Raw genomic sequence first — 72089 nt, 5'->3', positions numbered from 1 at the left:
CACCACAACAACCATCTCAAGGATCCAAAAATTAGGATTCTGATCTTAAAAGACAAAGCAGTCCACTGAAAATCCTCAGCTTGGAGGAGGAAGGCTAAAAATCTTCAGCACCTTCTCATTTGCCTTCTGGTTTCTCAAATCTGAATTTTTCAAATTCCCTTCTGCAACTAAGGGTTAGAGACTTCTGTAATTAAAGAAACTTAAAATCCTGTAATAGCAATGCTGCATGTATATAAAGATCTTTTACTACCAAATGGGTCAGTATTGACTCTTGTGGAATAAAGAGCTTTTACTACATACTCCCGTGGCTCTGGGCCCACCATGTCAGACTTTAACTGGCTGTCTTCACTCAGAGAAAATATGTCAGAATCAACGTAGATATTCTCAGAAAGCATTGGCTCTGTAGCAGCCAAAATTCAAACAAGATGTTATGAACTGTTAGAAAGGGTATAAAGAACAAAACACAAATCTATAATGCAACTACAACCATTCAGAAAAAAAGATACTGGTAAATAGAAGATTTGCAGAGAAAGGCAACAATATTTAACAGAAATGAGAGATATGGTGTAGTTTAAAAATCCTCTGGTTGCAAAAGAAACACATCTAATGCATCATAACTGACTTGCAGAAAATGAATAGAGAACGGTTATTTCTTGACTTTTAGAAATAAACGTATCAGTGGAAGTCGAAAGAAATTATCAGGCCACAAATTTGAGAGACAAGACAAAATACTTTTTGGCACATGATATTATTTACTTGTGGATCTCACAGCCAGGTGATGTATATACCAAAGGTACAAAAAAAATCACCTTTGCTAGGTCTCAGCGTGACTATTAAACATGGTACCTTAAACCTGATCTCCTCAGTAAGTTCCCAGGACACCACATTAAAAAAATTTGGATGGCACACCAGGGCAAAGACTGTATTACACTTCTCCGGTTCTTTATGTTTCTGCCATAGAAAGCTGCAGCTGATCATAGTCACATAGAGGGCTCAGCTTTATCCATCTTTGTACTGGAAAAGACCTGGTGCCCAGATCTTCAACCAGAAGCTCATCTTTACAGAATCATCACAGAGTCATCCTGTACTTACCTGGAACTACCCGAGCCTCTTTTATTGGATGAAAAAAATAGCAGGGCCATCACTCTTCATATGAAATTCTCCGTGGATGTTGAAAAACATTTTCATTGCAGCAGGAATTCAGGAGAGTAATTTACTTCACTGAGCTTCCTTTCTCTTAAAAGTTGAAGATCTTTATCTCTAAATCTAGTTTCACAGATTCTGTGCTAACCAGGAAATGCTCTGTATAGACCTTAGAGTCAGAGCTTTTGGATCTCCGTGCTTCTCAAGACTTAACATCGTAGGACTGAAGGAGGGATTTCCACTGGACTGATTGCTCAGTGAAGTCAATAGTAAAGACAGACAAGCTTTAAAAAATATATGTATATAGTGGCACCTTTCCGTGGGATTTGAAGCTAGTGCTGGTAATGATCTATAATCATAAAATACGTTCTAGATCTATCTAACAGTATATGATTCCACCATAGAAAAAAGATACAGACACATGCAGCAGAAAAGACTATTTCAGTTTTCTATGGTGGGAGACGATTCCTGGGTTAGCTAATTGCATTAGCAGAGAGTCTTGCAAAAAACAAAGACTGTGGGATGGCAGAACATTCTGACAGGAAAGAGCTCAGTACAAAGGTGACAACGTGCACTGATTAGCATATCAATATGGATTTGTCAGTCTCATAAACCTGGAATGCCAGGTTGCACTTCACTTTAAAAAAGAACAGTTTGCTCTTCTCAAATAAGAAGTGACAGCAGTGAAAAGCACAGTTGATTGCTGCAGATTGATGGCAGTTGGGGTAAGGGAGATGCAACTGGACAAAGAAAATCTGTAAGTGAAACATAAGATTTTCTGTCCACAGTACCAAACTTCTCTTTTCTGACCTTAAGGCTTTAGACTGCCTGTAAAGAGATGGCAGGAGCTGGGTAGTATGCAAAAAAAGACAGCTTCCAGTGTACAGCCATGAGAAATTTCAATATGTATTTTAGTCCTGAATCAAGACAAAAAAATCAATATAGAGCTTGAGATTAATTTTTTCCCAAGTGGAAATTCTCAAAAGTTTAGATTTAAAAAAAAAAACCAAACAACAAAATGCTTTGCTCTATGTCACAAAAGAAATAATTTCAACAGTCCACAAGTCAAACGCTTTCATTTGAGGTTTGGAGACATGAGTAGCATCTAGACTCTGTGGTAATGAAGGCTGGATAAAATCCTGCCGATGAAAGACAGGGGTCTAAACAAAGCTGCTCTGTGTTCACAGATAAAACTGCAATATTTTTAGGTCTCACAGTGGACGCCTGACAAAACATATCATTATAGAAGCTTTAATATAACCATAGACACAGTATGATTTTCAGTCCCTCCTCTCTCCACCCCAAACTTAGTTCAGCTTCCAGTTATCTTCAGTGCTTTCTTTCCAATCTCCTGTTTCCCTGTTACTTATTGATTTGTCTTTTTCCCTTTTGTCCTTCCTTTGGTGTTGGGGTCCGCGCAAGGAAGGAACTACAGCACACCAATATGGTGCTCTAGTAGCCTCTTTATTTTGGTTAACACACACTTTTATAACCTACATACTCTCTTATGTAACGGTTACACACTAAGCTATTGGCTACAAGTATTGTCCATAATCTGGCTGCGTGCCACTTCTACTGTTCTAATTGGATACTAAAATAAACTTAAGCAAGCCACATCCCTATGCTTTCTTGCTATCTCATGCTGTTACATAACAGTGTACTGGTATGTTCTCTCTATAACTTTCCCATGGTCCAGGCCCCTACACTTTGGGTTTCTTCTCTAGAGTTTTCTCTCTTTTTATTCTGAATGGAAGTTAGTTTTAGCGGCTGTTGTCCACTGCCCCAACTCCAGACTCCAGTTACCCTTTGTTTTGCCTTCTTGGGCATCCACACACTACCTGAGTAAGAAACAGGAACATGAGGCAAAAACACTGCTCAGCAGCAGGGCACACTAGTTCATCTTTGTGGGATGAAATGATGTTTCATTAGGGCAATGCTAGAATTCACCCAAAGTACACATGACAGTCCAGGATTTCCCTATCTCCATCATCCATAAAAGAAAATGTGTGCTGAAGGGCCCTTTCCAGATTAATCTGGAAATAAATCCATTAGATAACACTCTGAACACATGAAGTCAGGCACAAGAAATTAGTTTCTTCAGCCTACAAATGCTACCTCTACACATATTCCTACCACTACAAATCCTACTTGACAAAATTAAATTATCTGAACAATTTAGTCAGACAACAAACATTTTATCAACACCCACCATCTGTATTCATTTTAAAAGAACAAAAGATTTATAAAACAGATTCAATCCCAAGTGATTGCTACGTGTATGAGAAGAAATTATTTTCAGACAATAGCCTGAAGGGAATGTGGGAGATTTAATCAAAAGATTCTTTTTTTCCTGCCTGCCTCAGGAAAGCTAAGGAAGACTCATATTTTAATTTTAAAAATCCCAGATCTCTGAACTCTTTTTATAGTCCTTTTTGTAGCTACTCTCTTATAAAAGCCATTGCATTGAGGAAGGGTGGTTGCCTTTTTTTTTATAGTAAGGCTTAGTTTGCAAGTTCATCCTACCATAGATCTCATTTTCATTTGTCACTTGTTGGAGTAATGATTCAACTACAAGGTAAAAAAATTTACTTTAGGACATCCATGTTTGTATCTGTTTGTCTTTGAACCAGGGGGGCGGTGGTGTGTGTGAAAAAATTCAGACTGTGAGCCATTTCCTTTGGCTGTATACATAGACAGGAAAGGGTTTTCACCTTTACTTAAAAAACGTCCAGCAAAGCTAGAAGGCATTTTTAGCACGAGATCGCTACCCAGTGCCAACCCTAAATGAATGGTATCCTTTAAAGAGAACAATGTTGACAGATTAATATGGTTAGAGAAATTGCCAGATGATCAACTATCATCGTTGTGGATGCAATAACACATTATGGATGTAGATATAGTGTCCATCCACCTGCCTTGACTGTGTGATCAGGAAAGGAGTAGCAGTGCTATCTACTAAATTCTTTATCATTTCCAGATAAAAGTTGTTTTCTTGTTCCAAAAACATCAACAAGTTTCAGAAGTGGTTTATTAGCTGCAAATTATGGAGCTGTCATGGCCCCTTTATCATTAAACTTGCCACAGTGTTTCAGTTTTGCTTCTGACTACCCTCTCTCCTAGGAAAAACAAGGTATCCAACAAATAGATTGTTCATAAGGCCAACTTAGGTCTACAAAAGTTGAAGTCAATTAGTGAAGGGAACTTAAATTATTGCAATCTGCAAATGTTGGAAAACATCCCTAGGCCTGTGGCAGGGAAAAAAAAAAAGATCTTGCATCAATTTACTGATTACTAAACTTGCTAAACTCCCAATTAACTGTAAATTCCTGAAGATGACTGGTATTTTAGGACACACCTCTGATCTCAATGTGAGTCTCAGAGCAGAGATAGCCCTCATATGAAAAAAATCTCTTATTTGAAATCTCCTTTTCTTGGCAATAGAATATTAAGCCATATTAAAATATTGGGTTTGTGTTTTTTCCGTTTTCCAAAAATACAGCCTTTCTTTACTACTTATTTGTACTGTACTGAATGGGAATATTTTAAACATTTATTTGAAAACCTGCTTGCTGCATAAGAGTTTCCTTTCAAAAGACAAATGACATATACTTGTTCTTTATAAAGCAAAAAAAACCCCTTTCATAGGAATATTTGAAACATTAAAAAAAAAAAAGATAGTGACATTACTTTTCACAACCTCTTTTCTGGGGGAGTGGTGTCACTCATGCTAGCAGGACACAAGAAGCCAGGTACACGCACAGGTATGTATTGGAAGGGAGGGACTGACAAATACTCTACTTTTTTGCAACTCACGATTTCTTTCTTCTCACAACACAGCGATTAATGGGAACAGTTCACAGAAAGCAGTAAAAGTAATATCCTTGGGTGCCTCTACTGAAACCTGAGCACTTACTGAAAACTGGATCTCTTTATTGAAAACTAAATTTCTCTGACTAAATACATTCAAAGTGCATAAAAGTCAGATCACTGTTGAATTATTTGTAATTTTTTTCAGATAAGCAGGAATGAGGGGTTTGCCAAAGCAGCAAGAAAGAAAAACCTCATATCAAAAAGTGTAATGAGGAAATTCTCCAGATCTGGATTTCCCACTTCATTGGCTGTCTAGAGCTTGCCTAATCTCCTGCTTGCTTAAAGAATCGGTGACAAAACTAATGATCAATAGTTGAATTACATTTTGGGAAAATATTTTGGGAATGCACAGAAATGCAACAATGAAAATTTTCAGGGTCTTGATCATCTGTCTTGGTATTCAAATTCTACGCAGTTGCCCAGATCACTTGCTACCCAGCTGTTTCTAAGCCATCTTGAAGAGAAATAAGAGAAATAAAGTGAACACTTGAGACAAGCTTGCACCTTTATATCATAGCATTAAATGGATGGTATCATCTCCAAAATTTTATTTTCATCTTGAAAAACAGAAGATATTATAGGGATATTTCCAAACCTATCCAAGAGAATTACTCCTATTGGGTTTTGATTGCCTGACTCCCACAGTCAGTATTTTGAAACTCCTGCTCTCTGTTATAAGAATTATCTCTTGAAGACCTGTGTATCCTTTCTTTACCTAAGGACATGGAGATGGAACATGTCAGTGAAAAAATTCCTCATCTGCAATTGAGTTAAGAGACTTCCAAAAGGACTGTGAAAGGGTATGTCTATGAGTGTAAGTCCTATCTTGGAAAATGTATGCAAACAAAAACTCCCATGGGAAGATATTAAAAAATACAATTTTAGGATCCTGTGAATAGAGGTCTGTACCGGTTTTGGCTGGGGTAGAGTTAAATTTCTTCATAGCAGCTGGTATGGGGCTGTGTTTTGGTTTAGTGATGAAAAGAGTCTTGATAACACAGGGATGTTTTAGTTATTGCTGAGCAGTGCTTGCACAGAGTCAAGGACTTTTCTGCTTCTTGACTGCTCTGCCAGTAAGTAGGCTGAAGGTGTACAAGAAGTTGGAAGGGGACACATCTGGGAGAGCTGACCCCAACACAACTAAAGGGATATTCCATACCATGTGATATCACGCTCAGCAATAAAACTGGGGGAAGAAGGAGGAAGTGGCGGCAGGGGGACACGCAGAGTTACGGCATTTGCCTTCCCAAGTACCCGTTACGTGTGATGGAGCCCTGCTTTCCTGGAGATGGCTGAACACCTGCCTGCCCATGGGAAACAGTGAATGAATTCCTTGTTTTGCTTTTCTTACACACCCAGCTTTTGCTTTACCTATTAAACTGTCTTTAAGGATCAGGTAGCCTAGAGGAAAGAATAAATGCCAAGTATCCTCATGAAAAATTGCAATTAATCTTTTGCAGGAATTCATGTCAAAAAAAATGAAAAGGCAAGCATGAAAATCTCTCTCAGCTGATGGACAACAAATAAGATACAAATGAGAGAACTGAGACACTGCTACTCAAGTAGTATGCAAGAAGCGGCAAGGCATAGGCAGCTCTATAGACTAGAATGTGATAACCTGCAGGAGCTGCATTAGTAGCCAATTGCCACAGTCCTTCCTCAGATGTACCCTTCCACTTAAACACATTAGACAACTTCACTACCAATAGTACATTCAAATAATGTTTTACGTGTGTGTATTTTGTATGTGTATAACATTTCTTGCACACATACATGAACACACAAGATTTATGGCAGTATGCTTTTCTGTTATGCCCTAAAGCCAGGCATTACAGAAGTGAGAAACTAGAAGCAAGGTAGATTTGACTACATATTTTTAATCCTTGTGGGTAGTTGTAACTGAAACAGAAGAGAAATAAATAATTTAAGGCAACTTACCACCATATGCTGTCCCAGGAGCAACAGAAAAGTTGATGTTATGAGGGGATCCAGCTTAGTATCTGAGAGTCCTTCCTTGAATTCTTGCTAATAGTCTAAAGCAAGTGAAACCTTTAGAGTAAGAATCTCTAGATCCTGGCCTGGTACATTAATAAATTGATAGCAGCTTCTTAGTTGAGTTAATCCATCAGCTATGAGCATAACTATTCAAGTTCCTTAAAGATTTGAGAAGCCTGCTTTAACAGGAGAGTAGATCAGAGTCCGCCTAAGAAATGTGTGAGCCCACTCATTGAAAAATACATATAAACAATTATGCATTTAAAAATCATAGCTGAGTTAATAAGCAATAGAAACTATTGTTATAAGAGATCAGTCAAAATATTAGTTTGAGACAGTTTTTGACAGAAATAGACATTCTAAGTGAGCTACTTTCATGGTTTTGTGGGAAATGTACACTGAATATTTCAACTATTTGCTAAGAAATATTTAAATTTTCAAGGGGTTTTTTTTTAGAAAAGAGAAAAAAAAATAAAGAAAATTTGTATAAAGGCAAGTTTTCCACAGGAAAAAAAAAATCTTTGTATTACTACAGAAAATAACAAAATTTGTCTGATTAAATCACACTCATGAAAATAATACAAGAAAGCATGTGCCATGCACAGTTTCTACTTTGTATTGTAATTTATGACTACAAGCCCAGTCACTGAACATCAGTCAGTAAGCTGGACAGGGTAAACGGAGAAATCAACAAGTGATTAAGCAATATAGTAATTACACCTCTCATAAATGAAAGATGATCATCCATCCCTTTAGAAAGAGTATACAAGGGTAGTAATTTTGTCATCAACTCTTGTCAATATTAGCTATAGTATAGTACTATACAGTACAGCATAGTTTAGTATAGTACAGCAGAGCATAGCACAGCTAAAGAGCATGCCACATCTGTCTTCACATAAACTGAGAGACTGGGTCTAAATCAAAAAAAATATATGCCACATTGTTACTTGAGAATTAATTTTTTTTAAAAAAGGACACATTTATAAAAATCTAAGTACTTTCCACAAAATTCCAAAATAATTAGTCATCAAATGTGAATGCTAATATTTGGAGCTTGTCTAAATAAATAAGATGCATTCTTTACAAATTATATTTAGTTACTACCTTTTGTTTTCATGCCTCTTCCTCCCTCCTTGCTACTGCCTGTTCAAAACTCATCTGGTGATGTATGTTGTATCCACAAAAAATAAATTAGTCTAAATCATTTCACCTCAGAAAATTAATTGCCTTCCTCTCTATTGTCTTCACAATGCCTCTGGAACATGCTGAATTATTGAGAAAGGTCAGCTCATTTGCAACAAGATTCTTTTTCTGCCAAATGAGCCTGTCTGATACTAGAAACAGGAGAAAGGTTTTGTGATTTAGTACATAAAAAAGCAATCTGACTTTTTGCAAGGACTGGCATACACAGAAATGCTTGGGACAAAATTACTGACATTTGGTTTCCAACCTTAAAAGCAATGCTTTGCTGATGTAACTGGTAATCTCAAAGCACTTTAAAAAGCAGTTTAGGAGGATGGTAATTTTGAAGTTGAGAGAGGAACTGATTTCTCCAAGCTGGGTTGTGCCACAGCCAAACTAGAATGCAGGTCTCCACAAACCCAGTTCAATGCTCTTAACACTCAGCAACTGATCGTCTTTTGCTTGCCACGGCTCTAGGAAAAAGAGTAAGATTAGCTAAGAATATACTTCTCCTTACTTATTTTTTCAATATAGCTCATTCCACGTGTTCAAAACCAAAACCTGCTGTTTTTAAACAGCATCAAGAATTCTGAACAGGGCTGATCTAGCACAATAGCATGTAGCAGCCAGGTGATTTAACGTCAGCTCAATTAAAAGAACAGGCAATAGGAACACTATCCCATGCTAAGACAAAGTGAGTACAACTTGGTTTCCTTTTCTACTATTTACAGAATATATCACCTGAAGAATCTGTGGCACTGCTCATCAGCCACAGACTAAGCAGTACCAGCTTACTTAAAATACTGTGTGTCAAAAGAACCAAAAATGGCCTTACTCTTCACTCTCCTCCTCTCTAAGCCCAACTAAGGCTTATACAAAGCAGAAAAAATAAATATTTTCACCAAAAGCCCAAAACAAAAAACTCAGGGAATAGTTTTGAGAGTAATTTCTAATTATAAGTTACTTTTAGTCAATCTTCTACTCATTAGTTGCCATATTAGAAGCACAGAAGTTAGTAAGAAAACACTTTCTTGAACTCTGCTAATTCTCTAGTAATACGTCATAAATAAGAGAATAAAGTAGCCCAGAAAATACTTTTCTCTAGCGTACAGGAAGAAAAATCACTGAGAATAACAGTTTGACTGATCAGACCCCCGTAAGGGAGCTAGCACATCCTATTACATAAGATGGCCAAAGCAAGGAAAATATATTCAGCACTACAAAATATTCCTAGAATTATGATGAACACAGAAATCCTGGCCTGATTCGTATCTAAATTATACCTGCTCTTCCTGGATTATCTCCACTATAACTCTTTTTTGGTGGGGAATTTTTAAGTATTTTAAATGATGGCTAAGATAAAAAGATAAACTAAAACCTTACTTTTGGATGCAGAGTTAAAAGCTGACTTTGCTCTTTAATTAGAAAGGCAGAAATTTAGAGCAACTCCCCAGAAATCAGGGTAATTCTGGATCAACACCAGTGTGAGATCAGAAACTGTTATGAATACCTAGCCCAGCATCAGCATGTCCTGTCATTCTTCCTTACAGTGACTTCTGTGAAGAGTTTAGACTGTACCCCTTTTTTAAGTAAATATACTTTTTGTAATAATCCACTGTGCTATGGTACTTTTTAGTTTTATTATTACTCCTACTTCTAATCTTCAATTCTTCCTGATTCCTTAATCTTCTCTGGATAATCTGTTTGTTTCACAGAGGCTATGGATATTAGGAAAATATCCATAGGAAAAACTTCTTTACGGTGAGGGTGACCGAACACTGGAACAGGCTGCCCAGAGAGGTTGTGGAGTCTCCTTCTCTGGAGGCATCCAAAACCCGCCTGGACGCGTTCCTGTGTGATATGGTCTAGGCAATCCTGCTCCGGCAGGGGGATTGGACTAGATGATCTTTCGAGGTCCCTTCCAATCCCTAACATTCTGTGATTCTGTGATTAAATGTGATGATTTACTGTTTCTAAAAGCCTCAAAATGCAATTATTCTGCTTTTCCTTAAACTCTAAGCAATATGGAAAAGTGAGTGTAGTAGGAAGCTGCTTTGGCCTTGTGAATAAAGCTAGAATGTTTTTAAAAAACAGTTTGCTGAGCAGGCAGAAACAGTGTAGTAATTTACAGAACTATTTGCAGAAAACTTGTGGGAAAAAATATTTTTTGTCTGGAAGGCCTGGAGGAAGGAAATTACAGTTAGCATATTTCTAGAAAATCTTCCATTAGAAAAACTGACAAAATTACTCTCTTCATTGCTCATCCTCTTTTTTTTGCTTTTACTATCACAGCTTTTTGGGGGTCACCACAACCTAAAAATCTTCAAGTCAATCTGTAATCACTCATATTTTCTCACATTTTTTGGACTGTAATGCAGCTTGCTGAACATCAACCAAGTATGTGATCTTCAGCAGTCAATAAACAACTGGCCAGTCAACTTCAGAGTGTCATTCCTTGGGCTAGCTGCAGGGATGAGTCCGCTCAGGCTGAAAAATTCTGATTCTGAATGATGAAAGGCAACAAATTAATAAGAACTCTTTTGTAAATATATATCATAGCAAAAATAAGATGATCAATGGTTGCAGAAAAGAGATTGACTGACTTCTTGAAGCCACAAATTGAATTTTGCTGATATGGTCATAGTTGTTTCTCCTTTCATTCCAATTCCAAAGGAAGGAGAAGGATCACACAGCAGAGAAACAGAAACTGAGCATTAGGGAGAAGAGACAGGAAAAGAAAATATTACATTTGGCAACAGTGATTAACTTTCATTCAAAAATAATAGTTCTTAAGACATGATTATTTAAATAATGGATTCTATAAAACTCTACATAGGCAGATCATATTTTGGCGTTTTGGAAAAAGAAATTAAATTATTATTTCTGCTGAAAAATGACTAACTAGCAGACCTTTTGCCTTAAGAAACTCTATAGTTCAGAAACAGACTGTGATAAAATGTCATAAGAATACAATGATCCTCATGCATCAGTTTTGATGGTTGTTTCTCTTCCACTGACAGACACATAAGCAAATGCACAAAACGTGACAAGGTATTGTCAGCATGTAGGCCACAACAGTGGTTTAGGATGCAGAAAAGCCAGGTTCAGATCCCCTCTACACCTGCACCTGAAGCACCTCAGATGAAAAGCTGGATTCTGAAGCAGGCAGGGCATGACTCTCAGATTCCAAAATGCAGAACAAGAGAAAGCAAATGTTTTTCCACATGTGAGAGGTTAGCTGGGAATGTTTTATTTTTATCCTTTACTTCCAATGCAAAATGATACATTTCAAGGCACAAAATTTGCTATGTTGCCAAAAGGCTCCCTCCTATATTTCCTACAAAATTTGCAGATACAGCTTTTCTACTAAGTTATTATATGCTTCCCACATAAGCAATTACAAAATTCACTTGACTCTGATCCTGCTCTAGCACTTAGAATTTAAAATAATTTTTATACAAAAGTCATAAGAATGTAGTAATATCATGTGTAAATTTATATCTTTTTTTTTTTTACTTTTTTCCTTGTACAATGACGACAAGAGTAACGAATTATTTCTATGCTGCCAGAATGTGGTCTCATATAAGCATTCCAATTAGACAGTCTTCTAAAATGGATGAGATTATATCATTTTTTCAGAAATACTCTGTAGATAGTATTCTAAATCTCTGAATTGCCTGCAATGCTTTAGGAAGAACAATCCACAAGAATTCTTTTTTAATGAAGGAAGCAAGTAACATTGAATATTCTCTTGATACAACAGTGATAGTAAGATAATAAGGAAACTGCTCATCAGATCAAGTCTGAAATTTTCATTTATTCTTTAAAATGAACACTAGCAATACCTATTAAAGGCAAATTGATTCAGTCAGAGGAAATTCTAACACCAGCATTATATAACTAAGTAGCTGTATCTAAGTCTTACGAAATTTCTGTTTGTCATCTCCTGCTTTTTTCCAAATATTATTTCATATTGTAATTTATTTATGCTTTACCAAAATTCAAGAATGAAAAGGCAACTTTAGAGACACTTATATACATATATCCCTGGTACAATTGTACTCAGAGTGCCACAGTTAGACAACTGAAATAAAAATAACACTTGATGGTGAATACTCTATGATTCAACAGATTAATGTGATTTCATTCTTTACATATAGAAATGATCCTTACACTTTCTGATGCCATAGTGAATTTGTAGATTTTTCTGTTGGTGTGAGTACCTCTATGGACCTATGACAATAGCTCAGGAACATCTCCTGTTATCAAAGAGCAAAGTCAAGAAGCCTCCTTGGTTTACTTTTCAGGTAACAGTGAAACACAGATGCGTCATCAATGCTCTATGAATAACGTGGATTAAGCTAGCCGAAAATCTTATTTCCTTATTTCACTCAGCACTGAGTTACTACGATTCCATTCTCGCCTCCTCATCTTGCTCAAGACCTTAAAATATGCATTTTATTATGTATGAATGTGTATGTACATTTTGTTATATCTAACATATATTCAGTAACTGCAGAAGAAAGAAAAGTCACCAATAAAATCCCCCTTAGTTTGGGTGTTTGGAAGGAAACAAATCACTGGAAAGAGACCTGTAGAAGACAGAGGAAATTGTGTTGCCAGTAGGTGTCTTTTCTATTGACTTTAGTGGACTTACAAACAGGCCCGCAGGAATTTCAGGTGGCAACAGCAGCTATCCATTAGTTTCAAGACCGTAGGTCCAGAACCTGCAAGATCTAATGAAACGCATTCTTTTCACCTCTGATTTATGTGACCTTATAATTCTGTTGTTAATCATAACTTTCTTTAAAAAAGTACTATTAAAGCAATTTAAAAGAAAAGAAAAATATGGGGAAACATTTGTGAGTGCACACATATATGTAAGTCGCTAGTTCATCTCACCTATGACATTAGACAGGCACTTGAGCAGTTAGAGAAAGATGAAAAGGCAGAGGTGCCTGGAATTACAATTGCAAATAGTTTGTCTCCCACTGGAGAAGTAAAGAATGTACAGCGGTTAGAAGAAAAACAGAATCACAGAATCACAGAATCACAGAATGTTAGGGATTGGAAGGGACCTCGAAAGATCATCTAGTCCAATCCCCCTGCCGGGGCAGGATTGCCTAGACCATATCACACAGGAACGCGTCCAGGCGGGTTTTGAATGTCTCCAGAGAAGGAGACTCCACAACCTCTCTGGGCAGCCTGTGCCAGTGTTCAGTCACCCTTACAGTAAAGAAGTTTTTCCTCAAATTTAAGTGGAACCTCCTGTGCTCCAGCTTGCACCCATTGCCCCTTGTCCTGTCAAGGGATGTCACTGAGAAGAGCCTGGCTCCATCCTCTTGACACTTGCCCTTTACATATTTATAAACATTAATGAGGTCACCCCTCAGTCCCCTCTTCTCTAAGCTAAAGAGACCCAGCTCCCTCAGCCTCTCCTCATAAGGGAGATGTTCCACCCCCTTAATCATCTTCGTGGCTCTGCGCTGGACTCTCTCTAGCAGTTCCCTGTCCTTCTTGAACTGAGGGGCCCAGAACTGGACACAATACTCCAGATGCGGCCTCACCAGGGCAGAGTAGAGGGGGAGGAGAACCTCTCTCGACCTGCTGACCACACCCCTTCTAATACACCCCAGGATGCCATTGGCCTTCTTGGCCACAAGGGCACACTGCTGGCTCATGGTCATCCTGTTGTCCACTAGGACCCCCAGGTCCCTTTCCCCTACACTGCTCTCCAACAGCTCTGTCCCCAACTTGTACTGGTACATGGGGTTGTTCTTGCCCAGATGCAGGACTCTACACTTGCCCTTGTTATATTTCATTAAATTTCTCCCCGCCCAACTCTCCAGCCTGTCCAGGTCTCTCTGAATAGCTGCGCAGCCTTCCGGCATCTCAGCCACTCCTCCCAGTTTTGTGTCATCAGCGAACTTGCTGACAGCGCACTCTAATCCCTCATCCAAGTCATTAATGAATATATTGAATAGAACTGGTCCCAGAACCGACCCTTGCGGAACTCCGCTAGACACAGACCTCCAACTGGACTCTGTCCCGCTGACCACTACTCTCTGGCTTCTTTCCTTCAGCCAGTTCACAATCCACCTCACTACCCGATCATCCAGACCACACTTCCTCAGTTTAGCTGCGAGGATGCTGTGGGAGACCGTGTCAAACGCTTTACTGAAATCGAGATAGACCACATCCACAGCTTTACCATCATCTATCCACCGGGTAACATCCTCATAAAAGGCTATCAAGTTGGTTGAGCAAGACTTCCCGTTGGTGAAGCCATGTTGACTGCCCCTAATGATCCCCCTATCCTTGATGTGCCTAGAGACAGCACCAAGAACAAGTTGCTCCATCACCTTTCCGGGGATGGAGGTGAGGCTGACCGGTCTATAGTTACCCGGGTCCTCCTTCCTGCCCTTTTTGAAGACTGGAGTGACATTCGCTTTCCTCCAGTCCTCAGGCACCTCTCCTGTTGCCCATGACTTAGCAAAGATGATGGAGAGTGGCCTAGCAATGACTTCCGCCAGCTCCCTCAGCACCCGTGGGTGCATCCCATCAGGGCCCATGGATTTATGGACATCTAGGTTGCATAATTGGTCCCTGACCCAGCCCTCATCAACCAAGACAGATTCCTCCTCTATCCTGACTTCTTCTGAGGCCGCAGGGGTCCAGGGATCCTCAGGACAGCCTCCAACAGTATAGACAGAGGCAAAGAAGGCATTCAGTAACTCCGCCTTCTTTTTATCCTCTGTCTCCAGGACCCCCACCTCATTCATCAGTGGGCCTACATTGCCTCTAGTGTTGGCTTTACCTGCAATGTATTTGAAGAAGCCCTTTCTGTTGTCCTTGACCTCTCTTGCAAGGTTTAATTCCAAGGAGGCCTTAGCTTTCCTAGTTGCCTCCCTACATCCTCTGACAACAGACTTATATTCCTCCCAAGTGGCCAGCCCCTCCTTCCACGATCTGTACACCTTCTTCTTCCACTTGAGTTTGCCCAGCAGTTCCCTGTTCAACCATGCAGGTCTCCTGGTACTCTTCCTTGACTTCCTACCTGTTGGGATGCTCTGATCTTGAGCTCGGAAGAAGCAGTCCTTGAACGCTAACCAACTATCTTGGGCCCCCTTACCTTCTAGTACCCTGTCCCATGGGATTTCCCCTAGCAATTGCCTGAAAAGGCCAAAGTTGGCCCTCCTGAAGTTCAGGGTTGCGATTCTGCTAGCTATTCTGTTCCTGCCACATGAGATCCTGAACTCTACCATCTCATGGTCACTACAACCAAGGCTGCCCTCAACCTTCACCTCTTCCACCAGACCCTCCTTGTTAGTGAGGATCAGATCCAGCAGCGCTCCTCTCCTAGTTGGCTCATCCACCATTTGCATCAGAAAGTTATCATCAATGCACTGGAGGAACCTCCTGGACTGAGGATGGCTGGCTGAGTAGGCCTCCCAGCAAATATCAGGGTAGTTGAAATCCCCCACAACAACCAGGCCCTGTAATTGAGAGACTGCTCTCAGCTGCCTGTAGAAGGCCTCATCACCGTCCTCATCCTGATCCGGTGGCCTGTAATAGACACCCACAACAGTATCACCCCTGCCAGCCTGCCCCTTAATTCGCACCCACAAACTCTCAACTCGCTCCTGATCTGCCTCTGGACAGAACTCAATACATTCTAGCTGCTCACTCACATAAAGAGCAACTCCACCACCTCTCCTTAGTGGCCTGTCTTTCCTGAACAGGACATAGCCATCCATGACCACATTCCAGTCATGCGAGGCGTCCCACCAAGTCTCTGTAATTGCCACTAGATCATAGCCCCCCGACCGAACACGGATTTCTAACTCCTCCTGCTTATTCCCCATGCTGCGTGCATTGGTGTACAGGCATTTCAGGGAGCGAGCTGGGCACACCGATTTCATCCCAGATTCACCCCCTGATTTCACCCCAGGGGGATGGGGGGCCTCCTGGTCTACCTCAACACTAGAGCATTACCCCAGTGGTGCAAGCCCAGCTACCACCCCATCCCCCTTCGAATCTAGTTTAAAGCTCTCCGAATGAGCCCTGCTAATTCCTGTCCCAGAACCCTTTTGCCATTTTAATTCAGTGAAGATTTCACACTAATTTGTGTCAGGGACTGCAACAAAGAATGTAAAGAAGAAAAGAATAATAACAGGAAAGAAGACTAACCACAATAGCCCAAGAAAATGTTTATTATATCATGCCCCATTTCACTCTGCCTTTCCCTTCTCTTCAGATATACTACTGTCAGGTAGAAGAACCACTTGAATCAATCCACTTAATTTTTTCCAAAGAATTGCTAGTATCGCATTTTGTATAATTTATTTTCCTCTCAAAGCCCTAGCTCACCAGGAAAGCAAATGAATAAGAATTATTTTTCACAGAAAAATTGTGCCCTACAAATTACTTTTTGACACAGGCACCTCACTGTACCAGCTATTCAGCCCCTTCAGTCATGCCCTGTGTGCAGCAGCTAAAAAACAGAGGGCTAAGCTATGCTGCTGACAATGAAAACTGAGTGTATTTAGCCTTTCAGGAGGATCAGAAGATCAAACTCTCAATGGCTGAAGAAATCCTGCTGGTTCTTTCTTCATCAAAGAAGAATAAAAGTTTTCTCATATGAAATAATTTGTGAATATTATCTATAATTCAGAATAGTCTTCATTTCTATTTAGTGTTAGTTAATTTCCCATAACTCATCCCCTCACCCCTCATGACCTGCTGAGATTTACTTTATTCTAAAAATAGTTTCAGTGAAAAAACCTCAGTGAAAACCTCAGCACCTTATTCCAGAAGAAAAATTATCTCTAATCAGTTCTTTGGCTCTGACTGTCCTCACCCTTCTGGCCCCCTCTAGCTATGTCGAAGAGCCACACGCAATACTTGTGGGTTTGGCCTACTCCTTTGCTGCAACATCCTTACTCACGTGCTTGTGAAGTTGCCTGATATCCTACTGAGTCATTTTCAGTTGGTGCCAGGAAGAAGACATTTGCATTCATAAACAATAATCAGAAACCAAGTTCTAACTGAGTTTTCCGGCTGTGTTTTAAGCTACGCAAATAAAAGCAAACTGTTCAAAATCCATGACATTGTCATGACAGCAGCACAATGCTAACAAGCAGCCATAATAAATAGGACAGTGTTGAGCATCCTTAAATTGCAAAAATTCTCCTGCCATAGCTGAAGCTTTCCATGACTGACTGATGAACAGGAGACATCAAAGCTGAAGAAAAAATTTGGACCACCAAACCTGCTGCTGAAGGATCATCTCTTCCAGCTGGAGACTAGAGGAAGGAGGCAGGGAATGAGGTCATTCTGCTAAACCTAATCAAGCAAACAAATCCAAAAACAAAAGCAAACTTAGCTGTGCTATATACAAAAGAAAAGAACCACAGAGGACAGGTCTTGTGAAACAGAACTCCTGTAATTAACAACAATGCAGTTAGCACTCATGTTAAATAGATATGCTGTGCAGGCTGCTCTTTTGCTACAAATCCCTACTTGTGCACTACTGATATTCTCTGGCTCTCTTTCCTATAGCGCACAGATTAATTTAGCGGAAGAGTGACTCCAGATGAAAACTTCAAGTGCACCAGAAGACTTGTAGAAGATTAAATCATAGTCTCATAAATAGCGAAGAATAGAATAATTTCTAATTCTACTTTATAGTCAAGATGCTAAGTCAAGATCTTATCTTCCACTTTGGGCTCAGTAGGAAAAGTTTTGCTGAACCTGTGAAAAAAAAAGCTTCAAGCTATCTAACACAAAGGAAGAACTACAAACAATCACAGCTATTTTCCTGATCACATTTTGGATATTTCTTTCACATTTCTAAGTATTTCTGTGAAGCTGGGAATGGAGAACTCCTAATAGCCACAAGTTTAACCACAGCTGACTGTATAAGCATGAAGTAGCTATCAGTGGAAGGGCAAAAGAGAACAGCAAACAGCAGATGACCAGAAAGCAGCCACTCTAAAATTAAGTATGGTCTTACCTAGAGGAAAGTGAAACATTCCCACTGTGAAAATGCATAAGCTGGAATGGGCAAAAGTTAACATAAGAAATTATGTACCTATAACAGTTTTAAAAGAAAACTGGAGAATGGTTACCCTCTACAATGACCTTGTCTTTCGTACTGCTCCTCTGCATAAGTTTCACCACAGTCAGGAAGGTTTTGCTACACAGAAGTTATTAATACAAATGTTTTCACCAAAGTTGCTGTGGAACTTATTTGAGAAACTGAATGCTGATGACATTCAGCTGACCAAATTTCAATCAGTACATGTATAATCAACACAAATTTTGATGAAAAAGCACAGCTGACTTCACTGTCCAACTGAATTTCCTCTCTAGGCAAGAGCCAATTACTGGCTGCCTAACCTGCTTCCTTAATTAGTTAAATAAAATGCTAATAAGACAGGTGCTAAAGGGCAGGTCAACCTATTTTTTTTCTGTAGTCTTGTGGATGTAGGAGGACTTGCGTTTGCTCCAATTGATTGTACCAGACTGCTCCTCTGGGGTTTCAGTAAGAACAAAAGCTAGAGCACGGAGGAATTTATTCTAGCAAACTTTTACATTCATCTCCAAAAGAAACTGTAAATGCTCCCCATGGGAGGCTGATCCAGTTGCCCAACATTTGCCCTGTGCTGTTCAGTGTTCAATTTCTCAAAAGAAAAAAGCTCCAGATACTCAGCCACCTCTTCTGCCAGATTTGGATACCTGCTGCAACATAACAGATAACATCCAGCCTACTGAGCAAGCAACTAATGAAAAATCTATGTTGTCCATTATGGAACTGTGCTAATGGTACATTATAGTTTCTCTTCTGCTCATGCGTGGAGAAGAGGGGATGGGGAAGAGCTCAGTGTATAGAAAGCTCCCTACAGGAGTGGAATATTTCCTCAGTTTCCTCAGGGTACCCGTGGAGAGAAAAACAGGAAGACAATGGTACTTTCATTTCTACACTGCAAAGCTGACACTTTTGTTCACGTACTGTGTTGGTGGTCTGGCTGACATTTCACAAACACAGAACACAAAAAGCTTCCTGATTTTTGTTTAAAGTAAGTCTCAAGGACTCAATTTACTGATAGCTTTGCTTGCATAATGAGGTGTTGACTTGTACTAATTTCTCACACAGTGACTAGGAATGTAGTGAGGAGAACAATTTCCCTTGGGGCCACTACAGAGGATTAGGGAAATGCATATGGGAATGGTCTCTCCAGAACATGGGTATGCAATGGCAAGCAATTTACCAAGCCAGAGAGCTAGAACAGGCTTCATTCCTGTGAGAAAAGAGGAAGAAATTAGACTCCTACTCTCAAAGTCAAAATATGGCCCCTAGTTTGCAGCATTGGTGCAGAACTACTGCATATTGCACATTTTTTAGGGGAATTCACTACTGAGACAGAATTTGCACACAAGACCAGAATGTGACTCCATGAACTATGCAGAGCAAATAGTTCAAACACACATCCTTTATGATTCTATACAGGTGAAGTTACTGAAGGTGCTATACTGTATGTGGTTCCTATAGGTTTGCACTCTGTTGCACACCTAGGAGTACTGTGTGCAGGAAGTCCCTGCATCTCTGCTGAAACTGAGGAAAAGGAGTAATAGAGCTGAGGTTGGGAGAGCTGGGTGGAAGCAAGAGAAGCACGCTGGACACAAGGACATGGGCAGCTCGTGTGGGAATGTGGAAAACACATCAACTTAGTAAAAGGATACAGTCTGGAGTTCCTACTTTGGGCATAAAGCTGGAAAGATAGAGGGCACAGGGCTGGGTTTGTGCTTTCTGGCTCATAGCCATATGAAAATCCTGAGTGAAGCTTCTAGAGTCAAGAGTTGAGTGTCCAAGTCTCTGCTATAGCTAGTTAGTCCAGTATTCCTCACTTATTGGAACCGCCATTTGAATTCTTCCAACACTCAGACTGACAGAGATTTTCTTTGCTATAGTTAATTCAATTTCTTACTTCTATTTTGCCTATGACTTAGATCATTTATTACAAGTCAGATTTCTTTGCCCAGGTATGGGATTCTGACAATCTATCCCACTGGCCTATTTTGGACAATACAATACAACAAGGAGCCCTAGCTACTAACCCTCTGGCCAGCACCCCACGGATTTTGCCAGGAGAATGCACCTGAGTTATTCAACTGCTTATTCTTCACTGCCTTCCCAAAGTCCCCTCTATACATGCCCAAAAGACAGAGAAATATATCCTACAGTTCACTGTAGTTTAAGCTAACTTAAACTAAAGCAGTTCAACCTGCTCAGCACTACTACAGTCTCTGCTGACTCTGTGGATATATATAGCCACTCTGTGGCTTCTTATTATGGGATCTCTTGAGAACATGGCACAAAGCCTATGGGGGAAATGGTGCGTGAACTACTATTCCCTTCTTCAGACTCACTTCCAGGGAGAGGATAAAAGATGGTGTGGATAGAAGACGTGGGACTCCAAATGGAACTGTGGGATTAACTCCAGTGATTTTCCCGTGATGAGGACCTGCAGCGTATGGGTACGTTCTAGAGATGCTGTAGCAAAGGGTGGTTGTCAGCAGAGCTTCTAATCCTGGGGTGGGCTGCTGCTTGGGATAGTGTCAGCTGGTAAGACCTGAGAAGCATACAGAAATGGCCACAGTTGCAGAAATTCAAATTAATACAGCATGGAGGAAGTGGCACACAGGAATATTTGATTTTTGTATGAAGCTTTTGTTTAAAAAAACGTAGAATGTGTCATTGCTGATAGGGGTATTGAATAGCTCCCACTGCTGTGATACAGTTGAAATCTCTGCTGATGACAAGTCGTGGCTCTAATTTGTTGAAGCGTGGAGCAGCAGAGCACTAAACCATATTTTGTCCCTAAAGACTGCAGCCTATTGAATAACAAAGGTTTGCTAGTTGAAGTTACTTGCAATCAACCCTTGCACAAAGCATGCGTTCCCAATGCCAGCCATTGTTAACATATTAACAAGAAAACTGATTTCTTGGATGTGAAAACATCAAGTGTTACATTTCCTCATTCACCTTTTTCTACCAGTATAGAAATTCCTGCATATAAAAATATTGTTTGCTCAAAATAATAATAGTACTAAGTGTGGGATAAATGCAAATAAATAAAAAGAACAAAGAAAAAAATTTTTGCAAAGATACAAAGAAAACAAACCCCTACCATTTTACCCATATATAAGGACATCTATGTTTAGGGCTGCATAGTGTTTCAACAAAAATCAGTGTCTGCTGAACATGCAAATGGCTTTACAGGCACCAAAGTTAGTGTTGTAAGAAAAAGATAGTCACATTTTAATTTTATAAATGTTTCTTGATGTTAATTACATATTACAGATTGAAAAGTGAAATTAGGGAGCAGCAGAATGTATTTCTTTGTCTGAAAGAGGTCACTATTCCAAATCTGTGGTTAACAGAATGGTTAAAAGGAAAGCATGTAGTAAATGAAAAGACAGCAGCAATAAAAGCAGATCTGAATTCATCTGGAATAAATTCATAAATTCATCTGGAAACAGCTTTAATAAAAAGCAGTCTCAGTCCTGGGATGTTGAACCAAGCCAGCTAATTAGCCCTGCAAAGACAGGGCAAAAAGACTGTTGAAAAAGGAAGCACAATAATGAAACTTAAAGAAAGGCAATATAAAACAAATCTCTCAAATAAAAACGAGAAGAGAATTCATTTTCCCCGTGGTGCTCTCCACAGCTCCTGAAAGTGCCTGCTGCTGGTGATGAATGAAATAAAAGGGGAGGAGGGAGAACAGAGAGAAAAGAGGTGTTATCTTACCAGCCAACAGAGCTTATTGCTCCACTCCCTTCATGACGCTGGGAACTCACAAGCCTATAAAATGTGCCTTGGCTCCCAGTCCCCTTCTCCTTCAGCAAAACCAAAAGCAAGAGGTGGCTGTACAGAGGAGGAATGGGATGCTGCTCTACCCAGAGGTAGCTCTCCTGACTCAGCTGGTACCGTCTTTCTAACAGTTTGAACACTGTAGCTGAAGCCTTTTCTGACAGATCTCTCCTTCCCAGTACCTGCTGCACTGCCTTACTGCTTTTTTTCTTTCTTTCTTCTTCTTCTTACCTGTTAGTGGGGATTTTGGAGGGTTGGGAGAGAGAGGTGGGAGAGGTACGTTCCTGGAAGAGAGGACAGGAACATCCGAGATGAATTCTGTCCTCACAGCCAACTGGAACGTGAGCATGAGCAGCAGGTGGAACATGAGCCTCGCTGCAGTGGGTGATCCCTGGGGACAGGCACTGGGACAGCCAGCTGGAAATGCTTCTCCCCCTGTAGCATCCTCAGCAGCCAACTTCTCCAACCAGTTTGTGCAGCCCTCTTGGCGCATCGCCCTGTGGTCTCTGGCTTATGGTGGTGTGGTGGCAGTGGCCGTTTTTGGAAATCTCATTGTCATCTGGATTATCCTGGCTCACAAGCGCATGAGGACAGTGACCAATTACTTCCTGGTGAACCTAGCCTTCTCCGATGCCTCCATGGCTGCTTTCAATACTCTCATCAACTTCATCTACGCGCTGCACAGCGAGTGGTACTTTGGAGAAGCTTACTGCCGCTTCCACAACTTCTTCCCAATCACAGCTGTCTTCGCCAGCATCTACTCCATGACAGCAATAGCTGTGGACAGGTGAGAAAAGAGAGGAAAAGTTTAGGGAGATTCTCTGCCTACATAGAAATACAGAGATAACAATCACTGAGTGATGAGAGGCAGAGCCCTCAATAGTTCATCAGTTGTGCTTCTCTGTACGTCTTTAAGATCTCTCCCTAACACACTGTTTTTCTGCCTGTCTTTAGTCTTTCTCCTTCAGCCTTTCATTGGTTTTACTCTCTTGCTTTCTTTTACAACAAACACTTCCTCCCTCTGACTTCAGCTGCTCTCTGTGATCCATCTTTTAATACTAATTCTGTAACAGCAGCCATTGCTCAGGGTTTTGCTTTCCCACCTGTGAAAACAATATCTGTCCCTCAGGCAATGGTGTCATCTAGCTCATATTGATAAGGAGTTGTAGAGGTTGTGTGTGAAGGGAGAGGATTTCAAATTTCCCTCCTCGTGGTAGTTCTGCAGCTGGCAGAGGCATTTGCCTCCTCAGAAATCACTTCACACTCTGTTTTTAATAGCTCTTCTCACAGACTGCTCTGAACTGCTTCGTTCCTCCTGATTTTAACTAATGAGACTATTTACATTGCCATCTGTGCATATCCAAAGGTCTGGTAAGAACATGGTTTCAAAGCGCTTGATTTTTTTTCTGATTTCTTGCAGCAAAACAAACCTTTGTAACTGTGAAATAAAACAGGACAGGAAAAAACTTTACCTTTGTGCTCTTGACAATAATGGAATAGGACAGCTGTAGTCTCCATAGAGTAAAGGGGAGATGTAGTTGTCAGATTTCCAGCAGAGATGCTTTGATGGACCATCTTTCTCAGAAGGTGCTGTGAGTCTCCCCTAGGAAATGTTCCTTTCTTTATGATCGTTTTCATATTTGCTGTACTGGAGAGATAACTTACCCTGTGCTTTAGAAATCCAATAAATTCCTGAATTTTCATTCAGAAAAACAGATCACTTTGTATTTCAGATCTTTTATTCCTTTTAGCAATGCACTGAAATTACTCACAAAACTCCTTTCTACATATTCAAACCATGTTGTGCATCTTGCCTGAATTGATTTGGCAGAACTGCAGCACCTTCTGGTGATGGTAGTTAAGATTTTATAAGTTTCAATCCATCTTCTGAAATGTTATTTCTCATTTCCAGTGCAAAGATTGGGAAACACATTGTACCTTTTGTCTGTGCTGTGGACAAGTTCCTAGTAATGCTTTTCTGTTGACCCTACTAATTGCAAATTTTAGGTGGCATTCTCATCCAGATGCATTTCTGTTCCATAAAGCTAAAAATGAAAGAGAAAATGAGATTCTTAGCAACTCTTCTACCTCTCTGCTCCTGGGATGGGTGAAGACAGGAGGAAATCAGTACACTTTCCTGCTGCCAGTGATGTATCTTGTTCCCAGCTGTTACTTCCCATTAATAATGGAGGAGGTAGTGTAAAGCCAGTGATAATGTCTCTAACCAGGCAAAGATTTCTCCCATTGTCAATTTGCATTTACCTTAAGATTCTCATCTAGCTTGAGGTTTTTAGAAAGATAAAAGGTTTCTAGTTGATTACGATGATTTAACTATTATTGCTGCAGCTGATCATGTCATTAGCCGAGCAGTTGCTAGGATGCTCCAAGTAAGGTTTTTTTGTTTTTCTGACAAAAACATCCACAGAGATGTAGTACTTACTACCTTGAAAGTTCCTAAATTTAATGCTAGGAAACTGGAAATGAAGGTGAATACAGTTCCTTGGGAATCCGAAGGGTGCATTCCCAGAGTGAGTAAAGAGTCGCTCTGCTCCACACTGACTGAAGTGCAACGGTCAGATACAAATACATGGGAAACATTTTCTTTGGTTTAGCAATGTGAGACACTGGTGTTCAGAAGTGAGCCAATTACTACTGTTACTCACTCTGATCTGCTTCTTGACTGAAAATCACCTGAAGAAATCACTATTTCCACCTCACCACATCTTCCAAGCTCACCTGCCCCAAAGACAAGTCAAAATCTTTCCTTGGGGGGAGCACAGTGAACAATGCCACAGCTGTGTTTAGGCGAGCTCTCTGTAGTACCAAGAAGCATCATGTAAAACAAACAGAAAAGCAGTCTATCCCTCCTTCCCTATTCATACTGCTATTCCTTTTCCTTTTATGCCAAATCACACCTGATGCTTTTAGTACTTTTAACCATTTCCTGGCTATGTCTGCAGAGTCAAGAGGAAAACTGAGAGTCACGAGTGAATCTCAAGGAATGTCCTTGGATGTACAGACTGCCCTATTTCAGGGCACAGATCTGCTGGGTGGACATTTTTTAGAACTTTGATTCCCATTTGCCTTCTGTAAAAGTTCAGCCAGTGCTTCAGACAGGACACTCTGCTTTATTTTTGACCCAGTGAACTCATCCTTATACATTCATGTTTATTTAAATTTTTTTTACAAAGCTACAGATTAGGATAAAGCTACTAAGGGAACTGAAATTACAGTATCATATCAGATGATTTTCCAGTAGTAATTGTTAATATCCCAAAATACTGAAAGATCACTGGTTGCAGCTCACTAAAATGTATGTCATTATATGCTCCATTGATCGTTTTAGAACATCCAAATATTCACAGAGTATGAATGAGTCACTGTGATTCTAGACATCCCGGAGCAGAGGACATGGGCAGTACATGTTTCCTTTCACATCTGATTCCGTAGGCCATGTTGTCTAGGTTGTGTGCACTGTGAAATTACTGGACTGACAGAGACTTCTGTGGAGTAGGCAGTTCCTGCAGTGGGGTGTGCTGCATCTGGAGCTGAGTATCCAAAATTGCTGTATGACCACCTGGTCATTGAACGTAGACTCAAATTTACGTGGGTTTATTCCCACTTCTGACTACCCCTTCCTGGTGGTCTTTTTCCCCTGCCTTCTGCTTCTTTTCCAACAGGTTGTTTGCAGTCTACTGCAGAGATGCCACAGGTAGCTTTAACCAAGCCAGCTCAAGTATCAGAAGCAGCACAGATTTTACATTGCATGGCTTCACAGGCATTTATTCATTCATTCGTGCTTCTGTAGTTCATGCTGCACAGTACCACAGTTACATTGCTTCCAGTGTAATAGTTCCTTTAGCTACCTTATGGAGATAAACTTTTAAGATAGCCTAAGATAAACTGAATAGGGGATAGTTCTGGAGCCAGTATGCCCTTGCGACTGGCCAGTGCATGATCCTAAAGGGTCATGTGTCACCTCCACCTGTGGCTACTGGCTGTGGTATGGTTCTTGGACATATTAAAGACTGTAACCTAGGCAGAATTTAAGCCATGTGTCCCTGGCCATTGAAGACCCACTGTCCCTTCCTACTAGTTCTTAGCATGCAAAACAGGTGGTTCATGTATGCTGGCGATTAATTTCCAGTCCCAAGATTGCCTCATTATATAACCAGTTCTATGTGTAGGCCTAGAAATTCTCTGCAGATATCTGATGGTTAAAGTGGAAGTTTGGAGATGTAGCAATATAGCATAAAATAACATGCCGTCAGGAGAGCACTTAGTGTATTTTTATGCATTTTTTCCTGTTATTAGCACACCTACAGTATGACTTTCTCAGTTATTGTTCTCTCAGCAATTCCATAATGATTTCCTCATTTCAACAAGTTTAACTCTTTGTAAAAGCAACTACTCTGGAATTAAACAAGGTATTCTAACAGTGACGATGAGTAGTCGCTGATCCTATTCACATGTTACCATCTCTTTTCTTCCTAGTATGCAAGCAAACTTTTTGTCTTTGAAGAGCTATTACATATATGTTAATTTCTTTATATGAAAAAGTAATTGAAAAGAACAGCATATATATGCCAATATTTCATACAAATGTAAATAAAATTACATTTATGATACACCAATGTTCTGCATTACTGCAAAACAGCCTACAAGGCTTACTGCTCCTCAACATGGGTAACATAACAGCATCAAAAATACATAACTTTTTTTAACAAATCGTTAGGAAAGATAAAAATGATGGATTTGACCTAATCCTTTGTAAAGATCAGATTCTGCCAAATGTTACCCTTCTATCCTAGCCCTATACTATGCAAAAGTCCCAGCCCATTTTTCAGTTCAGCTGCTTGCTGAGTCAAAGGTATTGCAACAAAAGAATGACAAAATAAAAAGTCCAATGTTAAAGAGAATTCCACTTTCATGTACTTTTTTTTAACCACAAAACTTTCCTCACATGTTGTGTTGGCATAAACTCTGGAGCTGTTACAAATTGCTGCCTCAGTGAGCCATTAATAGCGAAAGTCCAACAATTAACTTCAAATCAGGAGATTATCAAAGTAAATCACCATTTTTAAAACTTAAAACTTGATCATGTCCCAAAGTCCCAATATAATTTCAATAATAAGGTCATATTTTCCCCTTTTTTTAGTCCTTCTGATAGAATGAAATGCCCTTTTTTTTGACCTACAGGCAGATACAGAACTTTATTCTATATTTGTCTAGTCCAACAGAGCTGTTATGAAACTTCCTATTTGTATTTATTCCACAGAACTGTGTCTCTGACTCTGTTTTTAGAAGGAATAAGGCTATTAAAATTAGAGCTAAAAGACAAGTATATTAGCACTTTTACCTCTGGTACCCCAGACAGCTTACTTCAGTATGACTACACAGCATCACGTTGTTGACATGGATAACATGTTGACATCAGGATGGATGTTTTTAAAAATTTGATTGAAAAATCAAATAATCAAACAATTTGCAGCAGAATGAGAATTAGAATGCAAGAGCCATGGGTCCAGCTTTCTCTTTGCCAACACCCATACACTCACTTTGCTGAACACCAGACTCAAAATTAAATTAACCTTCACCAGTAAAATATTAGATAATTAGAGAATCTCCATGTTTCAGAATATGAATGTTTCTTGTTATTAGCAGTCTCTGTTTCCTTTTGGTTGCCCTTTTCATTTCTTTTTAATAAGCTTCCTCAAGTTTTTGTAGTTCCCCCTTTTTAAATGAAACACTACCATAGCAGCTTTTTGGGCTTTTATTGTTTCTGCAGAGATGTTAGAACCAGCCATACTGTGGACACTATTCGAAGAATAATAACAGTTAAGCGTGACCATAGATACTGTTCAGCACCAACTCAAGAGCTCCTTGTTTACTTTGGGCTTCTCCTCATAGATGCTCTGTGGAGCAGTCATTAATGTTGACCAAGAATATATTTTATGTCTGTAAGGAAGTCACTGATATCTTCTATTATTATTGCATTACCTGCTGTCACAGCCTTTCTAATTTCTTTTGGCATGTCACCATTATTACTGTGAATTAGCTGAGTGTATAATCCTGAAGTTTATTTTTTCAGTCATGCTTGGAGTTTCAAACCATAAAATTCTATACTATTCATGAATACATTTGTTTTACTTGACTTGATTTTAAACTATATTTAACATTCAGTTTTATTCCTCCTCTTGCACAATCTCCTCTCTTTTTTATGAACCTTAGTATTACAGTGTTACATTCCTCCTACCTACTTTCTAGCATGCTTATTACACCAATATCCTTATTAAAAATTTGTCATTCTAGTTTTCCACCTTATTTCTTAGACTTCTAATATGTCTACAGAAGCACACATACACTGGGTCACTTTTCTATTTTTCTGTGGCATTGTTCAGTTACTGATGGCTGTTAATAATCCCTCTATACACTCATTAGACTCCAGCATAAGTGATATGATACAAGCTTGTAACAGAAGATAGTTGCAAGGCATAAATACATGATTCAATTTATCAAATGAAACCTAAATTCATCATGTGTACACACTCAGATCCTCAAAATATCACTTAGGCTCTTCATTCACTTCAAGTGTATGCTGTAAGAGCAGTTATTATTGTCACAAAGCAGTACCACAAACCCTATAAGTGAATCTGTCACTGAAATTCTGAAGTAGGCAGTTGGCACATTGAAAAATATCTTTCCAGTAAAATACATTTTGGTATCTGTCTCTGCATGAGTTCCTAATCCTGAAACAAATTGCTCAAGGCCTTCATGTGCCATAAACATTTTAAACTGATACTCCTGTCAAACTATACATGACCATCTTTAATGCAGAATAACATTATCTGAATTGGGAGTTAAGTATCTGTTACCTGTCCTGTGTGCTCAGAAACACTGAACTATAGGAAAATGTGTATGTGAAAAAATGATCTCAAATATGTCTAACAGTTTAGGATACAGACTGCACAGGGCATGACCCTATGTTGCGGTCATATGGTAGTGGCACCAGCAAAAGATGCATACCAAGAAGACGTATACTGGTATTTACATTCTTGTACGTGTGCTTGGTACCAAGTATTTTGTGCTTGGCTCACCAGTGAATAGAGGAGGTTGATGCAATAGCAGACAGCAAAGCTGCATCACCCAGCCAGCTGCCGTCCCCTGCACAGAGCTCAGCCCAAACAGAACTGCAGCCTTTGGCCCCTCTCTTAATCCCCTTCCCTCAAATTCTGTTGTCTCAAAGTAAATGGTTTCTGTGTAAAAAAGAGAATTTGCACTGAAAACTGGGGAGAGAGAGATGAACATAGGAACAAGAAAAACAAAAAAGCTAGATGGATATCTTTTCAGGTTTCTTGTGCTTTACAGGCTATTTTCCCCAGAGAGATCTCCTCCTCATATCTGAGAATATTTTCATCTGAAGAAATGGATGAAGGGAGTTTCTGCAAACTCACTGGTGCTGTTTTTTCCACAAGATGCCATTTTATTGTTAGTTAGCTTTACCTGCCTCTGGTGTCACATAACTACAGAAAACACTACCTGCCTTACTCCCAACCTAAAGTTCAATATTGCTTTTTTTCCAAACTAATGGATGACTTCATAATCATGGTTTCATGAATTAAGCTTCGTCACTGCATACCATGAAGGGAAAAATGGAAGATATGCTTTTAAAATTATCACATTATTACTATTATTACTTTGCCAGTCAAACTATAGAATTCAAATGAGAAATCCCTTCCCTGTTTCTATGTGTTTCCCAATTTGTATTTTAAGATGAAGCACATCATATTTCTGGATTCCAGTATCTAGGCTGCCCTCTGAAAAATACTAGTCCTCAGAACTGGAAAGAAAAAGTTGAACAGGAGCGCATTAAGGGTTCAAAAATTAAGAGGTGAAACATAAAGAATTCTTTATGATTTGAGGGCCTAAAATGTTTTTCTGGGTTTAACAATTCTCTTTCTTTCTGAGAAAAGAGGTGAAATAGTTTCTGCAGAACATCCTGATGCAATGGTTACAAGATTCAGACTGTCAGAGACATAGGAAAAAGAATCTATTTCTTGCTATGGTACAAACTCATAATGATCAGGCAAAAAGACAGAATCTTTTTGGTTTTTCGTCAAAATTCATGTCAGAGTTATCTTATTGATAATATACTGAGACAGTTTGGGAATAAATACAGGCATAACAGCTATTTTTTTCCTCTTTCTTTTGCATTGAGTAAATATTCTATTTAACAAGCTGCTTTCAAAAGATGCAGTGAAAAAAATGAGGTTGATATGCCAATATCTTGAGGAGTATAAGCAACATTTACAACAGTGACTAGCCCCAAGTCTTCTAGTTCCAGGCAGGAAACAACATCTGACAAGTTCGAACCAAATGTTCAAATGAGAAGTTCATTTTAGACAGAGTCTTAGCCTTAAATACATTTTCTCAGTGCCCTTATTTATAGCTTAATGAAAACTATTAAAAGATGTATCTGTGATTTATTATGTAGTGTAGCCTGCAGTGCTTTTCAAAGATAGTCAAGGGTTGTTTTTTTTGTTTTCTTTTTTTTTTCCTTGAATATTATTGCCTATATGCATGTATCTCTGACTGATTTACCAACCAGGAAATAAGTTTTTATCATTCGCATATTTGTGTTTACCTGAAATAAAATTATTTCAAAATAACTGCAAAAACAAGAAGGAAGCCATTCAGATGACAGTGTCAGAAATGTAGGCAGCAACAGAGTGTGTTATAGTCTGTGCAGATGGAGGTGGTTTTGCAGACTTTGCATTGTTAACCCTTTTCTATCAATATGCATAAGTAGAGAATACATTATGTAAAATTAATTACATACTTACTCGTCAGTTACCAAAATGTTCCTCCGGCAGAAAGCATTGCACTGTTTATGAGAACTCAGCTATTCTGAAGAATTCCAGTATTCCTGTTTTAAGGTCTCTGTTAAGAGGTACCCAAAAGCAAGGCATTGGACGCTAGTCCTAATTTCAGAAAAACTGCAGTGTTACCTCCTGCTCAAAGCATGACAGCCATTCACCAAGAGCAGCACGTGTGCCTCTGGGTAAATCAAGGCCAAGTTACCTCTCTGGGATGTTGCCCACTGATCTCTCAAACGTACAATGTGTTTGTTTATCTAGCATGCTGTCACATACTCTTAATGCTGTTAGCTTTAAGGTGATCGCTGCATAACAGTAACATTGTTCCCTGTAGATCCTTCTGGCCACCAAAACCAGTCTTATTCAACAGTCCTACAAAAATGCCTGTAGCCACACCTCCTGCAGAGAAAGTCAGTCTAAATGAATGAATACAGACCACTCTCACAAGAAAAGATGGAGCCTTGCACTAGTAGGTAGAATATAAATATTAAAGAACACAGAAGTTAAAGATTTGGTTTTCATTATACAAAAAAAGCCTCTAAAATCTCACAGTTCATTTCACACCCTTTAGTCTACTGTATCTACCTTACAGACACCTTTTGTAGGATTTTCCACAACAATGTTTTAAATAAGGGCAGGGAATCATAGCAATTTCCCTACCAAAGTTTCTTAATTACCAGTTGATTCCAAACACAAATTTTCAACACCAGCTTCTGTTTTGAGGGAGTAACAGCATCTGTGCATTCATGAAGGAATTGCACTCTGCTGTCTGCTGTTGACGAGCCACTTACATGCAAGCATAATGATTTCCTCTCACTCTCTTCCTTTATCAAGGCCTAATTTCCCATTACAATCTGGGGCTGAACTGACTACTTTTTTCCCCATTTGAGTTTATAAACACACTGTAAACATGTGAAACAAATCACTTAGGATGATTAAAGAGTTCCTACTGTGTCTCCAGATGGGCATTTGTAGGATCCAATTTTTAACATAATTTTGTTTTAAAAATGTCTTATGTATTTTTGCTGCAATTTTCTAAATAATGTGTTAAAGAGGGAAGATTTTGCCGCATATATTAGTCAGTGTATACTGTTTTACCAAAAGATAAACTAGGATTTTTCTATCTATCTTTTCTACTGTCAGGACCATAATACACAAAGTTCAGAAGCTTTTATAGTACTTACCAGCTATTTGTCTCTTCTGTTATTTGCAGACTGTAACAGAGCTACATGATTATGCTGTCATTATAACAGGCTTAAAGAGTTTATCAAATGAGGACTGTCTTTATTATCGTTTCAGATAAAACAGATTTTCTTGATTTGATGAACCCAAGAAACAAGTACCAAACAGTAAATTGTAGACTCCAGCCAAACTGAACAATTCTGAAGGAAACTAGATCTATTCTGACCCCAGCAGATAAGAAAACAGTCTTGAAGGAAAAGAATGCTCCAGCCATATCTTGCAGCCTGACTGATTTCTCATTAAGTTCAATGGAAAGACTCTTGATGACTTCAGTAGTAATTAGCTAGGGACAAACTAACACAAGCAAAAGCTGGAAGAAAAGCAATGACAGTGGGATATAGCATGATCACAGCAAACAAAATCATGTGCTAATGATTCTAGTGATGAAACTGAAGTGCTACCCAAAAATGCTTTAGAGTAATACATAGAACATGGTGCAGATGTTGAATAATCCACATTCTTGCAAGTGCTGTCTTGAGTCTCTACCTGCACATACTTACATCCCTAAATTTCCATCCTATAATTATCTTCCAAGTGTTAGTGTTTATGCTGGATGGGGTAATAATGGTTTCTGCTTGTTGTGATAAATGAGCAGCATGAGTTAGTTCTTTTCAGTTGATATGTACATTTCATTCAGCATTGCCGCCTTATTGTGTGGAACAAGATTATCTGTGACATTATCAGCAGCTCCCACTGGAGTGAGAAAACATTAGAAGTCTGATTCCGAAATCGAATTACCTCAGTGAGGGTTCAGAGCCCTTTGTTTGGCTGGGGGTCCCATTGCTCCAGCCTGCTGACCGACAGAACAGTAAATGTCCAAAGACTCAAAGCAAATTGGCACAGCACCCTACTGAATAAAGTTTGTGTGCCTACAGAACGCTTTTCAGCAGCTTAACAATTCTTCAGTTGCTTGTAGCCATTATAAATCCTCCTTCAGCTCAAATGCCTACCATCCTTTAGTATCCTTAGAGACAGAGGTGTGGGGAGGTTCAAGGTCTGTGTATAACTACCACAGAACACGGTGGACCTACGAGAGCCTCGGCACTCACCACTTTCACTGACTTCAGAAGGACTGCATAAGCTCAGGCCACTTGAAAGAAAAGTGAAGAAGCAGAATAGCCATTAAGACAGACAACATTAGAGCATCAGAGAAGTCCATCTGTTCCCTTTGCACACAGTTTATGGTTGGCTGATCACAGAGAGAACAACACTTTTGGAGTTCTCTCCCATACACCTGCAGAGGCAAAAGGGCTTGCCACCAGAGCCCTACTATCAAAACGTGCTTTTCTACCAGTTCTACTTACCTTGGAACCTCTGGTCCACTAGGGCTGATTTTTCTCATATGTCTTTTGCCTTTACATCACCACAGTTTCCTTTCTTATTATCTCCTCTCTCAACCTAATTTCTATCTGCTATTATTCTACAATTCTTCTTTCTTTGCTTCTCCTCCTATTAGTTTCTCATTACTCGTTTCACTTCTATTCCTATTTTTGCATTCAGCAAACTCTTCCCCAGTCTCAGCTCTTTTGCTTTTTGCTCCAGATCCTGTATCTCATCATTCTCCCTTTCATTCCTGGCCTACTTACACACTCCTTTTTTTATCTACACCATGTTCAGCACCCTTCAGTGTGCAATTCAGACAGCATGCCTGCTGCTCCCCCTTGTAACTGGCACTTTGCCATACAAAATATATGTAAGGATATCAGAGTAAGAAAATGAGCCCTAATGACAGAGCTACACCATGAAAGATGACAGACAGTTGTCAGCCATGGGTAACTGGAGTATACAGGGGCAATATCCTGCATCATACATACACATTATCCCATATTTAGCCTCCTCACCTCACTAATTTTCTCAGCAACACCTAAGCATGGAACCTCTAGCCTGTGCTAACAGGAGATTTCATTACTGATGGAAACACCCTGGTCAAAATGGACAGAGAACAAAGGCAGTGGCCAACTGAAAAATTAGCTGCTGCTCCTTCACGTTGAGGCTAAAGAGACAGACAAACAACTTATCACCGTTAGGTACTGGTAATGGCAAGTTAACATTTCCAGCATACAAAATTATAGGCACGAGTGGCTTTGCAAATGACAGCTAACAGTGCAGGAAGGACTCAGTTCTCTTCTGGGCTTCTTTTGGCTACAGAGATTAACATCCAGAGACAGTTCAACTACAGAAGTATTTTTTAACCTGCAACTGAGAGTCATTCCACATTTTCCACTATCCTTAATTATGGCAATGATGGCTTCTCTAGGAAAATCCTACCAAACTTATATGACAAATTTGAGTGAGTGTAACAATTGCACCTATAAAGCAATATCTCACTATGTTAATTAAGCAATTTTGTTTCTAAGAAAAGCCACTTAGGAAACAAGTTAAATACTTCATTGTAATTGTTAGTGTACTAGCAAATTAGAATAAATTAATTTGTTATTGAAGGCTCAGTAGTAGAGACCTGTCAACACTCTCTGGTCAGCTAAGTCCTTCCTGCACAGAGGCATCATTGAGCGAATGGTCAAGGCTCCTCCGCCTCCCCCCCATCTTGTTTGCTAGAATGACTGCCTGCTATGTTTTTGTAATTTGTCTTGTGCAAAAGCTAGGCTGTTGGCTTATCACTCAAATTTCAACCAGACAGACAAGTAGTCTGCTTTTCATCTGATCCTTGTCCTTGACTTACCTCACTCAGACAGCCAATAGTTAAAATCTCCATCGGTACAGCTGTATGAGTCATTTCACACAAACAATACACATCTTCAAAGGGTAGTCACCAGACAGGGAGATAAAACAACAGAATTTTATCTTAGCCAAAGAGAATTACTGCTGGGAATAAGAATAATATAGCTGGGAGTAAGAATAATGTGAATGTAATAGAAATCTGACAGTAGCACATAAAATAATGTCAGTGTGCAATATGAAGAAAACTAGCAATTGAAAGAAATTATCCCAGGCTAGGAGGAGATGCCGTAAGAGTCCCACAAGCATGTGAAAATGATGACTTGTTTATGGGTTATCACCTACTACAGATAAAGGTCATCAAGCATTTTGGACAGTATCTGGCAGCCAACGCTCAAGCTAGCTCAATTCGAAAGACAGGACTCATGTCTACAAACATCTTCATTATCAAGTTGTGCTTACTCTTCGGAGGAGAAGAGAACTAGAGGGTAGAGGGCAATAATCCAACTGATGTATGTTTTCATGAGATCTGCTGCTTTCTCAGGACAAGACACCCAGCACTTGAATAAAGCTATTTCATAGTTAGTATGTAATACCAAAAGCACCAGTTTAGCTGAAAAAACCCCAAAAAGCGGGTAAAGGAGAGGGGAACTAATTACCCTGTGGGGAAAAAACATGTAAGTGCACTAAAAACAATGCAAAATAAATAGGCTTGAAATTCTAGACATGGAAATTGATGACTCAGAACTGAAGTTGTTTTAGATCACACTCTGTTTCTTACAGCATTTAGATGTTTTAAGGTATTAGCATAGTTATCATGTCTCTAGAGTCTGAGTACCACTATGATGGCAGATGTTTGATTTATCACATATTTGACGCTTAACTATAAGCAGAGTTATTTTTGCAAAAAACAAATATCAATGCTATAATTACCCATCTCAAGTATGAAATTTCCAAAAAGTAGGAATATCTTGAGTGAAATGGTGAATTACCATAGCAGGTAAATATGGACGCAGAAGATTACTTGCACAATTTCTTATCAGGAGCATTATCTTATGAATAGTGTTATTATTATTGTCTTGTAGCTAATGTCTGTACCTAAAATTCTTAGGCAAGTCTGCCTAGAACCTAGGTGTGTACTGTAAAAATTAGGACATGTCACACCTTCCTTCATTTTAAATGAGTACTACCCTTAATTGCAGCAGAACAGGACTTATTCATCCAAAAAAAAGGATTGATTCAAATCAGCGGCAGCTTATCCATTGATTTCAATGGATTTCAATTCAAATCCTGCCTCGATTTGGAAGCACAGACCCAAGCAGTCACCTAACAGTATAAGAAAGGTTCTCATGATCTAAAGCTAAGCCAGAAGATGAGAACACAAAAAGTAAACATCATGAATGGTTTTGAAATTTTTTATCTATGAATGTCAAAAGGACAAACACAGACAAGAAAAATAACAATGATTTCATATTACTGTCACTTTGGAATAGGATTTACTAATTTATGCTTGCTTACCTAAAAAAGAATTCATTTTCTGTGAGTGTAAAGTAAACAGATTTTATAACTTCTAAGCTTCATAGCAACACCTAAAGTCTCCACAATAGCACAAAATCTACAAATGCTGATGAGACAAAGTGATTTTTTCCACAGTCCTGCCATACTATGCCTGTTACTGCCTACGTAATTTTTCATACAGAAAATAGTCTCTGAATCTATCCCAATCCATCTTTATATGAGGTAGAAATGTAAAGAAAGAGTATATGAAGAGCCATAGTACATCTTTTACTTATTGCAATTGTTTTAGAAGGTATAAATGACACAAGGAGGGAAGCAATACTGGAAAGTTCTGAAAATATTTTCGCTACACATGTAGGCTGGAATAGGTGTGGTTTGACTTTCTAACTGTATTTAAAACCTGAAACAGAGAAAGGCAAGGGCAGTTACCAGGCATGAAGACTGGAAACCTGCAATGAAAACAAAGAGGACCTTTAGGAAATCACTGATATACTCCAATAATCTTGTCAAAGATGATTAGATGACTGGACATGTATTGTGAAAGAGAGTGAAAGTATTCTTCGGCAATGGGTTTGCTTCTTCCAGAATTAGTACTAACCCCTGTGACTGCTGACAAACTGTTGAAACTGATCGAGACATTCTCCTAGAAATTTGGAAAACTCATTAATAAAACATTCAAGCTGGTTTTCATATTCATCCTAGTTTTCTATCTGTTTCAGGTGTTTTCATATAATATGAAAATTTTAAAAAAAAAACACAGAAACACAGAAAAGAATATTTACATTTTGTTAGTTTCTTTTTGACTTGCCCTGATTATTCCTGAGGAGCTTCTAAATCATTGCTATTCTAATTCTGATTTCAGAAAAGCAATGAAACACAGTGTAGAATGTCAATGCTACCAATGACTGCAGAAGGGCAGATCTTTGGTTTCTTGAATAAGCACAGATACACTTAGTACTTCCATGGAAATTTCTTGATTTAAATTGCTGATCCATTAATTCCTACAATAACTCACAAACAGCATTGTGTTTCAATCATGAATAAAAGGATTTTTTAATACACTTTGGGAACCCTCTGCATCTGAAGCAAAATATTAATATAAAAGCCATTTCCTTATGTTGTCTTGGAAAACATTAGGATGTCAGATTAAAGAACATGTAGTTATTTAGTATGCTATATCAGTAACACAATATGGACATACATATAGCCAATATCTCCCTGGTTTTACGAAAGTACAAAAATTTATTTAAATGTGATTCTGGCTGATACTTATCAGCATTCCTCCTAATAGCGGAAGAAATTTTAATAGTGTTCCTATTTAATTAATATGATTAATGATTTTGTGAGTCATTATTTGGTCATTGTTAAATGAAACAAAATAGTGTGATCAGGGAAGTCGGTGGAAAATACATTTATTCAGGGTTTAGCCCAGAAATCAAAGCAGTAGTCATGCTAAGCAAAATGTGAAAAACACATGAAGTATGTGATATGGAGTATATAAAACACAAAATTTGTCTCCCTTTCTTCTTGCATCTATAAGAGAGATCAAAAGACAGAAAACAAGACTTGTTTTTCTTTTACTGTCTGTCTTTATACCTTCTTGTTGCCCTTCTTTCTTAAGCTTTTAATTTATAATTACTTAAACTTTTAAATTATTTTTTGCATGTTCTTCTAAAGTTATCAGCGTACGTGGATTGCCAATACAATTACCGGGCAGCAAGAAGAATGTTATCCTACCTAAGAACACAGGAACTGAGAAAGCAAGTGAGATATTTTCATGCTTTATGCATCTGTTTTGTTTGGTGCTTTTATTGCTTCTACATCGCCTGAGGAAATGCTCATATGGCTCCTCTCTCAACCTCTGTATGAACCAGTTGCAGTCTGGTGCTCTTTGGCAGATGATCTGAAGTCAGCCTATGTCTGCTGAAATAAATGTATGAGGAATTATCAGGTTCCTGTAGCGTTTTGGACAGACGACTAATAATCCTGACAGCTTGGCTGTTAATTTTTTAATTAGAGATAAACCCTCTATTATGTAGCAGAGTAACAGAGGATCCAGCTGTATTGTTGCTTTTCTATCAGGTTATGCAGTAACAGGATTAATTAACTCTGAGAAATAGTTGCTCCACTGGTACACATATGGTTAACCGGGTGTCCAACAGCTTTAAAATAATATTCAATGAACCTTCTTTTTCTTCCAGCACTGCCTGCATGGGAGCTGAACCACTCAAAGAGCACAATGCCGTCAGAACTCCAGAAAGACAAATATCTCTGCTTTTATCCTTCTCCCAATCCCAAGCTTTGGTTGATTCTAGATACAACCTAATCTCTGAAGGTTTCTTATGCACAGGTTTTTGCATTTTTTTACAGATACATGGCCATTATTGATCCCTTGAAACCTAGGCTCTCTGCAACCGTTACCAAGGTGGTCATTGGGAGCATATGGATTTTGGCTTTCCTGTTGGCCTTTCCCCAGTGCCTATACTCCATAACCAAGGTGATGCCTGGGAGAACTCTTTGCTATGTAGCGTGGCCAGGTGGTCCAAAACAGCATTTTACGTAAGCTTTTGTTTTTTTAAACTTGTGCATGGTGGTGTCTACGCTTGCAACAGACGTGGCAAAAGCTGTAGAGTATTATGCAGGTACGCTACGTGCAGAATAACTAACAGCATTGATCACTGAGAAACGTACAGCAAGTTTTCTAAGCTAAGAAGACAGAGCATTTTAAGTGATAAGTGGAACATATTTATTCTTTTCCACTTCTATGAATGTTCTCCATCCCATGCTGCATGTTTACCATCATTGTTTCACTTAAGATGGCTACTTCTATACAGATAGAGAGGGTCAGAAATGGGGACAGAATATGCAATTCAAAGCAAACTTCCTTTTCATCCTAATCAGGAAAACAAGTATTTCCAGCCTCTTCTTGTCCTAATCAGATTATTTTCTCTGGATCCCTTCACGAGAGGGTTGGATTTTCCCACTTCATTCTGCTACGCTATCACAATTACTTATCTCAGATACCACTTCAAATAAGAAAACTGTAAAACCTATAACTGGTTCCAGTTTCTGAAAGTGTATAATAACAGTCAATTAAATTGAATATACCCTATTTGTCCCCTGGCAGAATTAGGAATAAGTGATTATCTAGCCATAGAAACATCATCTGCCCTTTCATATCTTTGTTGGCATTTAAGATGAACTCTGTGTTCAAGGCTGAAAGCCTGTGTAACCATCCAGCATCAAATTTGACCTATTGCTCTCTTTCAGGCAGGTGAAAGAGGCTCTGGTCATATATAATTTTTATCACTTTAGGAGCCATGCACAGATATTTCTCCTTACGCCAGTAAGCTCACTCTCGGTGACAGCTGGGGATTCTTCACTGATCATTCACTAGGATTTTATCTGAAGATGGAATTTAACCAGGAACTAACAGCAGGCAAAATAAGTTATCTTTCTTTCCCAATGTTTGCATCAGCAGTGATGACTATGTTGCACATAGGCAACAAATCTGTGTTGTTTATGTGCAACAGATCTGCCATATGAAGTATGTTGGGTAACACAGGACACTTATCAGGGCCTTTGTATAAATATACCATTTAAATACTTATTTTCCTCTTTCATTTATGGTCCAGATTAGAGCTCAAAATGCCTAGCTTGCCCTTAGGATACTTGGCTGTGCAATAATTAAATCAATTCAGCTAGTTATGGACAAACATACCTTATTCTGCAGTCACTAATCATGATAACTATAGAGTCATTCTTAATTTGTGCTAGTGCAAGTTCAGAATCAGAACTAGAAACCCCATAAAGCACTTGCATTAAAATGTAAATAAATTTGCAGTGCAATTCAAGACTTTCAAAAAGACAGTCAAAACACCAAGGACTAGACAGTCAATATAAAACATGCTTTGTGCTACAGTAGCACTCTTGACTTTTAGCAGCCCATTCCATTGGTATAGCTCCTCTGAAAGCACTTATCAGCTTAATGTTTTTTCATTGCAGGTATCATGTCATTGTGATTGTGCTGGTCTACTGCTTTCCACTGCTTGTCATGGGCATCACTTATTCCATAGTGGGAATTACCCTCTGGGGAGGAGAAATACCAGGCGACACATCTGACAAATATCAGGAACAGCTCAAAGCCAAGAGAAAGGTACTGTTCCATTAAATCTAAGTGAATCCTGATAACATCATCTGCAATTGTGTTGCAAAGTATTGCAGTATATTCCTTCAGAAAAAACAAGTCACTTGAAACAACAGTAATGAGAGGTCTACTTCAATAAAAAATTTGATTAGGTTTGACAAGTTGTCTCCTATGTTCACTAGCTGTTCTTTGTGTAACTTTACTGTTCATCATTGCATAAAGGTAGCATTTGGATTTTAACTTCTTACTCCACATGTCGCGGCATATCAATACGTGGAACCTAAGCCCAAATGTTTAGCCTTTATAGAGCTAAAATACTGAGTTTTGAACAACGGGGTAGCAAACCTTTAGCTCCTCTTAGGCCAGATTCTCATCCTACTGAAAGAAAAGTTAATCTTGCTGTAATTTTCAGTAGATTAAGGCCCATGCATCTTTGAGATGAGTGTTGATCAACCTGTTCATATTGAATAACTTAAGCTTTAAATCAGTAACTGTTGGTGAGAAATACAAACTATTTTTTCCCAGTTATTTTCTTTCAATCTTTTTCACTGTAAGTATTGTCTAATCTAACAGGACTGTAGATTGCTTATGAAATGATTATTTGACTATTTCCAGATCAGTTTTCATGATGTTGCAGTGTCATGAAGGTTTCTATCTTATAACATTCTTTTTCTTAACCTAACTTTTCTTTTTTAATAAGGCAGCCCCTCTGCTTTTATTTCTGACATTTTTTTCATACTACAATGCATTTAATCTTTTGGATTTGAAAAATGGCACCCAAACATGGACTTCTAACTCACAAGGATGAGCACATTTTCAATTGCTCAGTTTGCTTCCTGATACTGTGGATATGTTCGAACAGTGGTATACGCTACCACGCTGTAGCAATAGCAGAGTGCAGCATATTGGGTCCTGAGACAATAGGAGATCTTCTGCAAATACTGGAGAACACTGATGTTTCCATTTCTTTCAGGACATTGCCAGGAATATGAGTGGGTTTTGCCCACATACCACACAGAAAAAGTTATGGCAGAGGGTATACGAAAGGAAAGATTAGGATCACTTTCTCACTCATACATCTTCAGACTCATAAGAGACAAGTGCAAAACTTTCTACGGCAAGTTTCAGTTGTTAGCATGGTAGTCATGCCTAGACAGCTTTACAGTATGATATGCAATGCCTCCTATGAAACCAAGGGTGTCATTTATTTTCATTTTTACATAGCTTTTTTAAGAGGACAAAATGCTAGCCTCTCTTAAGGAAGCAAAATACAGTTTGACTAGTGTTATCACTGTTATTGCCTTGTAACAGTTCAAAGATTATTTGGAATGTGAACAGAGAGAAAATGGTGAAAAATCATCATGGAAAACTAACCAGTATGGTTTGCCCCAGAGTGAAATTATTGGACTAATTTCCAGAAATGCTGAAAGCATTTCAAAAGATCAGTATTCCACTCTTTAACATTATCCATAAAAGTCCAACATTACCATTACAGTCCTTGCCATGCATGTTGTCACTCACCCAAAAGTGTATTTTCAAAGTTACAAAATTACCTTTCCTACAGAGCATAAGCAGAAAAAGATTTCACTGGTCAATTAACTGTGCTATTACCAATACTGCCCTTTCAGCCTGTGGAAAAAAAGGAAGCAAATACTCAGTGGAGGGTGCCCAGGGTCTAGCTGTAAAGACAAACCGAGGAATCACTTTCTATAACAGACACAGTTTGCAAAAGCATGCGTGGAAAGAAAATTATTAAAAGCTAACTTGGAGAACCAGGAGATCCCAAAACTTCAGCACCTGTTATCATAATGACTAAGTAAAATAAACATGTCATAAAAACTAAAGGTCTCTGAAGAGAAAAGGTGTCTTTTACTATAAGCTATTAAGGGTCCAATTAAATCCCTTGAATACTTTAAAAACAGCACCTCTTTAGAACTCCAAATATACGCAAGAGACAAGGAGTAGAATCCTTAATTAACAGACTTTAAATGTGAGAGTACTGGAATGCATGCCTTCAACACATGCACCAAGGGGATTAAATTATGTGCAGATATATTGTAACTGCATCAGTGACTTTATTGGCAGAGCTCTGTGACAGCTCTTCAGTTCCACTGCTGTGCTCTTCAACAGGATTTATGAAATAACTGGTATTTGGAAAGATGAATCATAATTGGTCACTCATGGAGATGAACTAATAGACTGGAATCTATCACTCAGCCTGCCTCTGATAACAGTGTTATCGCTTTTCCTTTATTCAAATGAAGAAATCACCTGTTTTTCTTGCTATTTAGCATGCAGATATCCAGACATATAGAAAGTCTGTACTGGCTGCACTTACAATGAAGGAGAAATACAAAATAGCTGACTGCATGCTTCATATTATGCAATGGTACAGTGCAAAGGATATTTGATTAGGATTCTTTGAAATTGTATTTAATGTTAAGAAGTTAGTGAACAGTTCATGTAATACCTTTAAAAGAAATGATGTTTGCCAAGAAAAGATTTGAAGCTTGATTAGGTTGTTAGTTCAATAGATGGTCTTATCACTTCATATGTGTGACTGTGCAATGAACCCTGAATCCTTCTGAAAGCAACATCAAACAACAGAGGATTCAAAGAATTTCATAGTACACCCTACAAGTTGAGCAACACAAAGTCATACTTAGTATCTGCAAGGGTCACAGACTTGAGATTTTTAGAAATTCAGGACTGTGTGAGACTACTACCACAACTTTTTTTTTTTCCTGACAGCTCAGATGTCTCAGGGACTGACCCATTTAAATTTGCCTAACATCAGTCTTTTGAACATTCACTACATGTGGGGACTTTGCATACATGTCCTTTGGGGTCAGGACGCATACGTGTAAATTCAAAAATCACTCAAAATTACTGTGGGAAAAGCTTTTACTAGATAAACAGAAATATGCAGGTGAAGTCTTAAAGGACAACAAGTAAATATTACAAAAAGACATCCCAACAATTTTAAATAATTTTCTGAAATACTTACTTACATGAAATATTTCCCCTCTTTCATAGACTATGGAAATAAGCAACAGGACAAATCTGAACAAATGGTCTCTGTAAGAACTACTGCACGAACACTTCACATGTAGCCACATACTCGTATTGTTCTCTCTCTCCCCTCCCCCGCCCGACATGGATTTATCTAAAGTCCGAAGAAGGGCAACTAAAATGATCAAAGGTCTTATGAAGAGATTAAAATGGCCTGGACTTCTCAGTTTGGAGAGAAGGAGGACAAGGGATGAGATGATCAAAGTTTATAGAATCATGAAGGAGGCAGATAAAGTGACTGAAAAACTGTTGGTCACCAAACCCTGAAATACAAGAACTTAATAGGAGAGCAGGTAGAAGTGAAAGTGCTTTAAGAGATGGTAATTTAAGAGCTGGTGAAGAGCTTCTGAAATTCCCTCCTGCCAGATGCTGTGATCTCAGAAGGTTCAGAAAGGGACTGGACAAATAAACAGGCAATAAATTCATAAATAGCTACTGAAAGGATGAAGCAGGGATGCACCCCTCTCTAATACAATTTTGGATTCTGGGGCAGTATTAGGAAAACACCATCTTGAAACTCCACTTTTATCCTAGACATTTGTTCAGACTTCTTCAAGACTGGAAAATAATTGTTACCCCAGTGGACTACACAAAGGCATGGTAAGTTTAATATCTTCCCAGTTATTTAAGCAATCCATCTTCTCCCAGCTTTTCCCAGCATGAGGACCAGCATTCCAATCTCCAGTAACTTACATTCCATTTTCAAAATGGCATAAGGGAGTCAAACAGTTTAATGTAACAGAAAGTCAATATAACTTGATTATCCTAAATTCCATTACAAACACCATCTGCAATTAACTACTCTACATAGCTTTGTACTATAGACTTCGGACAGCCAAATCTTCACAGCTGACACCCTAGTCTATACTGAATCATCACCTATGAATGTTTTTTAAAAGTCAGACAGTAATAACCACAGAATTTTATGGCCTTTATTTGGGTAATGGTCTACCAAGCCTGCACATATGTCTAAATATTCACTTCTCCATGTTATGTATGCAAAGAGAACCAAATCCTGGAGCTCACAGATACAGGGAGAAGGCATCTGGGTTACACCTCATCCAAACTGGCCATGTAACAGCAGACTGTGGAAGGGACGTATATTGTCATCATGCCTTTCCCACCACTTATTTATTCATGGGGCATGAATGTTTCCACCTTGTAGATTCATTTGTGCTTGTGCTTTATAGACAGAAATGACTACCATGGTGATGTAGGAGCACTTTGCTTACATACTAACATGGTGCCCACTCCAGAACCACGCAAACATGCACAAAGGGGCACGTGCGCTTCCCCCCTGGGAATGTACCCCTTCCCTTTAGTTGAATTTATGTTTCTGAGAGTGATAAGTGAAACAACCTACCCATTCTATCAGGGGGTAATGAGGTGCAGAAATTCAATTTGTTATGAATAGTATACACCTTCTGCCAAAAATAGGTGCCTGTGTAATTTTTTGGTCCACCAGTAATCCTCTTCTGTAAATGGATCTCCTCTTTGACCTTGCAGAGATTTACAATGAAAATAAAATGGAGAAAAAAAGATAGGGGTACGCTAGAAGAGAAACAACAGGGAGGAGGAAGCTGGAGAATTAAACCCTATTTTAAGAACAGGTGGTCTCACTGATCTAACAGACATAGCACCATGGCTTATATTGTGTGGATGGCTATATTGCTTGACCATCTGAAATTTCATACAGCTACAGTTAAATTATCATTTATCCAAAATGCTGATGCATTATGAGCGCCTTGTAGGCCAAAGCTTTATCGTGGTATAAAACCACAGCTGTACTTCAACGAAGCCATTCATAAATTTAGCAAACATTGTTCAGCACATTCAAAAAGCAAAAAGACTGAGTAATATCTGTTTGAAGGACAATTTACCCCAGCTAGCACCAGCTCTGTACATTCCACTGCTTTGTTCACAGTCAACAGCCAAAGAAACCAGAGATGCGTTTTAATGATTCCAGTCCTTATGTGGAAATGCCCACTGATTTAGTCCTTAGGCAGCTGAAGGTGTGACAAAAACACCACCCAAAGTGGCAGCTTGTTATACTCATACAATGTTTCTCCTGTACATGAAATACAAAGAATTGAACTAAAAGTTCCCCTTCCAGGGGAAAGTGTTTCCCAAATCGTGCTCAGTAGTGAAATGCAACACGTAAAATGTACTTGCGAAAAATAATAACTAATGATAGGTTTCCTCTGATTCTGCTTTGGGGCACCTCTTACTATGATATCCTTAACTCTGACAATTTATGGGAAGCATGAAATATCCTTGTTAACATGGTAAACGCAAACCAATCCCAACAAAGCTAGAGCCTGACTTCACAAACTGTTACACATGCCTAAAACTGGTTTTGTAACACTGTAGATGAAGTTACACAAGGGGATGTAGCATGCTGCTTAGCGTGCTTATTCTGTCTGCTGTTCTTCTCTATGGCTCAGCATGGGTGAGTCAGCACTGGTCATGAAGTAGATTATTGGACCAGACTGTAAATGTTAGTGTTTCACTAATGTTTTAAGCAGTTGTCCCATACCTATAAAGACAGATACCCTGCCAGACTCACTGGATTGCTCTTCACACAATACTAAAAGTCACAACTTTCAAGTAATTGCTATTACAGTTAAAAGCTTGCAGAACAGGGATTTTTTTAACCTTATTTTCGCATAAGTTTAACAAAAGCTTCTAAAGGGTAATAAGGGCCAGAATATCATATGAATATCTGTCTAGTAAAAATACTAGCAGCAGAAGATATCTTTTATTATTTTGATCCCAAATAGCTATACATTCCCATAGCTATTAAAAATCTCAGCAAGAATACAGAGCATTGACAGAAAAACTTGATTTGGGCATTTTTCTTTACCATTCATTAAATTCTTGCACAATCAACATATTAATGATAATGTATGACCCCCTCCCTAAACAGATACACACAGAGAGGCTTTTTTCTAGCAGTACGAGGCAGCATAACCAATACTCCGAGAAAATATTTTTCTTATAAGTTTTAAAAAGTTCTGTTAAACCCTTTCCATTACCAAGTATATGAACTGAATACCTACTTAAAATGTAAGGAATGAGCAAAGTAATTCTTAATGTTGTGTATCATAATTTTCATTTTATAGTCTCTTCACATGCTTAGTAGTTGCCTAGGGAAAGACTGGGACATAAGGTAGTGGAGAATCATGTTCATTGCATGTTAAACCAAAATATTTTTTACAGAGCTATTTTATGAGCTTAGAACTTCAGGAAAACAGGGTTCATCCTTTCTGTTTTTCAGGATAGGCTTTTTTTTCCAGGAATTTGTTCTCTTTTTAATACTTTGCCCACATCTCTGGAGACATTCAAAACCCGCCTGGACGCGTTCCTGTGTGATATGGTCTAGGCAATCCTGCCCCGGCAGGGGGATTGGACTAGATGATCTTTCGAGGTCCCTTCCAATCCCTAACATTCTGTGATTCTGTGATTCTGTGATTTTGAACAAGTTTTCCTGTTGAGGTAAAAATAAAGTCAAACCTCCTGATCATTTTCTGAGCAGCATAAAACCAGTGAAATATAATGAAATTACTGGAAGCTGCCCTACTCTGCTCTCTACCAAATAGCTACCTCACACTCAGCAACAGTACCAGCTTCCATTCATTGTCTCAAGTTTTCCTAAAACAGCTACGAAGTATGAAGACACCACTCCACACTCATTATCCCTGCTTCAAGCAGCAACCACAGGGGAGTGAAAGAACAGTAAATTCTAAAAATGGCTTTATACTGTGCATAAACCTTGCACAGTGTAAATATTTACTGACAGACTGATGCAAGTTTTCTGGTTAAAACTTTTTTTATAGAACAGCTGGCAACAACTCCAGGCCAGGGGCAGAGTTAACAGACTGGTTCTGCATGGTCAGTGAGTAGGCTCTGAATTGTGCACTTAGAATTTCTGTGATGTTTCTTCTCTGTATTTCTATATTTCTGATCATTTGTAGCAGAAAATTCATTTGAAATATTAAGTCTAGTCACAGTCTGAGGGCAAAAATTTCTGTTTAGTAATGCCCCATATTTTTAAGAATGGAAGTAACGCTGGATTAGACAGACCAAAAATTTCAACAAAGCCCTCCAATGTTAGTGAAATCAGTGTTTTTAAATGCATTGCTGAATTGAACTATACACATTCCTTAATAATAAAACCAAGATACTACCAGAAAGACAAACGAAATCCCAGTCTGTATCTTTTTCAAAATCTAAATTTTAAGCATGGATATTACGACAGCCCTCATTTTATCTGTGTAGTTCTCCCCAAGTTCAAGTATGGGACCTGACCCTCCAGACAGATAACCTTAATATCCCACATTCAGGACAAAGTATGTTCTAACCAAATTTTTTCACCAGCATACAAACAAACCTTGAAAACTTCAAAAGGTCTTTTGTTGTCTCTGAATGTGTCTCATCTAATCTGCAAATTTATCCCATTACATATACTAAATTGCAACCAGATGTATAGCCCTGTGTGTGTGTGTATATATGTGTGTATATATATATATACACACACACACACACATAGATAAGAGAGAGCTCATAAGAAGCACCTTCCTCACTGAGTCCCTGTAGGGAAGTCATGAACAAACTAATTTTAGCTTGAGTTTTGAATCTGTTGAGATTTCTGGATTGGTGCCCAGCACCTGCGTGGTGAAAAGTCCAGGAAACCTGACACAGATCAGTCATTTTAGGGAACTGCAGTGCCAAGAGCTGTATATTCAGCAGAGCAGAACTGCAGCTCCGGTATTGCACTTATATACTTTTACATTCATTACGTGTTGCTATTCAGGTAAAAACAAAATATAATTTCAGCACGTCTTTTTCTGAGTTAAAGCAGAATGTGACTATGTGACTACTTCCTTAAGACTTAGCGTGAGAGACCTCACTAAACTCCCGCTACAGCATAAACTTACAAAGAGGAAACCAGATGAAACAGCCCAAAGACATCACAAATGGTGGCAGGAGCTGAACTGCAGAGAACCTACAATATTTCAAATGTGCTTTTTAGAAGCAGGTGAAAATTATCACCTACACACAGAGGGGTGTGCGCGTTATGTCTATTGACACCTTCACCTAACAAATTTAATTCTTTAACTCAAGTACTTCATGCTTTAGAAGTTTCTGTACTGCAACCCTGTAAACAATTTATTCAAAGTACCTTTATGTCATTACTCATTTTCTGGGGTGGATAGAAAGAGTTTCTTTGATTTCTACAGGCTTTGGAGCAGGTTTCCTAGGAAACAGTTTCAGCCACCCTGGCATGGGTCAGCTTATTCCTTTTTCCACAGGGGTATAAAAGCAGTGCAGTAATGATCAGTGTGTTGACCACTATGGCCAAGAAGTGTGGATATTTTAATACTTGGAGCAATGCTAAAATGTCTGTACAAAAGCATAAATAGCAGATGCTGTCAGGACAATGACACTCCTGATAATTTTTAGCAAGAATAATTGATCAGAGCATATACCACCTTTTTACTGACCAAACATCTCCAAAATGTTCTGTGAGTTACAAGCCTACTTCTCCTAATAAATTCATAACCTTGTACAGTCATTTGTGGAGTAACAAAAATAAACTAAGTGCAAAATACGCCTCAGGCATCACTGACATTAACAGTTTCCTTCCAACTCAATTTAAATTAAAATAGGACTGGGGGCCATTTTTTGTTTGTTTGTTTTTTCTTAGGTGGTAATAAACACTTGAAAGGAAAGATGTCTACCCTTGCAAATGCATAATTATGATGGCAATAAAAGAATAGCTTAACTGTTTTTTTTTTTCTGAACAGAATTTTGCCATGCATTTTAAACAAGTACAGTCCAGAAATAATTCATTTCATCTTCAGGCAACACAACTCTATTCCTGTCAACAAAAAAAGAGAAGAAATAGGTTTTTCAAACTATACATTAAATAATCTGAATTCTTTCCCATGATGTTCTTGTGCCAAAATTATAGAGAAATATAGTAAACATTAAAATGGTTTCTAATTATATAAATCACTTATTTAATTCCCCTAAGTGAATAAGCTGAAAATAAAACAATCCAAAAGACTGTAGGTTTTCCATATGAAATAAGAGCCTGTGCTCCTGTTTTGAAGATAACCAAAGGTATCCATCTCATTTTAGATTCAAGAGGGCAGTTTCCGTTGATAGGAACCCACATAAAGCAGACCACATTTAGGGATACTTTTGCATAATTCATTGGCATAATTCAGCATAGCCCTTTTTTTTAATTGCACTGTTTAATATAAGGTCTAGTTTCCAAGAGAAAAAATTCACATGTGCGAATTCTTCTGAAGTCTTGTATGGAAGATTCAAGGGAGTCTTAAAACATTGGCAAGGTGCTGGGGGAGCCTTCAATGAGGATTAAAGGTCCCAGAACGTTTTCAGAATTGTGGCAGAAAGTAGGCTTAAGAACCAACTACTCTTATTGGGAAAATAAAAGAAGATATAATTATTTTATTTCCCCCCACACCAAATCTCATCTGTGCTTGGAAGCACAGAAGTGAATTGTGCCCCACCACTCATTCCAAGCCATCTCTACAGAAGAAAAGTATTGTAAAATAAGTGATGGTGTGAATTTTAAGTACAAAAGCATTTTATCAGCTTTTTCCACTTTTTTTCAGCACTAGATCTCAGGTGGATAACCATATCCAGTAATGCCAATCCCACAACAGCCACTCAGAGTCATTTTCTAAAGAACATAAATTTCTTATGCTACTCCATGCTGAAGACCAAGGCAAGGATACAAGGCCACCTTCCTTTACTTGTTCTCTAGGTTACAGAAAAATAAACTTTTTTTTTGAGCAGCAGACGTTAGCATATTGTCAAATATCTAACAATCTCTTGTGAGAAATTAAGACATCTCTTTCAGATAGAGTAACATAAGACTTGTAGCAATTTTTGCTCCCTGTCCCCAATCAGATGTTTGTAAAATCATGTCTTCTCAAGGAAAAAAGCCTGAGCAAAAGATTTACCCCTTTTCTTCAGTGGAATAGATATTTCTTGACATGTTGAGAGAACCTTAAAGTCACTGTCAAAGCGGTTTTCCATGCAACATTAGAGAAGTATCATTTAAAAATGGCAGTAGCTAAGACCATTCATGAAAAATGTCAGAACTGCTTTGATTTGGGGGGCGACCCCATATTTTAGCAAGGCAGCAATCTCATTCAAAGCTCCTTCATACCAGAACAGAGTATCTTTTTCAACTTTACAGCTTAAATAAAGTGATTGTGAATTCTGTCTGCAGCAAGGCATTATGCAAATTGAAATGAAAAGTAGTTTCTTTATTTCAAGCAACTGAGAAAAAATGGATGGAAAGTATAAGTCAGAAGAATAAAATGATTTGTTGAGCACTGGAATTGACAAGTACCTTATCTGACTGAAAGAATTCCAAGCTCTCCAATTCTTTCTCCTTCTAAATGTGCATCTCCTTCAGATATTAAGAATCTATTCTTTCTATGGGCTAAAAGAGCACAGAAAATCCCTGAGCTTGTCAAAATTATATGAAACCCACAGCACTTGGTATCTCAGAAAACATTCCTATCTTTTTACTAATGCCAGTAGAGTTACCATTAAATCCTAATTTTCTTGCAAAAGATAGTTTACTCCAACTAAGTGTTGTGGAGAAGCAAAAGACATAATGGTGTTCCTTTCTCTCTGGTGCTCAGTGCACAAGTGCCATGTATGACCCCAGGACTGGGAAGTGGATTTACTGATTGCATCCTAACACATTGGGAGAAATATGTTGTGCAATGTTAGTTTGGTATTTTACTTCTTCCAAAAGAGCACTGAGAAGAAAGAGAAACACATGACTCCCAGAGATTCTCTGTGAACTGTGTTTAAGTTGTATTCACATGGACAAATAATATCCATGAGCGGGTAAACCGAGACATTCTTACAGTGTATGGGTTCTTAAAGTATTTGCTCTGCTTCTTATTTACATTTGCATAACAGGAGTAAAAGTTCTGAAACTAATGAAGTTATAGTGTGTGATATTGGTGCAAATGAAATCAGAAGCCAAATTCCTCACCTTGTAGAAGCAGCAATATCAAAGATGACTTAGAAAGGCAATAAGGAGGTGCAGAGCAGAGTGAAAAGGAAATGATGCCCTGGCTTAAGTCTTAGGTATTGATGGCAAATCAACGACTTGCAATGTGAATTGCTATAGCCCCCCAGCACCAACTGAATCTCTCAGAAAAGCATATTTTATTCCTAATCTTTCAAGAGTTGTTCTCAATGCTACATCTAAATAAGGCTTCATTTTTCTAGCTATTTTTCATACAAAATAAAAACAGGAGGGAAAAAAAACATGTATTTGCTGCTCTTTGTGAGTGTAGCAGAATCTGTTACCTTCAAAAACAAAAGCAACTCTGCAAACCCCAATTCTAATTAACTTATGTCTGTTTTGTTCTTTTAAATACATTGTTTATCATTATATATCATTTATTAATGAAAGAATAGTTCTTAATCGGACAGGAAGAATTTAAAGGAATGGGCAAGATTACAAAGCACATAAATTAACTTTTTAGTAGGCATAGTTTTTCTTAGACATATGCAGAAGTGTATCAATATCAGTAGAACATGTCGATGAAAATCAAAATACAAAATATTTTGATTTTCCATCATATTCCAAATCTAGCCTGAAGACTTTCCAAGGTTGCACAACTGAGAGAGTACAACTCATTTTAAAAAAATTCCTGGAACAGAAGAAAAACTCCTTTCCTTCAGCCATGCTGCCCACAATACATAGAGGGAGATGGAACAGAACACCTGGGGAAAATGGTTGCCCTGGGACACAGGTTGGTGACGTTCACTGCAATCACACATTTTGGAAAGCTCTGTGGCGAAATTCTGTCAGGAACAGAGCCAGACATTAAGCACAACTGAATTCAGTAATTTTCTGGATTGCTTGCTTCAGAAACGCTTCTTAACGCACAACAGCAAACCCTTATTAATGAAATCTATGCAACATAGAACAGAGGAGAAAGCAGTTGAAAAAAATGGCAATATCTCAAAAAAATAAAGCAGAACAGGCATATTAAAAAGGAACAAAATAAAAGAACTTTGTTCTGTCAGAACCACAGGTCTAAGTAGTCCAAACAAAAAAAAAACACCATTGAGGCTCTCTTTTATACTCTGCAGTTGAACCTGCAAAGTGTCACTGGAGATTTTTTAGTGAAACATCACCGTGTACTAGGAATAGACAATCAAGCTTTTGTGGCAAATTCATACTTGGCCTCTTTCACTTATTTTCCCTGTGCCCTAACTGAGCTTAAGAGTTTACTGGAACTCATTCATTAGGTTTTATACTAAGTAAAATCAAGGTGCCCTGGGTTTATAGACCGTGAAGGCAGTTTCTGTTCATAGTTATTGATATCATCAAGAAATGAAACTTAACACTGGAAAGGCCAATGGGATGGACAAGAACCGCAGGCATAAACTGTCAGGTATGGCCTTGCACGCTGTGCATGCCTGTCTCTGAAAAAGGAAAGGAAATTGGGAATACTCTCCCTCCTTTTCAGCTTCCTCTTATTCTTCATTTCTTCCATTTCTACCAACACATACTCATTCTTAGCTGATGAAACGAGGACAGAATAGTGCTTTTTGATTCTTCTCATAACTTCTGACTTCAAATTCAACTGTAACTGCCCTGTGTTTCAAACAATTTTATGCCACACAGACTTGCAACATCTCACTTGTCTTCTTCTTAGGTAATACGGAAATGAGTGCACTGTACTCCATAAATACTCAAAAGAATGATAACTCAAGGTTGACTTTTCTTAAACATCCCTTTTTGCTGGAAAAATTAGCACATTTTTATTCCAGAAAAAAATACTTTACAGATTAATAAGGAAACCTCACTGCATATCTCCCCCCTAAACATGCATGTATCAGTATATTACCATTGACTTCAGCAAAACTCAGACTGATACAGCCTTACCTGAGAGGAAAATGATACTTTAATTTTTTTTAGGTAATTTTTGCTATTTATGAAAACCAGCTGCAAACCTGAATGATTAAGAATGTAGTGTGCTTCACTGTCATTCCAGTGACTTGTTACTTCACAAATTAAATCAAACACTAATGGCCATGTAAAATTTTTTGCTTGTCTAGTTTATCTATATGCTTCAGAAATTTCTGCTTTCATGATGATGATGACTTAATATTTAATCATGGATTTCCAGACACATACAGCAAGAAGAAAATTTTATGCTGATTTCACTGGTTTTGAAGATGAGTGGTTTTAAACAGAACAGTAACCTTGAAGGAAAAGACGCGATATTTTGGGGGCGATTTGGCATTTTTCATTTAAAAACCTTTTAAAAAAAGAAGTTAAAAGGTTTAAAATGAGAATCAAATTGCCTGAAATAGTGACAAAAAATTTTTAGTCGAGAATTTTCTTTGGGTCATGCTGTAAATAGTTATTTGGAGATTTCTGTTTCCCTGAAAAAAAAATGAAATATTACACTGAGGTTAAACCAATACAATTTATTTTGTGTTAATTTTTGAGTGCAGCAGTTGAATCAGAAAGCTATTATTTGTGCAGCCTGTGAAGGTTTATTGGCTTTAGGAGACTTTTAAGTAGACTCTTGAAGCACTGCTTGCCTTGCCCTTCGATATAACACAGAAAAGTGGCCAATAAGAATTTGGTTGTCAGAAAAAAGACAACCAACTTTCCTTTGAAAATGTTGTTAACACAATTTAGTATGCCAAACTGGCAACCTGCACTCGTACTGTCATTTCTAGCAGCTCTGGGGCATGAGTGACACAGCATCCAACCAGATTAAACTACATTTATTGCTGGAAAGCTCCACTGTTTCAGTTCTTAAGCAATGTAGAGATGAAATGTTCAGTGTAAATATGGATTTGCCTGATTACACTTTGAAAATTTGGAGACAAAAATCAGGCCTCAAACCCTTCCATTTAGTACCTATAATATTCCAATGATAAATAATTCTAGGAATAATTTCACATGCACAGCTGCTACTGCAAGACTTGCTAATTAAATATCAAGGCAAGTAATTAGACTCTCAAGTGTTCTGAAATTACAGAAATCCTGAACGATGTTGAAGTAATACTTATCATTCCTGGCAGGTATAGAAACACAGCAACAAGCAAAGTGCACCTGTACATCAACAAACAGCTTAAGTATTGTGGTAAAACTATGGAGTTAAGTCTTCTACCTGCCCAGTGTTGCAAGGCACAGGTGTAAATCCCCAGCAGAATAATAGCGGAAGTTATGCCCAAAGGAACAGAAAAAACATGCCATTTAATGATAGACTGTGATTTGACAACATATTTTTACGACATCATTTCTGGACTAAATGTCTATTCACATACAGTCACAACCTCTTCCCTCCCCCAAAAACCATCTCATATACAGTCCCATATTTTCTTCACCAGAAGGGTTGTCAAGCATTGGAACTGGCTGCCCAGGGAAGTGGTTGAGTCACCATCCCTGAAGGTATTTTAAAAGATGAGTAGATGTGGTGCTTAGGGACATGGTTTAGTGGTGGACTTGGCAGTGGAAGGTTAATGGTTGGACTTGATGATCTTAAAGCTCCTTTCTAACCAAAACGATTCTATGATTCTATATACATCTACACATGCCTAGATGCAGACATACAGATGTATGCTCACTAAAGGTGAAAGTGGTATGTTTTGGTGTGCTGTGCTGCCTTCCCTTTTAATGCTGATCTTTCTCCTGCAATGATTTACAGTTAACTGATAAAACGTGCTTTAGAAGAACTAAATATTAATTGTGGTGTTGTATGTGTCGACAGATGCCCCCCTTTTTTATCTTTAAGTGATGATGGGTGTATGTATCAGTAATAATAAGCATTCTCACAAGCAAAATGTTGTACAGTACAGTCCCAGCCATCAGGAAAGCTTGTAAACTGGTGCCAGATACTAAACGAAAAATTGCTTTATGCTTCCCACAGTTGAAGGCAGCACCATGACATTTATATGTAAGATGATTTAATTACGTTAGCTGAAATTTTATAAAAATATCAACCTAAGACATGTAGGTATGGGAAATTTCAACTTTTTTTTTTTTCTGGCAAAACTACAACCTGTAGGAAATGGCACCTTGTACAGAGAAATTAAAGGAACTGTTGATAGCAATCCCTGTTATTCCTCAGTATTCACAGTACGAATGAATAAGAGACCTCCCAGCACAGACTTATCGCGTCTGGTTTCATTTTACCTACAAAAAGAAAATCTGTTGTGTAAACATGTGACATGTTGTGTTGAAAACTAGCTGGGCTAGTATTTAACATAGCTGAAGAGGGAAAGACAGGAGTGAAAATTTTACAACTTGCAACTTTTCTTCTTGTGTTTCAAGCACAAAACAGAGCTCGTCTTCATTTGGGTTTAATGGAATCTATGGAAGCTAACAGATGTTACCATGCCCACAGAAAACAACAAATAATGATCACCAGCCAAGGAAATTGTTAGCCTCTGAAATTAAACAGGATATTGCAGTTGCTCATTTCCTACAACCTAATGTTTACTCAAATCACATCTAATAATTGGGGACAAGGAATATACTTGCAGTCCACAACAGAAAAAGACACCAGGGTCAATAAAGGCCAAAAATGAGGTGCCCAAATAAAACACCCTGTAACCTTACTCCATGATCAGGTGTACAGAAAAAAAGCAATATTTTAGCCGAATATAAGCAAGCAAATAAATTTCTTAGAAGAATCAACACAAAGTTAGAGAAGATTTTTCCTGTATTTGCCTAAGGAAAAGGAGGATCTCCAGCCACAGGAAAAAAAAAAACAAAACCAAAACAAACAGAAATTTAGGAAAGTCAGATTAAAAGGAAAATTATATGAAGGCATATTCATCTTTGCTTTGACTAACTTTAATAATCAAATGCAAGAAAATTATTAATGGATGCTGAAATGCTAGTCCAAATAAAAAAGGCTAATGTATATTATAAAAGAGCATTATTACTTCCTTCTTCCAGGTGGTAAAAATGATGATTGTGGTTGTGCTGACATTTGCCTTCTGCTGGCTTCCCTACCACATTTACTTCATAGTTACTGGGATCTATCAACAATTAAATCGGTGGAAATACATTCAGCAAATCTATTTGGCCAGCTTTTGGCTTGCCATGAGCTCTACAATGTACAATCCCATTATCTACTGCTGTCTTAATAAGAGGTAAGAGCTGGTTATGAAACAGTTGGTATGCATAACTTCAATGAGAATATAAATGGTTTAAATGGGATAAAAGACAAAGAATTTTCACTTGAATAGTTTTCATTTAGCAGGAAAGAAAACAAAACAAAACAAACTTCCTCTAGGTTTGTACTTCAAATGAATCCCAAAAAAACAAATGTGCACTTCCAGTAAATACTTTGATCTGCTTAAAATTTCAGAGCAAAATTCAGTATTCAGAAACCAACCCTTCCCGTTTCCATATGCAAAATTTAAAATCTATAGCAGTTTAATATTTTTGGCTTGCAAAACATTAAAATAAAGAAGTAAAGACAGTCATTAGTGATAGACAGTGCAATTAGTGCGCTCACTAACTAATTGTAGCCACAAATTTGTTTTGCAGTGCTGGAAGGATATAACATAAAATGTGATTTACTGTGTATTTTATACCTCACCATTAGATTTCTGCTGAGCTCTGAGGTCTGTAACAGGCTAATAAAACAAATATTTATATTCTCATTACTCAATAGTAAATTACGGTACTGTTTGATAGCAATACATTATCCTCTGAATTTCAGAGGCACTGCACTTTTTGAGTTTGGTGAGATTTTACGGATATTTGACAGTTTGAGACTACTAAATTGCAGAATGAACTCATGTTTTTCATTTCAGCTTGTAGGGCCAGGACCTAAACAAGCATCATCCTGGCCATCCTATCTTTCAGTATTTCTTCTACTATTACTGGACAAAGACCACCAAGAACAATGAATTAGTTCACAAACTCACGTCAGTATGAATCAGTATTGAATGAGTAATCTTAAATATTATTTGAAATCTCTTTTGAATGAGCAGCCAGTGTCAAGTTTAATTGCTGACAAGCTTTATACCAATTTTGTTAAATATTTATAAAATCCCAGTAAAGGTCACGCAATACCTGTCAAAAGGAGTCTAATCGAAAATGAAGTGACCAAATCCTGCCGAGTTTTAATTGGTGTAAAAACACCGGAGTCTGGAGTCTTGACGAGGATAGCTTATGACGCTTAACATTCATAGTCTTTTAAAATGTCAAGGTAATGCCTGATTTCATACAGCCTTCTGCCCCTTTTGGTCATTTACATCTTTCTGAAGAATAGGTAAAGTTTTAGTATGCCAGAACAAAATCCGAACTCAAATGGCAAATTTCCCTTTAATTTCAACAGAAACTAGATTTCACTGGGTGTCCAGTGTCTGCAAAATCAAAGGCAAGGAAGAACCAGGCCTCATATTTTATCAATTACTACCATAAGCCCTCTAAGACATCGCTGTTTTCTTCAAAAACTTTTTATCGCAGAGTTACAAAAGACATTATTCATAAAAAATGTATATCTCTGATGTGGCTTATGTTAACACTCATACACTGCAAAATTAAACATCTGGATTAAGGAATACAAATCAACAAAAATTTCATAATTTTGAGACACACTAAAGGTCACCTTGTTCAGAATTCAATGCAAGAATGAATTATAAGAAAACTTTCACCAATATTTAAGTTCCATATTGAAATCAAGAAGCTGAACGTCTGCTTCCTTTTCATGCAGTAGGAAAATACAGCCTGTTGCTGGGAGTCAGATCAATTCATCCGATATTGTTCTCTCTGCTGAATCTAGTATCAGAGTTACACCACCTATCCCCAGCCTCATCTTCCAGGCTAATTAGGATATTACTTATGTATCTAGATGAAAAGAGCATTATTTCAAGATGAAGAAAAAACATTCCCTGGATGAGAAAGAGGATAGAAGGTGAGACAAAAAATAATAGTCTAAAGATGTTTAGGTTTTACAGCTTTCTTCACTAAATCCATTTCCATCAGAGGTTCTTTCTGTATTTTTCTTAATGTGGACTGCATCTAAACAGAGGAATACCAAATAGCAAGCTACCTGCTCATCTGTCATCATGTGACAGCTCTGTGGCAAACTTAAAAAACTGAGGAGGAAAGTAAGTTATTTCTGTGAGATCAGTCAACTTTCACCGAAAAATTAATCTAAATTTTTATCTGTAGTCATCACCGTGGCAGCTGAACCATTGCTCCAAAAAGCTTACAGACACAATAAACAACACAGCTGATTGTTGAAACAAAAACAAGAGAAGCAAGACAACTGACAAAGTCTGATAAGTTTTAGGTGTAGGTGAAAAGGTGGTTTTTTTGGGTTACTCATAAATATACTGCTAATTGTTTTTCTAATATATTTAACTTCTATTCTGGAAGTGCAAACACACAAAAAGTAATAATAGTCTTTATAGTAAGTCTCTGCCTCTGAATTGAAATAAAAAGTAACCCTGTATGAATATTGCAACCACTAATACGCTAAAGCCTCAAAATTCCTGTTTATACGTTGTTCACATTCAGTGTTTAACTTCCTAGGATCTTCTTTAATTATTACAAATTATTTCCAAATATATTATATGAACAACTATTACATCAGTCTCATCTAAGCATCTCTGTTAGAGAGGGAAACACAGAAGGATACTGGAATCTGGAAGCTAGGATGGTATTTTAGAGAAAAGAATGCTACAAAGTTCCTTACTGAGAGAAGGCAAAATATAGGTGCAGATTTCACCATAGGTAAAATCAAAACAATTTCTGTGAAGACAGTGCTATGAAAGCTGGTGTTTGTTTATTTAGGCACAGGCAAAGGAAGGGAAACTGAGTATCAGGAAAATACGCATGTTAAAATGCAGGGAAAGTATACAGAAAGTCAGCAGAAATGAGCTGTTACCACTGTCTTTTTTACCCTACTCGGACTTTAGTCAAGAAAACTCCCACTAACTTCACCACAAACAGGATTAGGGGCAAGATAATTAGCCAAGTCAGTGTCCTATCAGCACGGTGTATGTTTTCAGATGAAGGCCTGTGGCTGGCTCTTGGAAGCACAGGCTTTCACCAAGCATCCTTCCTCCCAGGTTCCGAGCTGGCTTCAAGCGAGCTTTCCGTTGGTGCCCCTTCATTGAGTTGTCCAGCTATGATGAGCTAGAGCTCAAGGCAGCCAGGTTTCATCCCACCCGGCAAAGTAGCCTGTACACTGTGTCCAGAATGGAGTCCAGCATGACAGTGGTGTTCGACACTAATGATGGAGACAACACCCACGCCAGCCGTAAGAAAAGAGCAGCTTCGAGGGACACAAGTGTCAATGGCTGCTCCCGCAGGAATTCCAAGACCGTCTCCACAGCCACAAGTCTCATCAGTTCACTGCACACATCAGTAGATAATTATTCCTAAGCATTTCATGGTGACAGTTGCTAGAAGGGCAGCAATGGACAATGCTCTCCTACTTTGGGACTAGATATTCATACCACAGGAAAGAAAACATAATTCCACTGATGAACGCTAGCTATAAATATCATGAGACTTCTAGGCATCGCTTACTTTTCTGCTTTGGAGAGAAAGAGGAATTTGAAGACATATGTATGCATCAGTCCGAAAGCACAGTTGCACCTTATACAGGGCAATGTTTGTAGGGATTACCTAAGATAAGCCAATGGCATGAAAAATATTGTTTCAGCTGTATTTGACCTGTGGTGTTTATGTTTCACTTACAGAAATGTAACAGGCTCCTTTACTTATTGAACCTGAAATGTACAATGTTTTCTATTATGAGTGTATTAATTCTACAACAACAAAATTACATAAGATCTGATAAAAAAATTTCTTTATAATGAAGACCTAACGAGCCCCCAGTCTATTCAACTGTTTTACAATTTATACCTATTCCCAGGCAAATAGACAAAATGAAGTTAACATGAATGAAGTTCAGCTCTGTCTGCAACACTACAATTTTTCAAATCTATATGAAAACTTTCTTTTAAAAAGGAGACAATCTGTAAGAGACTAAGTTAAATTCTACGAAAGTTTCTATATTAGTGAACATTAGACTTCAATGGAATGTGTACTTCCAAGAGGATATATTGCTTAGATTAACGTCCTGTAGCTTTGAGTCTTAGTGCTCAGGGTAAGATCTTCCTCCAGTGACCTAGCAGGAGCTTTGTGATTGACTTCAGAAAGGTCAAAAGATTTTAAACTGGAGATTCACATACAAGAAAAATATTACAGTGGCAATGAACTCTTCTCTGCAGAAGATGCAGTAACATGTTTCGCTATGAAACACCTTCACTGGAAAAAAAACATTTGCGCTATTTTCCCAAATTTTCCATAGCTAGATGCATCTAAAAATACCTCTCTGTCTGCATCTGAAAACATGTTAGGCTTTATTACACAGACGCTTTCCCACCCAATTCAGTCAAAATCCACTGACCGTTACTGTTGCAAAGAAAGCTGAACTTAATGCAAAAGGGACCAGAGGGCAGCCCTTGTTTTAGATAAATGGCTATATCGGTTGTGTGGATCAACTAGTTGTGTGAATGTTTGTTCTCAAACCGTTAATCAAAACTTAAGCAAAAGAGTGTGAATGTTTTCCTGAGTTAGCCAGACCAGCACAGGGGAGTATATACGTGGCTAAACCCAACACAATGCCAAAGCGGAGCAATTAACAAAGAGAAGTTTGAAGAGAGAATGGCTTGAGCTGGCTTTAGTCCACATTCCTTCTGAGCAACAGGGGATGCCCAGCATTGTGATGGTGGGCATATCATAAGAGAGTAGTAATGAGAATCATGTTTGTATTGTGATTCGTCTGTATAGTCAATTGCTATATTCTGCTAAGTGTAATTTGTATTTGTTTCGTGGTTTCAGTGCATTGATGTTATTACCCTGCTAAATCAAAAGCCTGCTGAAGGTCAAATATCCTCAAATAAGTAAATCTGGTACTTAATATTAAACCCTCCACATGTGGAATAACTGAAGAACCTGGTCATACAGTATCATACTCTGATAAAAACGTATCACAATTCCAGACTCACACTCTCCCTATCCAAGGCCTGATCTTAAATCCACTGAAGCAGAGAGCTCTGTTCATTAATGCCTTTCATTTTAAATGCCAGTTCAAGCTTCTCAATGGTCTGCAATTCCAAAAAAACAGCTCTATTTTCCATCATGCCATAGTTGTACTCTCACTTTTCCTTTAAAAAAAAAGTGTATAGTAATCCAGCAAGTGTCATACAATGCCTATAAAAATATTTTTCTATTTTCCCCTGAAATACTCTGTTTTAAGAATTTAAAATCTTCACAGGTGTTTAACAACTGCTAAGAAGATTCAGGATAGCCGCACACACAAAAAATGAACTTAAGCATGTTAACCCGATGGTGATACATTGCAAACACACGCTGTAAAGTCCTCTGTCTGCTCATGTACCACTTTTGAGGAACATACAGGAAATGTATAGTTGTTAAATAAACTGTCTTTTCTAACTCTGGCTATTACAAAATCAGTGTTGATAAACATCAATACATGAATGTAAGTTTGAACCATGTGGTTGTAGTGAGATTAATTTATTGTTTTTAAATGTAGAGTATAAATCTTAAAAAGCTGTATATAGAAATACAGCATCACAAATGTACAAAACTTCACCCTCATATAACTTCTATGATCCTTGGTTGACAAAATACTGAGGAAGGTGGCTTCCTCACACCTGTGTCTTTAATTAGTGAAACATTTTCACTTTACTAACTGTTTTAGGATATGACATCCTGGACAACTAATTCATTGATAATCTCACTATATTTTGGTGGAGTAGGGGTGTCAAAAACACCCTCACCATTCCTGTAGTTCTCCTCTGAAGTTACAGGATATTTCTGTACAACAAATGAAGAAATCTGTGCTCTTAATCATGGCATTACTTTAACAAAACATTACAGTTATACATGGTGCAAATCCACCTCTCTGTCTCAGCCTCAAAAACCATGAAGTTTTACACAGTTAAACAAGTAGCACAGCAAAAGCTGTGACTGACAGCAGATTGCATTTGAATGACTATCTCTGAACAAACATTTTCAGTAAGTGTCTTGGTCACTATAAAATTCATTATAGGCCTCCTGACACGCCTCACTGAAGGTGGAGGACATGAGGTCATCCGCAGTTTGTGTCAATAAGATTGCTCGAAGTAGCAGCCTGCATGCAGTGCGCATGCTTCTGTGTGATTGCTGGTGCAGCACTGTAGCAGTCTCACGTCTGCCCTGCAACCTTCAATCCACATTCTTTACTTTTGCTGAGAGGTGAGTTAAAGAAAACAGAGAGATACAGAACTAGCTTCCTACTGAGAGAGGCGTAATAACACTCTAACACGGCTACAATTCAACAGCATCAGGAAAAATCTCCTGAGACGCGAGTCCTTCTCGTGTATAGGAGTTCCTATACATAGAGTCCCTATATATATCCTATATATAGAGTTCTATATAGAGAGTTCCTACTCTGCACTGGTGCAGCCTCACCTTGAGTACTGTGTGCAGTTTTGGGCGCCACAGTATAAAAAGGATATGAAGATACCAGAGAGTGTCCAGAAGAGAGCCACAAAGATGGTGAAGGGTCTAGAGGGGAAGCCGTATGAGGAGCAGCTGTAGTCACTGGGTCTGTTCAGCTTGGAGAAGAGAAGACTGAGGGGAGATCTCATTGCGGTCTACAACTTCCTCACAAGGGGAAGTGGAGGAGTAGGCGCTGGCCTCTTCACCCTGGTGACCAGTGACAGAACTCGAGGGAATGGCAGGAAGATATGCCAGGGGAGGTTTAGGTTGGATATTAGGAAAAGGTTCTTCACCCAGAGGGTGGTGGAGCACTGGAACCGGCTCCCCAGGGAAGCAGTCATGGTGCCAAGCCTGACAGCATTCAAGAAGCATTTGGACAACGCCCTCAGACACGTGGTGTGAATTGTGGGGCTGTCCTATGCTGGAACAGGAGTTGGACTCGATCCTTGTGGGTCCCTTCCAGCTCAGGACATTCTATGATTCTATGTTTCCTACTACTTCAGCCCAGGCTCCTGCTGGAGTTTCCCTCTAAAATGTTTATTCTGATGAAAAGGATTCATTGCTCCCTGAACTGCCATTTTGCAGTGAGGTTCCCTTGGTATAGGACAGGTTTAACTTTCACATCTCCAGAGACAGCATGTTCAGCACCAGTTTTCTCTGTCGTTCTCTTGATAGTGGCTAAACTTGTAAAAGAGAATTTAAAAAAAAAACAAAACAGAGTGACAAAAAGCTAAACATGAGTACATCGAAACACAGATCTTCAAAACTCATTTCATGAACAGAGATTTATAATACCTTTGTCTCAAGTCTTCCATATAAAAGCATGATGTTGAGAGGAAAAATGAACTCTGAGTGTGCTCAGGGTACTCATACAAGATGCATTCGGCAGATCACAGCCTGCAGCTGTTTGGCAGGAATCGCCCGAGAGCCTCCCTTCCAGTCCACTTAGGTCTTATTGACAAGGTTAGGAGGCATTGGCAGGACTGCACAGCAGGAGCTATTTGCAGCATGTTTACATCTGGTAACTACACGTGTCCATTGAGGAAGGTCACTGACCAATAGTAATACATATTTTCAAAAATAACATACAAAAGGAACTAGTATAGAAAAGGAGAGCAAAACACAAGTTTTAGAAGTTGCCTTTTTAATCTAGATAAAATCATTCAGGTGTTTTTGATGTGGATGTTTCTCCTTTAATACTGGTGAATTTCTTCTGCAGCACTCAACAAGAACTTCCTATTTCACCAATATAAATTTCAAAATGTTTCAGCTGATCTTTCCAGGAACGACAGAGTTTATAGAAACACTTGTTCCTGTTGCATTTATTTCAAGACTTTTGAAGTTGCCCCAGCCGAGGTAGAAATTTAAATCTGCCTCTAGTTCAAGATGAGCTTTAAATTTAGAGTCCCCATTACTATGGGCTGTGTGTTAATTAATACCTCCACATATTGCTACAAAAGATGCAGGAGATACTGCTTAGGATACACCACTGTTTACAAATGTTGCGAGTTCCTTGTATTAAATAATGCATTCAGTTCAATTTAAGTCTTTCTGTTCAAGATTCAAGTGGTTCTATGTTTGTAATTCAAAATGATTTGTTGAGTGCAGTCAAAGATAATTCTTTATCAGTCTGTGAGCAGTTACTGTGGGTATTTAAATTCAAATTGTTTCAGATGGGTTCATATATCACATGGTGTACTGTTATGGGCTAATTGGATTGCCTCTCTCCTATCTATAAGATTGAAACATGCGTATTGGATTACAACTGGAATCAGATTTCCCGAAGCAAATGGCTACATTTACAAATACCAAACTTGCCTGTTATGAGTACTCTGTAACACAGCCTCCTGAATCACTGTTTCCAAGTTTCCCAGCAGTAAGTTTTTCACTGTGATGTTTGTGATGCAAACAAAAAGGGACACCAGCACCTGTCACATGAATTGTATTTCCAAAGCATACTCACCTTGAAAATTCATGTTGCCCAGCCTGCTTGGATTTACGTGCTTTAGATTATTAAAAAAACTAATCATTTAATCAATGGGCATTCACCAACTGAACGCTACAAATCTGTTAACACTTGAAATACTCAGCAGCTCTTCTATAACATTGCCCACACATTCATACACAAATGAGAGTAACAACAGATCAAGTCTGTAGATACAATACACACCAAGACTCTTCAGGCAAGCTTCTTCCTGAATCCAAGGGAAAGCTTCCTGCAGAGTGTCTCCAGACTGGCAGAGGTTCTGCCAAATGAGGTCTGACAAGCTGAGGACCAGTGAAAGGTTCCAGCACCAAAGGACTTCACAAAGCAGCCCAGCCAGCAGCTCTTTCCTGTCTGCAATACTGAAACCTACCTCTTGGATGCTGACTGAAAAGACTTAAGGCAGCCAGCAACACCACAAAGATCAAAGGTACTGCTTTTCCTTGGCCTGAAGCTCTACTCAGTAGGGCCTTACACTAGAGAAAGGAAGCTTTGTACTCAGAAGTGTGTTCTAATATGTTCACGTTGTTCATTCATTTTGTTCAAGTTTGGAACCTTAAAAACATTTAGGGAAGCGTATTACCAAGAAGTGATGGGCCAGGTGAGGTTACCCACCTGGAGCAGTTCTCCTGGGGCTTGGTGACTTCAACAAGGCAAAAAGGATGTGATCTTCACTTCTTTCCCTATGCCCTGCACCCCAGCACTCTCAGGTCTACTAACCAATGCCATTGCTGTCACCTAACCAACTAATATGTATGGCAGCAGGACCAGTACTGTCAGAGGAAAGAGACAGCAAGCCACACAGTTTGTCCCTGAGTCCAAAACTATTTTTCGTAGCTTGTTAGGCATATAATCCCTCTAAAACTAATAGGATGTAAAGATACTTTGGAGCTAGCAGTAGATGAGCTTAGGTACAAAAAATAGCGCAGGCATGTCAACAAAGAGCTCTGTGAGGGCTAAAATTTACCTTGAAATTACCAAACTACCAAATTACCGTGGCTAAACTTGCCCATGCTGCCAAAGCCGGACCATTTCTAGTATCCATAATCACACACCCCCCCTCCTCATAGTATGTGTAGCTACCTCCACATTACAAAGCAGCTATTGTCCTAGTGTATACCAAGGAAAAAAATCAGTGTAACCATCTCTCATGCTCTCAAAAACTTTCAACATTTTTCCCTAGTAATGTCTTAGCAAACCTCTCTCACACAATGCGTTCTTCCAGGCTTCTCCTTAAGTGAAACGCTTCATTTTTCACTGCGTTCAAGTCATTCTGAGGCCAAGAAGGTTCATACAAAGAGCATCACAGCAGTCTGGTCTCCAGGTGAACATGGCAAACCAAAGGAACAAGTGAAACCCTCAAACCCCCCTTTTTTAAACACAGCTAAATAGCTTGTCTAAACAACTTGAATAATTGGGGAAAACCTTGCGTATGGATATATATAGTTTTTGTGAACTTGTATCACATAAACCAGACATATTTCTCCTCACAGCAGATATTTATAAGCCTCCTTTTTTCTGCACCAGATCCTGTGGTTCCTCAATAGTTTTCCCATATTAACCTAAGATCCCAGCTCCTAATCCCTTCATTCTGGTTTGGTCCTGGGGCAAAACACAAGAGGCACTGAAGGGACTCTTCTTTCAGGTAGCCTCCATTTAGCACAAAATTTAGCCCAGCTTGCTCTACGTCAGTCTCTCACATAGCATGATCAAAGCGCTCTGCCTTCTGGCAATGCTGGATGGTTTCAGGAGACTGTAGATGTTCCCTCATCACAAAAGAGATCAGCTCTCAAAATGCTCTGGTGCCACTGGTCAAACATCCTCTTAGGACTTCCTCACAAGGACTGATCAGACATCACCGAACAATGGGTTAAGCTTTCACCAAAGGAACTACAGACCACCAGAGTCAGAGGATGTTGTGCATTTGACTTCTCAGTCATCACGGCAGCTTATCAAACCTGAAAATGGATAACCGGTGGCAATACCCATGATCAGTTTGGCTATAGGTTGCAATGGCATTTACAGCTGCATAACATTGTTCAAGGAAGAGACCTAACTGCTTTACATCCCAAAGAAGAAAGAGTAGTATCCCCCACTGGGACTGCAAATATAAGTTCAAAAACAACTGTTCAGGTAAATGGTTTTAACAGACATAATTTGCAAGTTTAGTTTTGCAGCTTACTGATCTATTCTGCAATATCTCAGACTAATTGTGCTAGCACCTTCTATACCTTATACAAAAATTAAAAAATGTTATCAAACAGCTAAAGTGTATGTGTGTGAAGTTTGACTCTTTGGCCCTGAAAAGCTAAAAAATGATCAAGCAGAAAACCAGCATAATGCATTTTGTCATTGGAAAACAATGTCACTCAGAGTAGCCAAAGATGAGTTAAAATGCAATAACCTGAGATCAATAATTGTCTCTTCCAGTACAAAACGCTGACAGTAAAACTTTTTCAATATTGTTTAAGTAAACACCATGAAAAACTAATCACAGAGTATCAAGTGAAGTGATTTTTTAGTTGAACTATATCTCACCCTTGGAAAAATCTGTGGAAGAGAAAGCAGCTGAACAGAAATTAATTTCCTGGAAAAAAAATCTTACTTGAACATGCCAAATATCTAACAAAATTGTCCAGCTTCAGAGTCCAGATTTAGAAGAGTTGTAAGTGAATTAGACTGATAAACAGAATTTGTCAAAGAGTTCTGCTAATATTTTTGCAAATCTGGAAAAATAATTGTCCTAGCTCTTATGAGTTGCATCATTTGTTATCTGAATGCTGAATTCACAAACCACAGAATGCTTTGAATTTTGGCACAAACTATTATATGTCTGAAAGATCACATCAGAAGGATGTTTCCATGCTCGTATTGCGCAACAAACCACCCATGATGAACATAAAATACTGAATTGTTGAATCAGCTTGAAAACAACAGTCTGCAAGTATATTATCATACAGGAAACATTTTTAAGTAAATGCTTTTTAAAAATAAAATAGCATGAACAACTGAAGAAAGTAGAAAATTATTACCAAACAAAACCAACAGCCTAAAAAAAAAAGCCTCTAATGTACTTCTGTTACTTATCTTTGAAGGTATCTCCTTCTCAAACAGTCTAAGCACCAGTGCCCTGTATTCCCAAGTATCAGGCTGGCTGATTAGGAAATTATCTTTAATTAAGTGCCTGTAGCAAGGCTGTCTGTTCTACTAAGCTAACACAATTAAGTTATGCCAGCTTCTGTAGACAGCAGCATGCAAGGAATAGATGTGGTTAACTTTACACAAGGCCAGCTCCCACTCCCAGATGACACTATGTCACCCAGTACAACAGTGGGGTCAACTGGAAGTCTGCTTAGTACAGCTCTACACAAGGTGTAAACTCACATGTCGGCTCGGGAGGATTTAACCAATTTGCTATATAACCTGACTATATATGCTCAGTTATTCATTGTTTTCCTTTTAAAATTTTGGTATAAGTACATTCCAAAAGTGAAAAGCATTGGAGTATCAATTACCCTACTATTAGAGGCTATATAGCAGCTAGTGAAAATACCAAAATAAGTTACAGTTTATTCACTTTCTGAGGATATGCCCATAGGCATGAATGGAAAGGTTGAGTTGCGAATGACAATACAATGAAAGCCAGCAAATGAAAGGGCAGTTAAGGTCCACAACATAAGTTATTATTAAACTATTACATTTAACATTTATATTTCAGAACCCTTTGGCTCTGTCTGTTCTAAAGGACATGGCAAAACTCCTCACACCCCCTTAACCCACCTCCCATCTTCCTGCCATAACAAGATCTTTGGGCAATCTCTCGTTGTTTCAACTCAAAAGAAGCCTGACCCTGAGGCCATCAGGAAGCTGCGATGCAACCTGACAGGTTTCCCAGTATGGCTGCGCATCTGCAAGCTCTGACATAGAGAGCTCTACAACTCATCTCAGTGTAGACCTAGAGACCTGAATGAGACAGGAGCAATAGGTCTTAATTCTAATAGTTTTCTACAAAGCAATTCCATTTGCCTTTCCTACTACAGCAACATACCAAGGTGGGTGATAAACAGAAATTCTTCGAAATAGAACAAATAATGCACGCATACACACTTCCAGAGAAGGAGAAAGACCTTGAATTAAATCTATGAGTTTCATCCACAGAAAAGAATGCACTTTGGCTTCTCAGTGGTGGCTCTGGGGCCCATTCACAGAGCTCAGATCCTTGAGATCTGAGGCAAGAATTTTCAAGTTATATAATAAACTTCCAACAAGAGTTCAGAAGTGAGATATTGGGACAATCAAATAGTTGGATGCTGATAATCCCCCCCTCTGGCAGGTGAGTATTTCAACAGAAATCCACGGGGATGTGTCAGAGGTTGATATGACAGGGGAAAGTGTGCTAATCATATCATTTTGACGTACAACTTTGAAGGGATCTAGGACACCACTTTCCTAATCAATGTAATATGATCTTCAGCCCAAAATGCATGTTCCTGTTCTACTGAATAATGGGGACTAATAATTGCAGAAGGGTCTTAACTCTTTTGAGGTCTCTGAAGAGCTGATAAAGGAGCTTGCAGGTCATGTACCAAAATACCTAGGAGCCCTTGGCTTTAGGGGTAATTGAAAACAGAAACAAAATTAAATTCCTCTTACACAGGCCACCATGTGTTTCTGGATATGTTAGGACAGGCCTTGATGTTTTAATTCACAAAGCACTATTAACATTACTTCTGTCTTTCCAATCACTGCCAGAGCTATTAAGAATTACAGTCAAACATTAAATTAACTTTGCTGGGGAGGCAGAGTACATATCAGGGCTGTTAACTCTGCAAGGCCCACAGCTCCTGCCTGAAGGTAAGGGTAGAGAAAAATGGAAGAGAATAGCTATGGATAAGAAGTTACCTTTTGCCTGCTAGCTATGAATTTGAAATCTTGGAAAGCATTGCCTCTGGAGAGAGGAACACTGGTGTTGGGGAACAACAAAGGTAGCAATTCTAACATACCGCTCAGGCCACAGAATGAGGAGCCTGCAAACTGATATGCTGTGGAGTGCTAAATCATGAGGTGAGGAGCCAGATTCTGCACCATGGCTGAACCTCAGCTGGAGCTACTTGTGTCTCCCTGGCAGACACCCAGCAATCACACTGCTCCAGCTGATGCTCTCAGCTGTAGTAGTGCTACCCATTCTCAAGCCATTCTCCAAGTTTGTACAACACCTTTTCTCTTTTTTTTGATGAGATACAGATTCTCCCCTAAACTTAACAGGAAACTTCATCTGCTATCTCTTCATGGGGGATATTTAATCAGACTGAAGAGGAAGGCACAGAATTTTGTTGTCTATGCTGGGATCAGCTCTTATGAGCCAGCCAATCCCTAAACAAGCTGCATAACTATCCTGAGTGCAGCTGACACTTGTAACAGATGAGCATCAGTTGGATGCTTTTAAAAACTCAGGAAGTGATCATACCTCTGTACTCGGCACTGGTGAGGCCGCACTTTGAATACTGTGTCCAGTTCTGGGCCCCGCACTTCAAGAAAGATGTTGAGGTGTTGGAGCGAGTCCAGAGGAGGGCGACCAAGCTGGTGAAGGGTCTGGAGGGTCTGACCTACGAGGAACGGCTGAGGGAGCTGGGGTTGTTTAGCCTGGAGAAGAGGAGGCTCGGAGGTGACCTTATTGCAGTCTACAACTACCTGAAGGGAGGTTGTAGTGAAGTGGGAGTTGGCCTCTTCTCCCAGGCAACTAGCGATATGACAAGAGGACACAGACTCAAGCTTCACCAGGGGAGGTTCAGGTTGGACATTAGGAAGAATTTCTTCTCAGAAAGGGTTATTAGACATTGGAATGGGCTGCCCAGGGAGGTGGTGGAGTCACCGTCTCTGGATGTGTTTAAGAAAAGACTGGACATGGCACTTAGTGACATGGTCTAGTTGACATGGTGGTGTCAGGGCAACGGTTGGACTCGATGATCCCAGAGGTCTCTTCCAACCTGATTGATTCTGTGATTCTGCGATGTGCATGCAAATTAAATTAGGATATGATTATAGTTATGTATCTGTATTATGTTTCTCCCAAAGTGTATTGTGCCCTTAAATGATTCACATAAATGCTTTTAAATAAGACTCTAAGAAATATCTGATTATTCATTTTATCTCAAAGACCTTCGGAAAAAAAGGAAGAAAAAGCGGGAAAAGGGATAGAAAAGTGTAGAAAAAAAAGGGTATTAGTCTTGCTTACTCTGACAGAAAGCTGTCAGTCTGTAAGCTACAGAAATCATTAAATGTACATTTTTAAAGTTCAGCATTTTCCTCAATGATCACACCAGAAAAGCTTTTACTGAAAATAGGCAAAAAAAAAAAAAAAAAAAAAAAGGCATCTATCAGGACCAAAGGTAATTTCTTTTAACTCGCTTTCCTACAATTACCAATAAAGTTTTGGGTTTTTTTTTATCCCACACTCCAGGTGATCTATGGTCTTATGCTATCAAAGTACAAACATATCCTTCTAATATGGAAAAGTAATAGGACCCCCAAAAACACTTAACAGATATTTCTTTTTATATATCAAACTATGTACCTGCAGAAGGCACTGGGTAAACAAGACACTGAAAACCATGACAGGGAATTGATAAGTCTCATCTTACAGATGGTAGTATGACAAAATAAATAACTATTATTTTATAATCATAATGTATAAGCACTGTACTTATATCTCTTACATTAGTAACAAAATACTGCCAAAGCTCTTGCCATGGACCAAGACCCACTGTGCTGCATACCTCACACAACAGAAAACAAAAAATGCTGCTTCAATGAGCTCACAATTTAAATGTAACACAAGAAATGACTGGCAGATGAAAATAGGTTTGCTAACAATACTAGTCAACTTGATTAGAAAAGGCTTTCAAAATGTCTCCTGGTTCTGGAAAAGT

The 72089-nt window shown here is 38.6% G+C and overlaps 1 protein-coding gene across 1 annotated transcript; it reads left to right on the top strand.

The window, feature by feature from the left end:
- The first annotated feature begins 22377 nt into the window (after positions 1-22377).
- TACR3 (tachykinin receptor 3) lies at positions 22378-60044 on the top strand. Its single transcript, XM_068403876.1, has 5 exons — positions 22378-22853; positions 38749-38937; positions 40384-40534; positions 56595-56791; positions 59729-60044. Exons 1-5 carry the CDS (start codon positions 22378-22380, stop codon positions 60042-60044), a joined length of 1329 nt encoding a protein of 442 aa, XP_068259977.1.
- The last annotated feature ends 12045 nt before the right edge of the window (positions 60045-72089 follow it).

The sequence above is a fragment of the Nyctibius grandis genome, chromosome 6 (assembly GCF_013368605.1).
Source record: "Nyctibius grandis isolate bNycGra1 chromosome 6, bNycGra1.pri, whole genome shotgun sequence".
Lineage (NCBI taxonomy): Eukaryota > Metazoa > Chordata > Aves > Nyctibiiformes > Nyctibiidae > Nyctibius > Nyctibius grandis.
The sequence above is the reverse complement of the archived record's forward strand: the minus strand, read 5'-3'. Positions and strand labels throughout refer to the sequence as shown.

Bases quoted from the DNA above. Each gene is read 5' to 3' on its own strand.
- TACR3 (XM_068403876.1), top strand. From the start codon at position 22,378: ATGAATTCTGTCCTCACAGCCAACTGGAACGTGAGCATGAGCAGCAGG. The intron at 38,938-40,383 runs GTAAGCTTTTGT...TTTTCATTGCAG, and splicing joins GGTCCAAAACAGCATTTTAC to GTATCATGTCATTGTGATTG. The intron at 40,535-56,594 runs GTACTGTTCCAT...TCCTTCTTCCAG, and splicing joins AGCTCAAAGCCAAGAGAAAG to GTGGTAAAAATGATGATTGT.